This window comes from Pseudopodoces humilis, chromosome 2 (assembly GCF_049639895.1).
Source record: "Pseudopodoces humilis isolate 2021_Gansu_Grassland_sample_001 chromosome 2, ASM4963989v1, whole genome shotgun sequence".
Taxonomy (NCBI): domain Eukaryota; kingdom Metazoa; phylum Chordata; class Aves; order Passeriformes; family Paridae; genus Pseudopodoces; species Pseudopodoces humilis.
Window position 1 is genome coordinate 93,826,748 of NC_142201.1, and position 72,089 is coordinate 93,898,836.

Consider the following 72,089-nt stretch of genomic DNA (forward strand, 5'->3'; position numbering starts at 1 on the left):
CAGACTCTGGGACTGCCGGCTTGAGCATCCTCATTAGCAGCTTCAGTTCTCATAGGCAGCAAAGAGGGGTGGCATGTAGGGAGGAAGGAGGGTGAAGCAGCCTGGAAGCTGGGAGGACACAAGGACAACAAGGCAAGGTGAGTCAAGGAGCTGGATACCACCGTGGGACCATGGTATTATCTCAGTGCAAAATGCCAAGAAGCTAATTCTGGAGCAGGACAGTCTGTCCTGTAATGACAGGGTTAATTTTAAATTGGCAGAGAGCTTCTGGGACTTTTTCACTTCCACTGTCAAATCTCTGGGGCTGGCACTTGCTAATTACAATAATATGAGGTGACAGTCACATGAGGAGTGATGGATGGCTGAGCAGGGCTGAAAATCCAGAAGGTCAGATCACAATGAATTATAGTGGCAGAGTGCAGAAGCCCCTTCCCCAGATCTTCTCTTCCTCTCTCCCCTCTTTTTCCCCCCACCATCTGCAGCATCTCAAAAGCAAAACTGTAAGGAGAAATCATTCTCATGACTAGAATGCAAAATGGATGGAGGGTGCCAGGAGCTGGGTTTCAGTGTCACTCCAGCTATCCAAATTCACAAAGCACAGAGCCAAAAGGGACCAAATAAGCATCTCATTTCATTTCCCACATACCATGGGCTGCCAGACAGCACCTGACTTTAGTGACTGTAAAAGCAAAATCATTATGAACTCTTAAGATTTTATTTTGACACAAAGAAGCCTACACAAAGAAAACACAAAACTGGAATAAAACACCAGGAGCTCTGAGTGTTCCTATTCAGCATTCAGTTTGCATGGGCCTGAAAGGTCATGCAGAGATAGGGTCCTTTGCATGTAAAACTGAGATACTTCTAAGTCACATTGTCAGCTCTTTTCCCCCTTATCTAGCTCAGAATAAAACTGGCTTTGGTTCAGCCCATTCCCATAACCAGCAAGAGAATTACAGCTACTGCCATTCACACATAAAAGGTCAGTTCAGCCCTGACCTCAGACTTACCCCATGGGTCTGTGCAGAGTTAATATGAGTGATTAGTTCAGATTTCCCCCTCCAGCATTTCACAGTGATGCTATGAACTGTTGGCCACTGACTCCGCTGGAGACTGCCATGTGAGAATTTTCTAATGATACTAAAATTCCCTGAAGGTGAAACCCACTCCCCATCCACAGCACATGGTTTCCATGACAAGTATCACATCTTACTGATTTCTTAACACTGCTCAGTCGGATATCTACAGTCACACCCCTGGAAAAGGTGGCCCATATTAAGCCTCAGGTCAGTAGTCCATGGATTTTGGAAATGCTACATCTGTCTGCTGTGGCCATTTCTAAAAGATGTCCCACTGAATTAAACTGAAATAAAAGTAACCGAGCCTTACATGGAAACAAGCTTTCTGTTGGACTTGCAAAATTAAAAAATGTGGCTGGGCCCTCTGGAGTATCTCTTCTCAGATTATGAAGAGTTCCTTCCCAATACTTGATGGCTTATTGTAACTTCTACTTTTAAATGTAACAATTTCCTGCCCGATTTATCTCAACAGACTTTCTCAATGCCTCAAGAATCAGCTGAAGTTACACATTTTTGAGGCCAAACTTAAAACAAGTTGAAAGATGGAAAGGGTAATTTATCATAAACCAAATTCCTTAAGTTTAGTAGCAATTGCACTCAAATGTCTAATGAGACAACTGAAGAAAAAGTCTCTTTCTGGAGGAGTCATAAAGCTTTAGAACATTTGTCTCTGCTGATCTGGTGATGACTGCTCTTCTAAGAAAGGTCTCCAGCTGTATCAAGTGGAACCAACAAAAGCACAGAGACAGTCATGTTTGAATTTAGCTCAAAGACAAAATATAACTATTATATTATTATTTAATATCAATTTGTATATTAAAGCCCACACACACATGCATGCATAAAAAGCATGAGTGATGAAAAGGGGATTAAGTTACTCAGCTTGACTTATAAAGAGGTCGTGGCAAAATGCTGCCTGCAAATCTGTGAGGAGGTTCAGCACTGACTCAGCCTGAAACATCTGTCTCTCTCCTGAATTAATGCCCCCTAAATTTCCTGTATCCTCAAGGCTTTTCAAATTTCTTTTGGCAACTTTGCCTTCAGACACTGTACCCTGACTGTTTAGGCTTAATACAGGACTGGGGCTAAAAATTTGGTATGGATTTCAAGCTTATCTGCTAAAAGAGATAGTGGTAACAGCAACTACAGCAATTAGAAGAGACTTTGCTAGCAAAAACTACTAGGATGTCCTGATATGTGAAACTGTAATGGCAAACACTTCTCAACTTGGCTTTTCCTTATTGTAAGGATCCTGGAAAGGTCACTGTAATCACAGCTTCAGGGGTTGAATTTTTTAACACAAATGGTAAGAGTTACTACAACAGGGCAACTTTTACAGTCTGTGGAGCAGGCTGGGGAGGAGCAGTTATACTTCTGCTCAGATGAAAGCCTGAATTTGATTAGGATCAAACCATATAGGAGGCAGTTCAATTTTAGTGTGTCTGAACCACAACAATGAAAAATGCATCAATTTATGTTCATAAGTAGTGCATAACTTCTTACAATATGTACATAATAGTCAAGTTACCAAGTTCTTCATGTCCATATTTGAAGAATGGCTGTATCAGAACTGGCTAAATATCCCTTAGTAAATCTATTTGAAATTACTTCTATGGAGAGATCTGTGGAAGTCTGTAATGATGTCAATTGGTTCTTGAGTTATTTAACACCAGAATATTCTGGGTAGCCATACTAGGAACAAACCCTGCTGTTGATAAGGATGCCTCCCCTTGCACAACTCAGCTCTTTTCCAATATCCAACTTTTCCCTGCTCAAAGATTTATGTGAGATGGGGAAGGTTTTTCACAAAGGTTTGTGACTGTTGCTTTTGAGCAGTTTTCGGAGGTTATCTGATCTAGCAATGATGATTAATCTATAAAGCTGGTGTTTGCTGATTACCTGAAAATTGAGTTTTCAAAACAATAGATCTCAGACTCACAGAAGAAAAAGAGTCATCATGGCATCTAGATGGTTTCCCAGACAGAGAAAATCTGTTTCAGTTTTTCTTTACTAGTGTTTCAGTTCAGCCTTCTTACCCTTTCCTCAGAGACTTTGTGACTTAAGTTTTGCTTTTCCTCTTTGCTTCTATTACTTAATCCATAATTTAATACTACACATGCAGGAAGGAAGCTATTAAAAAGCAATTCAAAGGCTTATGTTAACTTGGAAAAATAGCACTGCAGTGAATGCTTTTTTTTTTCCCACAACAATATTCCAGGTGGTATCAGATCAGAATTTTCTACAGCTACTTCCAAGGAAAAAACAGCTCTGCAAAATCTTCCAGTATCACAGTATCTTAAGTAGGAGCTTCCCTTTTGCACCAAAAGAGATACACAAAGTAGAAGTTGAATCAGCATCTCTGTAGGGAAGTAGCAGGAAGAAAAGGTAGGGAAAATGTGAGCTTTCCCAGGACTGGAGTAGGATTTTAAACTCCAGTGTAGATGCTGAAGTTTAAAATCTCTTGGTAGCCTTGAGGTACTGGTGAACATTGGGCAGATCACTGGACCCACTGTGGAAAGGATTTTAACCCTTCCTGTCTTTCAAAAAGCTGGTTCAAAAGGCTTAATCAAAATACTTTGAGAACATCAAGAGAATGGAGCTACAAAAAATATCATTAATAGCAGGAAAACTTAAAAAATTAACTCCAGCCTTCACCATATACATTATTCTGAAAGAAGAAAGTATCTCTGAGCTAAAAAGTTGACTAGGATATATCTTTACCCCTTATGAAGTAGTCTTTCAGCAGCTTTGTCCTCCACAGTACCAAGGTTTCTGTAATCTCATTTGAAAAAAACATATTAAAAGCACCCCAGATCCTCAGACTTTCATGACAACTGACAATACAGGAAACATGGACATATATTTGTCTATATCTATATCTAATCTATATCTATATCTATATCTAATCTATATATATATCTATATCTGTATATATATATATATCTGTATATGTGTGTATATATATATATATATATATAAATTTTCTCCTTTTAAAAGTTTGAGGATTTGGGGTGCCTTTATTATGTTTTTGAACATATATATATATATATTATAAAAGCCATGCTGCAAAGATGACAGGAAAAGTAATCTGGAATTGAATTCAATTTACAGTTCCCAGATCATGCAGCCTCCCTGACTCATCCAAGCCACTCTTCTTTATCAGAACTGCCAGCACCACACTGAGACAGTGTGCAATAAAATATGGAAAATATGTTCACAGTGTGTGACCTGAATAATGCTATGAGCTGTCATGAAAAACACTTTCTTCTCACAGTGAAATGCCACAATGCAGTTCATTAGCTTTGAAGAAGACATATACTGCTGCTGCTACTGGTACTGCTTCTGCCATACCTGTTTTGTGTACAGAGGATTTCAGGGCTCAGTATTACACACTCAGCTTCCTTCACCAGCCCAAAATGCAAAATTTCACTTCTGGCCATAGTCCTGAGTAATATGAGATGGAATCTCTCCTATACATCTAAATGGTGAAATGTTGTGAGATAACACCCTCATATGCTCCTCCTGCCCTCAGTGTGGGGTAAAAACTGGCTGCCCATGAGCCAGTCCTTTGCAGACACAGGAACTTAAGCAGCACAGATACTCCAATAAAACCACATGACACTACTTTCATGCAACTCAGTTTGTAGAAACGGATCTAGTTGTACCTGTCACTGACCAAGTCTGAACCCTCACTTTTCTCATTGCAGCTGGAGCATCTTTGTGTTTGCCAAATAATAAATAAAGCTTTACCATTCTTTCTCCTATCTTAGTACAGAGCTTGGGCTGGCTACTGTTATTCATTCAAATAATACTTCTGCACCTGGGATTTTAGTTCAAAGCACTGAAATTTTTCTGCATTTCATGCCTGTATCATGGTATGGCAAGAGAATACTGCAGCATTTCCTCTAAAGGCTCCAAAGCACTGGAAACACCTGCATCACTAAGTAATGGTACATCTAGTACCTTCAGTAGGAGAGAAACACTGAATAATTCAAGTTGGGAAGAACATTCCTCTTTAGTCCAAATTGTGTGAAAAGTTGAGCTAACTCCAAAGTTAGGCCAGGGAGGCAGGGTATCAAGAATAATCACTTTTATCTGTAACCACTGGGCAGGACAGAAATTAATGTTTTTGTGTGGATTAAATGCAACATTGCTAAGAGCTGATGAGGAAAAAAAAATGCCATACAATATAGATTCCACAGCAAGGAACTGATAATGAATGATTGATTTTAGCACCTCATATTTACTACTCCATTGACACTTTCTGCTTTTCCAAAGATTGGATGTGCAAGGCATGCAGCTGATGTTTTTTAAGTCAAATTAAAGGGTAGATAATTTCAGAGAGGGACTGATTTTTAAATATCAGGGTTTTCTTGCAGTACAAACTGCAGCAGAAGACAACCAAAGACACCAAGCTGCAAGATCAGTTTGCAGTTCTTCTAGGCACTGGTTTTTGAACTGTTGTGCTTGATTCAGTGGTCACAACAGAATAAGGCTGGCCAGGACTTTTCTAAACTGCCAAAACTGCTACAGGGAGTTGATATTCCACATCTTCTGTGTTCACTACCTTCCCTGCATAGCAGCCAAGCCACTTCTTGATCACTGTGTAGCATGAAAGTGCCACTCTATCCACTAACTGAGATCAGGCAGGGTAGACTGTATATAAGAAGTGAACACAGACACCTCAAAGGTTCACACACATGTCAAAGGTAGGCAAAAGACTGCCTAGACTCCCTAGAGCCTTTCTTCCACCTTCTCCTTCCCTTTTGCCTGTAATATTGTGGGTTCTTACATAACCCATAGGGAATGTTACAGGGAATGGTGCTTATAAAGGGTTATGTGAGGTGAGGATCGTATGTGTATGATAATGCGGTTCTTCCTGCTAAAACCTCTTCCAGAATGCCTCTTAGGCATATACAGCAGTGTGCAGTAGTCCCTGAGGTGACTGTGTGTTTAAGGAAGTAAGAGGGGAGAAAAATGCACTACTGAGTTAGCAGAAAAACTCGTGTGAGATTGAGCAGCTCATGCGCTCTGGTGCTCATCAGATAACTACAGGGGTTTTTTAATCTTAAATTTCCATTCTTTAGACATTGAGTACCCATGTCCCCCACTGTTACCTAGGATCTAGAGGAGGGCAGCTCCAAGGAAATAGCTTTTCTCTGCTGTCTCCATAGTCCTTTTCCTCAGGCAGCTGGAAGTGAGGCACTGAGCCACACCAGCAGTTCTCACCTGCCTGGTGCATGTGGATCTGCACTGGCTGTGAGCACAGACAACTGAGATGTTACTGTGCTGCTCTGGAAAAGAGCCAACCACCACCTACAGTTTTGTTGAACAAGGCTTTGCTACAAGAAAAGCTATTAGCTAAAGGCACAAAAGCATCTGGCTGAAGAGGCTGGAGGCAGTTTTGAGATCTGAAGTTTGTTAGTAAATGTACCTGCCTCCTTGGATGCTTATGCTCCTGCAAAATTATGACCAGGCAGGATGGGTTCAGAGATCCCTAGAGAGGAGCAAGTCCAGTTACCATCACAGGTATTTCTGTCAGTACCAGCAACAGAATAAAAGCTCATAAACTTTTTTTCTTATTATTTTCCTTTTAACTGGGCATGGTCCAAAGGTGGAAGAGAAGTAGTAAAAGGATTTGAGAAGCTTGCAGCAAGAAGGAAACAGTCTGGATTTTACTAAAAGAGACAGAATCTGAATCTGGTGCTGTTTCAAGGGTCACACATTTTATTAGTAACACAGCAGAGGCAACATAGGCATGAAAATTTTGTTAGATTGACTTTGGAGTGTTTTACTTATTAAAATATGCTCAAGTTCCAGAGTTTTCTATGGGTCAAGCACACAGTTAAGAAAAGCACACCATTCCAGAGTTTCCTGAAAAGAGTGGGTTCCTGAAAAAGAAATTGCCTAAAAATGTTGATTATAAACCCTTTCCAAATGGTGAGTCAAGTCTTGAATTTTCAACACAGCAGTTCCTCAGCAGCAGCCTTTTGTTCCTAAGCCATGATAAAATCAAGGTAGCTTCAAGACCCTTGCTCCAAGATTTCAGTAGGCTCTGGTCACACATGAAGCTTTTCTCGTTGTACCTTGCTTATGTGCTTTATCAAATTAAAGCATCTGCGGAGTCCACAGTTTCACAGAGCTCACACACAGCCAGAGCAAAATCAGCTCTGCTTGGAGGAAGCCAATGCCCTACTTCTCAGGGTGGGCTTTTTCCATGCCAAAGGAGTTTCAGTCATTTGGGCTCCACCTTCCCTCCAACCAAACCAGCCCAAAATTTCTAAAGGAGTTTTTTCAACAGGAGCAGTGAATTTCCTCACCTGCCCCAATTCCCTTTTTTCTAGGCACTGGCAGAATCATGACACACATGTTTAGGAAAAAGAGGATGGTCACACACACACAGAGGGTCACATTTAATTGCATGTTACTAATGATGGAAAACGGCAACTTCAAATAGAGCTTTAATTTCAAATAAAGTAATTTCCAAGCTTAACCTTTGTTCTGAGGATGAAAGTGGGATGTCTGTGTCAGTTGTAATATGACATGCAGCTTGCTGTGTACAGTAGCTCTGCAGTAAAGGATATCAGATGGTTTGTGGTGGTGGGAAGACCCTGCTCTTAAGGACTGCAGTCTTACTGTACTTGCAGAATTCCACCTTAAAAGTAATTGGACGTCTCTGTAGCTCAGAGAAGGTTTGCTAAGCAATGACACACTGTGCTTGGATCTGAAAACGTAACATCTGGAAGCCAAATGTTAGAGGCAATATAAAAGGGCCAGCCCAACAACCCAGAGGGGCACTTCTAAGCCAGGAACATCTTCAGGATGGACATTTTCCTTCTCTGTGTGTTCCTGCCTCTGGTGACTGTGGCATGGGGCCAGTACAGTGACTATTACTATGGTCCCTATAATTATGGAGATAATGATGAATGGGTCAATGTGTACCGGCAAGGTTTCAACTTTCAGTGCCCACATGGGCAGGTGATCGTGGCCGTCAGAAGCGTCTTCAGCAAGAAGGAAGGTTCTGACAGACTGTGGAACTATGCCTGCATGCCAGCATCCCAGAGCCTCGGTGAGCCGACAGAGTGCTGGTGGGAAGAGATCAACAGGGCGGGAACCGAATGGTAGGATAACCCCAACCATCCCTGGAGGGCACAGCCCTGATAACCCCTGTGGAATGCGGGTCCTAATACTGTGGTCAGAGCAATGCAATGCATATGAATGCCATGATAACCAGCAGGCTTCAGTGCCTTAAGACTCATTAATCACAATGCATGGAGCTGATCAGCCTCACATTTGCCTTCCCTGTAGCAATTTCTTGCTGGAGGGTGTCAGTGTGCTTTACAAATGGGGTCCTTTGGTCACTCACAACCTCAGCTGTGAAGTGGTCGGTCTCACTCTTGTTTCAATGATAAGGAAAATGAGGCAAGGACCTACTTCAGAGAGCATAAAGTCCCTCTTGCAAAGTCACACTGAATCAGTGACTATTTGGGAAACAAATTGCCAAACTCCTCACTCCATCCTCATGCTCTTATCACTGGAAAAAATAATCTCTGTATTGCACTGGCTCTTTGCTTTGTGTTTCTGTTGCTAAGCTTTTTGGCTTAGGTGTAGACAAGTGCTGTTTTTTAGTTGTACTGTTATTACAAGAGCCAAAAATCCACACTAACAAGCGATGGTGGTGGCATAAATATCTGCATGGTGATAGCAGATCATGTTAATTTCCTAATACTGTCAATTTGTTTAACCAAATGTTACATTTTCCATCAACCTTGGGGGGAAAGGTGATCACATTATGTGGCTGCAATGATTTCTGGAAATTGTACAATATTTAATATTTGGGCAGAATAGCCAGTATTTAATTATTTTCTGAGTTTTTTTAATGAAATGGGAAACAGAGTATTGGACAGCTCTGGGATTAAAATGTGCTTTGGACAGAATGCAATGCATGCAGGAATGACTATTTTTGAAGAGTTGAAGTGGTTTTGTCCCAGAAGTTGCAATGAGATTTTTTGAATTTTATTATATGGGGATAGGTTAGCAAGGAAATGTGAAGTTTCTGATTTTTATATGATTCAAATTTTTTGTTCTGAATTATTAATACTCTTTCATTTACCACATGACACATGCCTATGGCTGATGCAATTGCTAAGGGAAAAAATGATTGACCCTGTGTTTAATTTTGGAATAGGATTTGAAAGAAAACAGGGAGAGCTGCAAAACAAGCAAAAAGAACACATTGTGATAATCCTGGATGACTTCTTAATTTTTTATACATTGATGCAATTTCTATTTTTTGCATAACAATAATTTTGAATTATTTTTGAAACATTTCTTTTGTTCAAAATAGACCTATTATTCTTTTTCTAAAAATCCCTGGCAGCAATTGCTCAAGTTTACTTCTCACAAACAGGATACTGTATAAGTCTATACAGAAAATTTTCTTCTGCTATGTAACCATTCATCACTGTGCTCTGTATGCTTAGCATGACTACATCCACAGTGCATTATCTGAATCTTGTTTCCTTCACCTTTTAAAAAAATCTTTTCACTTTGTCCTCTTTGTTGCCTACTTTTTTCCTATAGCAAACCCTATATTTCCTCCAAATGTATTTCTTTTTCAACCCCTCTTTAATTGCTTATCTCTGTTTTTCTCCCTTTACTAGTTTTTTGAGTTATTTTAGTACTTCTTCATTAGCTCACCTTTCCAGTCCAACATCCCTTTCCTTTCCTTTCCTTTCCTTTCCTTTCCTTTCCTTTCCTTTCCTTTCCTTTCCTTTCCTTTCCTTTCCTTTCCTTTCCTTTCCTTTCCTTTCCTTTCCTTTCCTTTCCTTTCCTTTCCTTTCCTTTCCTTTCTTTCCTTTCCTTTCCTTTCCTTTCCTTTCCTTTTCCTTTCCTTTCCTTTCCTTTCCTTTCCTTTCCTTTCCTTTCCTTTCCTTTCCTTTCCTTTCCTTTCCTTTCCTTTCCTTTCCTTTCCTTTCCTTTCCTTTCCTTTCCTTTCCTTTCCTTTCCTTTCCTTTCCTTTCCTTTCCTTTCCTTTCCTTTCCTTTCCTTTCCTTTCCTTTCCTTTCCTTTCCTTTCCTTTCCTTTCCTTTCCTTTCCTTTCCTTTCCTTTCCTTTCCTTTCCTTTCCTTTCCTTTCCTTTCCTTTCCTTTCCTTTCCTTTCCTTTCCTTTCCTTTCCTTTCCTTTCCTTTCCTTTCCTTTCCTTTCCTTTCCTTTCCTTTCTTTCCTTTCCTTTCCTTTCCTTTCCTTTCCTTTCCTTTCCTTTCCTTTCCTTTCCTTTCCTTTCCTTTCCTTTCCTTTCCTTTCCTTTCCTTTCCTTTCCTTTCCTTTCCTTTCCTTTTTCCTTTCCTTTCCTTTCCTTTCCTTTCCTTTCCTTTCCTTTCCTTTCCTTTCCTTTCCTTTCCTTTTCCTTTCCTTTCCTTTCCTTTCCTTTCCTTTCCTTTCCTTTCCTTTCCTTTCCTTTCCTTTCCTTTCCTTTCCTTTCCTTTCCTTTCCTTTCCTTTTCCTTTCCTTTTCCTTTCCTTTCCTTTCCTTACCTATCCGTTCCTTTCCTTACCATTCCTTTCCTTTCCTTTCCGTTCCTGTCCTTTCCTTACCTTTCCTACCTTTCCCGTCCTTTTCTTTCCTTTCCTAGTCTTTCCTTTCCATTCCTTTCCTTTCCTTTCCTTTCCTTTCCTTTCCTTTCCTTTCCTTTCCTTTCCTTTCCTTTCCTTTCCTTTCCTTTCCTTTCCTTTCCTTTCCTTTCCTTTCCTTTCCTTTCCTTTCCTTTCCTTTCCTTTCCTTTCCTTTCCTTTCCTTTCCTTTCCTTTCTCCTATTAGGGAGCACATATCCATTTGCAAGGGTGAACTTGTGCTCCTAGTTACTTGGGCCATTTCCATAAATCCTAGCTATTTGTGCCTGGTTGGATTCTGCAGATTTCAGTTTTCCACCCCCAGGGCTGAGCTAGCTGTATCTGCAGTGCTTCATGGAGAGAGGTTTGCAGTATGCCAGCACATCCCTGGTCATGCCAACACTGCTGCCCAAGAACCCAGCAGTCTCATCTCAGACTGAAGTGAAAGTTAGGCCAGAGTAACCCCAAATTAGTGTGATGGCACTAATATATTCTGGGGAACCTTTGAGAATCCTGCCTTCTCTCTTGGCATTCTTACTTCTCATAGGTGTCCCTCTTCTCTCTTCCACACCCACCTCAGTGCTATTTGGAGCCACCCCCAATTTTAAACAGATTCACTCAATATTCAAGTGGGACCACAAATATGAGTCACCATCTGTACCAATAACTCCTGTTTGGCCAGTTCTCCTCCCTGCTGATCACCCCACAAGCTGGTGGTTGAGCTGTACATCATTCTCTTGTCAGCAGACACAGTACTCTGTTGGACTTGCTAGTTCATTTCCCATCCTTGTAGGATGGACTGAAATGTTCCTTCTTCAGCTCTGTCTCACAGAGTATTTTGTCTCACCTTGCACACCACATCCAGGGATAGTCAATTGCTTGTACCATCAGTAACTACAAGTCTGCCAAGTTTTTACTAAAATCTTGCATAATCAATTAGTTCACACAAGACTTGAAATCATTGAGTCCAACCTATGACCAAACATCACCAGATCAACTGAATGCCACATCTGGTCTGTCCTTAAACACTTCCAGGGATGGTGAACTCCACAATCTGTCCAAGCTGTGGGCTTCCAGCTTTTCTATGCTGTGGGAGCCAGTGCCAAAGGCTACTACTCTGCTGCAACTGAGGCCTTTTACTCTTTACCCCACCTTCACTGAGTAACGAGAACAAGCTTGCTGCATCCTTTGTAAAATATTTTACTTAATAATAAGTAGCAGCTATGCCTTTCCCTCACCCACATACCTTCACCCATGCTTTTGCTTTTAGGCTAAATACATCTCCATTCTTCTTGTTCTCCTCTGGAGGTATTATATTCCAACAATCCTAAGCAAGTACTGATCATACCAACATCTCTTCTCTGAATTCCCTCTGGTTTCTCAGCCAGAACCCTAGTCAGAAAATCTAGTCTGGCAGAAACACCAAAAAAATAACCTTTGACAAATTACACTTATGGCATTTCAAAATTCAAATGGTGATTTTCAAATTACTGCTGTGCAGCTGCACAGTAGAGACAAACTCAAGAGAGGTTTCTTTAGGAAAGACAATAAATCAAGAAAAGCTTAAGAGAGAAAATGAAGAGGGAATATAAAAGAGAGAAGAAAGAGTCTCCAACTTAGTATTTTCTTTGGCTTTCAGTATTTGGGGCAAAATTACAGAAATGGATGTGGGGACCATAAGGATAGGAGAGTTTGGAGCAAGAGGGAACCACTGGCAGAGCTTCTTGGTAAATTTACTTCCTTCACTAACACTAGGGATTATACAGACTTAGACAACTGAACCATAAAATTTTGAATCCTTCAAATATGAAAAAACTATTCAACAGAAAGAGGACAATGACACAGATCCACATTAGGCATCTAATGCCTAGTGATGACCTTTGCCTCTTTCCAGGGTTAATGGACAGAACAGGTACTCTAAAAACTGTTCTCTGGGGCACCCCAGCTCTTTCACAAGCAGACTCATGAAGACCAATCCCTTCTGACCACTACCTCGAATTCCCTAGTGGCCTTTCAGATTATATCTAACTATGGTGCTTCACTGCATAAATGCACCCCTGAAGTTAATCATATATGTCCATACACTTCTGAAGAGATTATGTGCATTTGTGTTTTGCTGAAAGGACACAAGAAGCTTGTGAACCGGTTACAAGGCTGAGGGGAAATTGTGGCAATAGGTTGGATCAGGTGATAGGAATGCCTTCTCAGCCTCACTAATCTGTGAATAACTTTAAAGTTAAGTACATGTACAAAAGCTTTGTTGAATCTGTTTGAACACCTTACTCCTTAAGAGTAAGGTTAACTATCTGCTAACCAAGATGATATTCAACAGAGAGACAACAACTGGGAGCAGGAACCAGTTCCTGGATAATTTGGAAATACTCATGCCTGGGGTAAGGAAAAGTCTCCAGGGCATATCCTGATTCTGCAATTCTTCTACTATTTTTTTATGCTGCAGTTTCTCAAAGAATCCTATCTTTTCAGGGAGCACAAATTTTATGTTCTTATCTCCACTTGTACTGAAGAAATTTTGACCTTATTTAAATATTTCACCACCTAAGGTGTGAGTGATCGAGGGTGAGACTATTCTTCGCTGCTTTGTTGAATACTACTGAGTTGTCTCTATAGACCAGTCTCTGAAAAAGGGTTTTGAGAAAAAATATTTTTCTTGCCTGAAATCTATCATACCAAAATACAGGGTTCACACAAACAAAGGAACAAAAGCTTGCAAGTGAAGACAAGCAACTCTTCCCTCCAGGAAAATAAGTTTGGTTTACATGATCCAGATGAAACCATGCCATATCCTCAATATACTCCCAGAATATGAGGATATTGAGGAAATTTTGCTGTAAAGCAAAAAGGAGAAGCATTCCCAGCCAAGAGCTATTTACTCCATGTTTATTGCCTCTTTTCCTAGTTTAGACTTCTGAGAAAGTGTTTAGATGGGACTTAGAAAAAACAGATATCTAGATTCTCCTTCTCCACTCCCATTCTCTCCCTCCTTTGCTCAGAAACCAGGTGCAAAGAGAGACTACTGAGCAAAGGATCATTCTGTTCAGGCTCTGGCAGCACACCTTAGTATATCAGTAGGAACTATTTTTGTTTCCAGTCTCTAACCAAACCCAAATTTCAAATCTGAGGCTGTATTACCCAAACCAAATCCAGCTGCTCTTTGAAAATGTTCCCATTCGTACTGTCTACACAAACAAGTTAATTTTCTTCAGAGCCCTAAGTTTATGTTAAAGGACTAATGCTACAAGTCCATTTAGCACAGCTGCAGTGGACTGAGTCCAGTGGGAGCATCTGAGGAGAACAGGAATTTTCTGTAGAAAAGGAGGTCTCATCAGCTACTGTCAAGAAGAAATTACCAGGGTAAAAAGGGCCTTGCCTTCCCTTGGACAGGGAGCAAAAAGTAAGTTATAAATGCCCCCTGAATTAAAGAAAATATTGCTGAAGATGTTACAAAGGTTGCCTTTGGCATGTGGAAGTAATAACAACATTTCAGCACCCCACAACAGATCTTCCAACAGATATGAAAGACTCCTTGTAGAACTGGCTTTTGGAGACAGACATAGCCTAGTCAAAAGTCATTCCCTCTGACTGGATGCCAGAGTTGCAAGTGCCCTGAGCCTGCCCTCAGCCTCTTATGTCTCCCCATCCACCTGTAACAGACTGACCACTGAATTTGTTCTCACCATGCAATTAATACTATTGCACAGAGGGAGGACACTCCACAAAGCTCAGGGAGGACACTCCACAAAGCTCAGGAAAGCAGCATAGGGCCTCCCTTCCCCAGGGACATGGAATGACACTCTCAGGTTACCCTGTTATTAGGAACACATCACCCTCAGTGCAGCACGACCCAGTGCCTACTGAGCTGTGAGTCAGCCTCTGCGTGTTTCCAGAGAGCTTCAGGGAGCACCAGCCCAGTCAGTGCAGCAGGAATTCAGTGCAGGCTCTAACAGCACCACTTCTTGCAGCTGGACTTGGGCTTCCCTGGGCAGATTTGTAGTGAACAGGCTGCTTCTTTGGGTTCTCATCCTCAGGATAACATGGTGCTGATGTAGCTGAGGAACAGGGGACCACACAGCACCAGCATTAGATGGGGCACAACACTCCGGGGCATTGCTTAGCAAAGAGCAAAATTAAAATGCAGGCATAAGTATGAAGAGTCACCAAAACTGATTCCATTGCTCAAAACAATTCTATTGTTGTAAGCAATGTTTGTATTCAGTCTGGCAGATACCTGTTGAGTCAATGAGGAACATGCTGAAGTTGTTATTAACGTTTGCAAATAATGTGGCACAATTTAAGAGGATCTATAGGGTGAAATATGTCATGCACAGATCCAAATTTCACATATGCATTTTGGATGGGTTTGTTTCATACCAGCTTTTGTTTGGTCTCACAGGTAAAAGCTCACCAGTGAAGAACAAAAGCAGTTCTGACCTGAACTAAATCTGTAACATGGATACATGCTTTGATTGCTTGCCCTGACACACCTCAGCTGTACAACACTCATTAACCAGTTCAGAAGAAGATTTGGCAGAGGAGAGGTTTTCACAGGAATCACAGCTAGCCAGGAAAGTCTCAGACACCATATCCCTGTTACTACACAGAACTCCCCCCAGAATGAGGCTTTCCGTGGAACACTGTCATTTTCCACACCTCTACCCAAGGCAAGGGCAACTTCCCATCCAAGTGCCCCTGATCTTCACCACCAATCTTCTCACTCCCCTCTACCAGCCAGCTCACCTCCTCTTCTCCCAGTACCAGATCCAAGAGGCAACTCTTCACACTTCACTATTTGAGCCAACTAGAAAAAGAAAACCTATCCACTGCCAAGTTGAATCCTACACAACCCCAGCCAGTTTCTCACATTCTTCTGCATTCACCTTGCAAGAGGCATTTTCCTCTCTTCTTAGCAATGTCAGGATTTCAGGATTGAGGAGAACCCAGTCACATTAACTCTGAATACTGAATTACCCTTTATAGTAAAAGTGCTAAAGAGTGGGTCTTGTGAAAGAAAGCATTGTTTTCACTTGGCTATAAATCAGAGTTCCTGAATCATTAGTTTTTATTCACCCTTCAGGATTGCTTCAGGATTTGCTGTGACAAAAGTAGTGAATGGGACAGAGAATGAAAAAATTCTGACATATTAAGTGTTGTTTTCAGATTAATGCATAGGACAACTGACTGAAAAGGTGTGTGGGGAGGGGTTGTTTGTTTCCCTTGAAGAATTACTTTCTGTTTGCAGGAAAGTGGCCAGTTGGGAAAAGGAAAGAGAGGGAAATATTTTATATGAGCTTGCAAATAAGCACTCCAAGTCCTCAGAGCATCTCTTCATTTTTGAGGGAGTATTGAAAGGATTTTACTTGAAAACTAGAAAGATTAAGGCAAAAAATTTTACATTATCTCAAAGCTAAAGAAAAATACTTCAACATCACTATTATCTTTCTTTTCCTAAACCTAATACTGAGCTTGAATAACAGATTACAGGACCTTGTGTATATGAGACAGAAGCAAAGAGAGAAGTGAACATGAGCATTAATGTGTATTTCAGATTTTACTTTGAAATATGTTAAAACAAAACTGCAATTTAATTATAAAACATTACTTATGCCCCGGTATACTTTCCATCTAAGAAACTAATTTTTAAGGCAATACCAATTATATTTTTTTAATCAAACTTAATCCTAAAATCTGGTTCCCCAATATGAGTGCATGTAAGCATAGGAGAGTTATGCTAGCTAGGCTTTTTTCTCAATTCACTACAGAGAGAAGTGTCCATGAGTGACATCTCTTTCAAAATTAATCTTTCCATCACAACTGGACTATATTAGTGGAAAATAATGTGCCAAGAAAATAAAAACTTTTGTAGGACAAAGACAGTGGGAAAGAGGACAGGACTTCCCAGACTGAATGTGAGCAGGTGGGAAGAGAAAAGAAAGAACCTCCCACAATGACAAGTACTAGCAGGAATATCAGACCCTGATGGGTGGGGATGCGAAATTGTAGAGCAGTGTTGAGCTTCTGAGAGTAAACACAAAGGAAATGGAGAAACAAAGTGCTCTCACAATATCACACCTATGCAAAAGAGCTAGGAAATCTCCCAGGGGCACAAGGACTTGAGCAGTGCAAACGAAGGTAACTTGAAAGGGTGAGGGATAGAAATTTTATTGCTACGTTACACAAGTTTGCTCATCTTGCAACAGGTACAACCAATCGCCATATTGCTGTGTATCAACCATTCTTCCATCAGGATAACAGCAATCATCTGCAGCTATCCAACATGTTTACACAGAGCCTTAGCCCTATGTTCCAATGTGCCAAAAGTCAGAACAACTTCCTATCAAAGTCCTGCTGAAATCCTCTGAGTGAGAGGCAGGCTGCCACTCTCAGTGTGATACCATGACAACTCAGAGTCCCCATCACGGCTGAACTCTGGAGGTCCTTAAAAGAGTCTCACAAAGCACAACGAGTACGTGTGGCCCCATCAGCGTGGGAGATACAGGGACACAAACAAGTGTAAACACTCTTGGCTGAACAACAGAGCTCAGGGGAAGAGAGAGAAGAGACCCTTGGGTTCTAAAGTGGAAGCCGAAAACTAGGCAGGGAAATTCATCATTGCACTGGTCGAAATGGATGAGTTTTTCAGCTTTTGCATACAAACATTTCAGCCTCACACTGTCTTTGCAATAACACCTCTGAGCACAAGTGAATGACTTTCCAAACACCAATCTCTGCTAGATTATGTGTTTTCCCTCCTGGGAACTTCAGGTAGTGAAAATAAATCATGAGGTCATTGAATGAAACTGAGGGAGATTTTTTGGTATTTGTTAATCATACATACAAATACCATTTTGGTATTTGAAATCATACAATTTACCTCTGAAAGTGTCTTTCAGATTTTCAGATATATCATTGTAATTGATTCTATGAAATCACAGAGAAAGTTTGCTGCAGGTTTTCCTTGATGAAATGGAAAGAAAGAAAAGGAAAAGCAATGGAAGAAAAGGCATTCCTGTAATTTTCACGACAGGGAGACAGTGAGTCCAGGAGGGTGCTTGAGAGAAGGAGCACTCAATAGCTGAACTAATGACCTGTCTGTTTTCATGAGCTCCTTGTCTTTAGTCTCCAAGACTATACTCAAACTATTCAAAGTGATTACCACTTGAATTACTTTAGGTATCAGTGTTAAGGTGTTGCAGGGTGTGCAGACAGAGGCATGCATGCTTTGAGACCATGTCTATTCCACCTCAAGGCAGTGATTCACACGTATGTATGATAGAACTACCGAGCTCACAGAAAGCATGAAGCAGCATTTTTTTCTTTTGAAAATCCAGTCATAAAATTTATGTGCCTTAAAATTACATAATATCTGAATTGCAGTTCTCCTTATGTGATTGCTATCAAATGATTTCATCATAAGCTTAAATGTTTTTAATAAAGAATTCCTTCTCCTAGAGATATATAGTTGTGAAAGAAAACAATTAAAGAAATTAATGAACTTATTTTATAAAATAGCTTCTCAAGCTTTTTTCTTTTTTGTTTTCTTTTTGGTAGAGAAGTAGTTGAAAAGGTTAGTTCAATGAAGCCCAAGTCCTCAAATACTAACAGTCATAGACAAAAATATTAAAGTCAGTCTCATGGTTTGTAAACAGTTGAGAATACAAACACCAGAACAATCTTCTTTCTGGTTAGCATACTGGAATGATTAAATGCTTTAGCCTGATTAAATAGTTTTAAGTGCAACATAAATGTTAAGACATTGGTTACTGCTGCTGTCTTATAGAAAATAGTTACTCTATAGACAGCAAGTGCAAACAGTGTTTCTCAGCACTAAGTCAAACCCTTAACTTGCACTCTACATCAAAAAACTAATGCTATTTTGAGAAGTGCTTGAAACTATCAAGGAATCTAATACCATGTTTTCCTTGTGTGTTCTCTTCTTTCCCTTCATTATTAGGTATCAAACCTGCTCAAACAACGGGCTGGTGGCTGGTTTCCAGAGTCAGTATTTTCCATCGGTGCTGGACCGTGAATGGCAATTTTACTGCTGCCGCTATAGCCGGAGATGCCCGTACTCCTGCTGGTGAGTTCAAGCAGACACCAAACCTGTGAGCTTCTTTCCCCCAACAGTCCCTATCAATGTCTTTGGCTGCTTGACCTGTTAGAAACCTTGTCTGAAAAAGTTAACTGTGCTTCATGGAGCTAAGCGTGTTATTTCCAGTCTGTTACAGGATTCTTAAGGATCTGAGGCTAAGGGAAGAGAATAAGGGTGCAGTTACACTGAACAGCACAACTCAGTAGCTGGCCCTCAATCAACAGCTCTGGGGATCAGCATCAGCCTAGCTGTGCTGGAAACCATGACACAAGTCTCCAAAGTGGAATGACATTTTCCCACTATAAATCCAGCACATTTACTGGAGTAGGAACATCTCTGTGTTACAAATTTGTGCCACAATGACTTACAAAAGTGAACTTATACCTCAGAAGAAATGTCAGTAGTGCATACAGCTATGCTTCCTGTCTCAAAACTGTTTAAAGAGTCATTTTGTCAAAGCCAAAATGAGCTACTGATCATAAACCCAAAAGAAAAAGGTGCTCTCAACAGAGTATCACAACTGGTGCTGGCAATTTAACAGAGATTGTGGAAAAATGAGCTATGCATCCCAAGCTTCCCAGCACACCACAGGTGTGGTTTCTCTAAATTAATACCAAAGACAGGAGCAGAATGTGTAGAGGCAGCTCATATTGTTCCCGTCCATTCTGTTCAAGGGAACTCATAATTTTATGCTCTGGGGTTATATTCACCTAAAATTTAGCTGTTTTCAGTGATATAAAGAATAACCCATCTGTATTTAAGAAAACAAAAAAAAGTAGGGGATAAAAAAGTAAACCTGTGATGAATCTTTTTTCCAGACCTCAGCTTTGAAGGAAGCTTCCCACTGAGATGCATACAAACTGTTTATGTGCCTGTTGGTCTTACTTGGCTGGCTGGCTACTGGCCAAAGACAACAGCACTGCCTTGCTTTTCATCCTTCAGTCTCCTTGCAGCCAGGAGGAAAATAAATGTTTTTATTATTATTATTTTTAATGCCTTTAAATTGCAGGAATTCTGTAACAAAGCCTTTGAATATTCTTCTGAACATTCCTCTGCCTCCTTTCCAGCAGACATTGCCTATGGATATTCCCTACCTGGGAGTTTATTTATATACCTGCCAGGCTCTTCCCTCTGAGGGAAAGTCACTCAGACTTTTAAGCAGTTCTTCCAAAGCTCTTGTACCCCTGTAATATTGCATACATTTTCAGAGAGAACAGAAATTTCTGACATTTTTTTTTGTTATTGTTGGCAGTTCTGCTTCCCTCAGATGTTGTCTTGACAACTGGGAACAGCTTTGTCTCTGCTCTGTAAATTGGCATTCAGAGTAAGGTAAATCCTAATATAAATGTTTGGGGTTACTGAAGCCTTTAGTTTTCATCTCAGCTGCAAGCAGATTCCTATACTGTCCTTCCATTTACAACAGTGACAGCTCTCCATTTTTGTGCTTGGGAAAGAAAGCCTTACATAGTTCACCTGCAGTTCCATGCAGAAAAGGCAGCATTTCAAAAGCAGGTGAAGAGTTTTTCCCTCTAAGCAGGGTAGAAATCCCATGTACTCGCATTCTTCTGGGAGGGGAGAGCTGTAAAACTGGTGGGAAGCCGTGTCACCTGGCTTGTGAAAAGCTTCTGGTGCATAGTTTGTGATTATGGATTCGTTAAGAAAACATTCTGCCTTTAGGGTTAGCAAGGTGTATGTATATACATATATACTCTTTCCACATACAGTTACCCAAATTAGGATGTTAGGGTCTGAATGGACAGATCCTAATTAAATGGGTAAAAACATGGTGGTTTAACAGGCTCAGAGGGTGGTGGTTAGAGGGTGATACCCTGCCTGGGTGCTTGTCCTGCTTAATATCTCCATCAATGACCTTGAGGAGGCAACAGAGCACATGCTGGCTCAGTTTGCATGGGACACCAAACTGGGAGGTGCAGCTGACGTGTTTGAGCACAGGACTGCCAGTTCAGGGGGATGTCAAGAAAACTGCTTCTTCTATGAGGACAGATTGCCCAGTGAGGCTTTCAAGACGGAACCAAATAAAAGCTGAGAAACCTGGCCTGACCTTGTGGTTGGCCCTGTTTGGAGCAGAGGGCTGTAGCAGAGACTTTTTGAAGCCCCTTTTCACCAGAGTCATCTGGTCCCACATAAGAGGACTTTTTTACTGGAGGACCCACACCATGCAGATAAGGTCTCTCCTCCAAAACAGTGGTCTCTTTTCTATCATCTGCTAGGAATGGTTTATTTTCTGGTTTACTCTCTTCCCCTGCCTAGACAGTGTAATAGTACTCTGGGAGAGTACTGGTTGTTATGGTAACATAAAACCAACGTGAACTTCACCAGGGTAGTGTGAAACCCCACGCTTTGGACTCACTTTTACTCGTGAAGTCACAGATGTGACTCGTCTGAATTTTTAAACTCCAGTGTACAGAAACCAAACTTCCCATCCCCTAAGCTCAGGAGATCTCACTCAGAAACTATCTTTCATTGGCATTTCCAAGCCATTGTCACAAGACCTTGTTCACACATTACTCTTCTGGTCTGTATCTTGCACTGGTTAAGATGCATTTGAGAGAAAGAATATGTTTTCCAAATGAACTGCAAAGTAGTTCTCTACCATGAGTAAGACCTCACATTGTATATGCAAGTAAGACACAACAAAAATGTGTGTATAGTGTATCATTATTTATTGCAGTTTCTGGTCCAAACTATAATAGTATTTGTTCTGTTCCAGGAACTCATTGTAAATAAAGTAACTGTGGAGAAATGGCAATCAAGCTGCTGCTGACTCCTATTTTTCAGTTGAGGCTTATTTTCATGCAAAGGCTTCTATTAGTATATAGCTATGTGGAAAAGTAATGCCAGGAAAGTATGCAATGATGGTGCTACTTTGTGGATCGTACATTACACAGGAAAATCCATATTCAAAGAAAATTCATGCTGTAGAATTTCTCAGCAGCCTTGACTTTCAATGTGCAATGTATCCTTAAGTATGAAACCAGATGTGGGCAGAAATGCATTTTTAAGAAAACTGACAATATTGAGGTGTGACAAAATTCTGTTTCAAATTATCTCTCGCACTGGGTATTTGATTCCTTCTTCTTCCAGTTGTCTCCAAACAGACCTCTCTGGTAAATATAAAAACAGTAGAAAAGCTGATCTTATGTGTGGTATTTCTTGTCTCTTCTGCTTCAGGACTACATTCCTCCTGAAGTGAGATGACCCTACAATGAATAAAGACAGGAGTTTTTTTATGTGCATGAGCCATACAACTGATTTGTTAGAATGTATCATGGATTTTACACCTAGAATATCCCTGCAATTTTTGAAAACTGATAGTTATTTATTGGAATACTAATTTATAACACCATCATGCTGGCTGAAACCAACATTTTACTTTCACTTTGCTTAATAGAATGACTGAATTCAAACACATGCAGGAGGACTTTATTTTTTAGCATTTATATCCTTACTCTTTGAACCCAACAGTTCTCTTTTACATTTCATCTTCTCACCATTAATTCCCAGTTGACCTCTACAGTAGGCTCATATTGAAAATAAATGTACTAATCTTTTCCAGTCTCATAGTTTTGCACTTGCTTTGTAAATTTTTTTACAAGTACTTAGTTTCCTTCTTCATCATGCCAAGACATGTCATGGATTCTGCACATTTTTAACATACTGAAAATAATTAGCATTTCTCACAGGAGGCAGAAAAGCTCTCTTTACTTTACCTGGCTAGGGAATGCTACCACACTAAATAAACTGTGTGCTGATTTGCACCATAAAGAAGCAAATCTATCACAGATGCAGAGACAGTGTCACTAAGAGGTCCCATTAGAGCCCCGATTTTTCTCTTTGCCAGGAAATGAAAGCTTGACTCCATACTCTGAAAAGCAAACACATGTCACAGAGCAGCCCCAAGTCTGCACAGACTGTTTATGACTGTTTCCCCACTCCAGACAAGGAGCAGTTTAAATGCCAGAAGGTCTGTCTGGAGCTTTGGCTGCTCTCTGTCATGGTGACACTGTCCAGGCAACAATTACATTTTCCAAGAGTTATGGGGTTTAAAGTACTTATATGTTTTCCTGACTCAACCTGCCACACAAGACATATTGAAAATTATGTGATCCTATGCAGGTTTCTCAGAAAAGATAACCAGTAGCAGAGATGCAAATCCAAGAGGTGAAATCAGAATAGATGTCATGGAAACATGCAGGTCTGGACAACCCAATTTCCCTCCCCTCTTTTTCCATTTTTTAAAAGCTATTTAATTGTTTGAGGGTGGTTGTTTTTTGGTTTTTTTTTAATATTACCCATCAAATATAACCTTACATTTCAATCTGCAGGACCATCTTTCAGAGACATTTTAGGAGAAATACATTTGATCTGATATTGGAAATCTGGCCAACTTATTTTGGACCTATTTTCTTGAGGGACAGGCACAAGTTGCCTTGAGCTCTCTGCTGCTGCTGCTGCTTGTAGCTGCATTGCAGAAGCTCCTGCAGGCCTGGGAGAACTCTGCTCCCACTTTGTCAGCCTCGTGGCTCCTCAGCCCCAGGAGTGCTTTCAGTGCAACACAGTGCGAACAGGAGCAGTGATGTGTCTGTCTGAATCTGTGGGCTCAGAGCCTGGAGCCTGAACTCCATCCCAAAACACATGACATGGGTACACAAGAGAACTTCTCATCTTTAGAGGAGCTCCAGGACACCTCTAATTCCCTGGCAGCCTGGCAATCTGGGATCTACACAGAGCAGCTGCCGGAATTTCTGTAAGACAGCTTACTAAGACCTTCTTTGGCTTTTCAGCATAGGATGCATTTTTTAAAGCAGATGATCTCTGTCTTCCAGCTGGAGGAAGAGTTGAAATTGATTAAAGAGGCATATAATTCCCATGTTCATTGCATCCAACTTGCAAGCTTGTGGGTCTTGAAAAAAAATTTCTCCTTTAAGGAGGACATGCTCTTGAAGTACTTGTAAACACCATCTGAAAGTAAGGCGTTTTAGGGGCACTCCTTGTCCTCAAATGTCAGAAAGTTAATTTCAAAGCTTATGTTTCCCTCTAGAAATGGAGCAGCTCTTTCTTTTGGCTGGGGCATTGTTAGAGGAAGAGTTCAGTGACAAAGAGGGAAATTAAGGTTAAAGAGAAGCCATTCATCTTGTTAGTACTGTAAGTTGCACAAGAACTGAACAGTGTAAGATATTCCAAAACCATGTACTTATTATCAGGGAATAAGTATATTCCACAACTGGAGCCAGAAACTGTTCTACCACAGACTATATCATATTTTAAAAGACTCATTTCTTTTGTCTGCTTGGTTTCTGAAAGCAAGGAATACCCACAGTTCTCATTTATTTCTTTAATCAGCAGGCTGTACATACTATGGCCATTGGTGTACTTGATCTCCTTATTGGTAAATAATAGACTCATGATAACTATTTCTAAAGTCAATTGTTAAAAGAGTGCCACGGATCACTGTAGATTAGTACAAAACATTCTTCTCAGTGCTAAATGAGTAACTCTGTGTTTTCTATTAATCTCTACCATAGCAATTTTTCACCATGGAAAATAAACAACACAGCTGTTTGCAGATTTAAATAAAAACAACAGTAACCCTGGTAAAGATTTAATGCCTTTTTTTCAATACATATCCTACCCTGAGCAAGATTTATAGGATTATAGTGAAATATATTAGAAAAACGTGTGGATGGTTGGAGCAATGTAAACTACTGAAAAGTTAAACCATTTCACATCAACTCTATTCTAGCTAAAAATGCCATTATGAAAATTCCTTTCTCTGTCAACTTTCCCCGCTGTCTCACACACAGGCCAAACTACTTACAGCCCTTATCACCAGATTTCCTTCCCCAGTCTTTAACACAGAATTACCTTCTTTCTCCTCTCTCCATGATGTCACTGGTGCTTCAAGTCTCTTGTGCCCAAACATCATACACCTGAAACTATCCAGAAGTAGATTTGAAAAGCTGAACCAGAGCTCCTGTTTTCTGTATTTTGTTGCAAACAGATCACACAGACTGAAAAGACTACCACTTTAAAGTCTCACATTACTCTTTTCTCCCCTACAAGTCCTTCCCTAAACTTAACACCTATGTGTGTATCTGGCTTTAACAAACAATTCCACTAAACGCACCCTGTTGGCCCCTGCCCCTCAGAGTTTGTTTAGCACCAAATTTCTCAGTGCCTAGAGCCCAAAATCGCTATAACACACATCTTCTCACAGCTGCTTTGCCAGCCTCTATCCTAGGGCCCCCTGCCACCTACCACCATAGGCTTGGTCATACAACAACCCAAACTGCAGCAGCAACTTTGGGCACTTGGAAATTCCCAGGCTTCTCGCTGCTCCCCTAGCCCAATTCTCCTTGCTATGAGTTCAATGCCAGAAGTGCTTACAGGACACTGTGAAGGTTACTGTGGGTGACTTTAACCAAATGAAAAGCCCACAGGCAGGCAAATCCTCACTAATTAGGGCAAAAAGTGTCTCACATTCGTTTCATGACTCCTCTCAGATACAAGCCATACATTGCCACATGCGCCTTACAAATGCTACCATGTTTGTAAATAAATTACATGTCTGTAGGGCCATGTGGGTGGCTCACAAGTTGACAAGCTCACATTTAACATTTTCAGTTAAGTACTTGATACTGAGGGTACAGACCAAGCTACAACAAAACCTGAGGGAACCACTGTCCTGTGCCAGGCAGACCACTTTGGGAAGACCCTCAATGACTGTCTTAAATGACCTTTCTCCCCTTTATGATGAGAAAACCACATAGTGACTATCCCTTTGCATTAAACACTAGGGCATCTCTAAGTGCAGACCAGGATTCATAAAATGGAGATAATGGAAAAGGAATGGGACACAGCACAGAGCCCTGCTACATGGACAATCAATTGCATTTTCTTCTAAAGGACACAGTGCAAGCCAGACAACCTTGAAATGCAGGGGCTTAGGGGAACAGTTTCAGAAATGAGTACAGCAGTCATCAAAGAGAAATTAATTATCCAGACCACACAGACTCATGTGAACTTGAACACTGCTGTCATAGCACTATTTATAATTCTTCTCTCCAGAACGAAAGGAGTCAGTGGGCATCTGCCAGTGAAACAAGACACACTTCAGAGCAGCTCAAGTCCCCAAATAATTTATTTTTAGTAATTGCATAGATTTGTTTTTTGAACATTTCTTAGTGGAGGAGCCTTAAGAGGCTGCATGGTAATGTGGAGATTCAAATAGAGAGGGAGGGGAAGATGACAGCAGTCAGAAAGAAAGGAGAGGGAAGCTAAATGAAGACTCCCAGTGCACATCAGAATAACACTGTATGCCTTTGCAAAAGGTCTGTGAGACCACAGCAAATCAGAAATTTGTCATCAGATTTACTTCTCAACCGAGAGGCCCATGAAAGAACTTCCAAGAACTGGCTCTCAGTTCTGTTTCTCAGTAGAGAAAAAACCAGCTTTTTAACCTTCTCTTGCACACAGTCTCATCTGCCCAGCACATAATGCTGGTCAATATTACAGAACATTTTCCTTGCTGAGTGTCAAACAGATGTTATGAAACACATTTGGTAGAACATATAAAAACACATATCTTAGTGGTTTCTCATAATAATAGCTAAATAAAGTGTCAAAACCTGGAGTTGATTGCAGAATGTACAATTAAATGCTGGTCCATAGCTGGTCTTCATTTTAAAAACCTTCTATGACCCTGGATTTTCTGAAGATGCTCTATGAGACACTCAGTCTTCAAATTAATAAACTAAATATGGGGACTCTCCTCTGGCTGAGTGGGAGGTGTTTGTGGTTTCTTCTCTTTCTCCTAGTCTGCAACATCTGCCTGCATGACCTCTGAAATACTTCTGTTATTTCTTACCAATGGCAGAGCACTACAAGGGCTTTGCACATCCACATGTCCTTGGTCAGAACTCTGACAACAGACACTGTGACCAGGCCTGATCTTCTGCTTCCCAAACACATTCTGGGATGGGTGTCCTTGCACTATAACTCAGAATCTGTGTGTAACTGTCATGGGCAAAGAACAGGAAGCATGAGAACAAGATATATTCAAAGAACTTGACTGATTAGACTTGAGGTGCTTATAAGGTCATGCTTGAGTTTCTATATGCAGATGCATTTTTCATTTGTCAAGGAAAAATTATTTGTTAGGAATGATGTTCCAACTGAATGATCTTTCATATTCAAAAGCTGAATATGATCTGGAAAGCAACCTAATAGCCCAGTGCAGCTCATTTTTCAGGTAAACTTTTGCTTCTGAGTTCTGCAACAGTTACAAGTTTGGGCTCCAAATACACCCAAAGCATCTCATAAAAACTCAAATCCATCCTGATAACTATATTCCTGGTGAGTAAAATATTTAAACCTGTGCTTAAACTCCACTGATTTCACAAAATGTGAACATGCACAAGTGCTGGCTGGAATGTGCTTGAATCACCTTCAAGCATAATTCAAGTACTGCTGCTGGGATGGATTAAGTCAGGAAAAGACTGTCAGGATTTCTGTAAGGGCGTTTTAACCCTGTTAGTCTCAACAAGAGTTGGGCTGTTTATTTCCACAGGGACAGCATCTCCCTTACAGGGAACCTAATGCTTCTCTTTGCCATTTCAGAGTGAAGGTGACAATTCCAGTAACAACTCCCATGTAGAATGGTGTAGTACAAGGAGTGCCAGGTTTCCATTCAGACTTCAAATATGATATTGAGAGAAAGTACTGGTCAAGCTTCCAGCCCCTTTCTCAATCTGCTCATTATCTGTAAAATGAATTACAGTATTACTTGCCTATTTCCGAGGGAAGCAGCAATTATCATTTGCTTAATAATTGAAGAACCACTTTGAGGTTCTGAGAGAAAATACACTGCACAAATATTGTCCAGGCCCATATTTTTACATTATAAATTAGGCAGAAAGAGGAAACAACAAAGAGTAATGGATTAATTGTTACATTCACTTAATATAATTCATAAATGGAGAAATGCTTAGAGTCATTTGACTTGGCAACGTTTACTGCAGTCTACAGCTGCAAACCAGAGACTCACAAGAGGCTGGAGCAAATCCTTGCAACAAAGACATATGCACTAGATGAGCTTTATCTTCTTGTTCAATTTGCTTTTATCTGAACTGCAGATTTTATTTTTATCAGAGCTGCAGGTATATATACATATATTCCAATACTGCAGTTTGCTCTTAATTGTTCTAAAGTTGCTGAATTTTATTCAAATACCTGCCTGAATTAGTTGCATAGAGGAGAAAGGCAGTCTCATGAGACTGTATCTTGTGGTGCTGTTAAGAAACAAGAACTTTCAAAGAAGCAGGAGAAATCTACTGATTGAGTTGATCATTCAACTGGACTCTTCCATAAGGTGGTGAATTATATTATCTTCTTTTTCCTTAATGTAAAGGTTAACAACAGAATATCCAGGACACTATGGAGAAGATATGGACATGATGATGTACACTTACGACTATTACATCCGTGGGGCAACCACAACTTTCTCTGCTGTGCACAGGTTTGTTTCTTATCTGTTTCATGAGAAATTTTAAAAAGTCTGTCTTTTCTTTTTCTCCCCCAAAAGTCCACAGTTACATACCATCTGCTGTGGTACTCAGCATCAAGGTAGTAATTCCGAGGACCAAAATTCACAGTACATATGATTCCTTGTCCAGGCTGGTGTATCACCAGCAGGGCAAACTAATGGTGATCATTTGCCATGTCCATTTGAGCAGTGAAAATAACAGCAGTGGTAGGTTGGGCTGAATCTGACCTTCACAAAATGCAACAGACCTCAGTATAGTGTCTCACCTACCCCTAGTTGGAGCATATTTCACTGAGCTCAGTAAAAATACCCTAGGGACATATTTTGGTCCACTTTTCTTTTCAGAGAAACAGGGAATCTACCAGCATGCAAAGTTAAGACCATACACACTGCAATGTGAGTGCTTTACACTGCCCAATCCATTTCTGCACAATTCTAACAGATTCAAGCCACTCCAGTAATTCAGGCAGTGCCACGCACCTTGATCCCTTTCCAGAAAATGAGTTAACTACATTTTCTTGCTCTGGTCATTTCTTGGCATTTGCTAGTCCTTCTTGGGAGAGGATCTATGGCTAGTGAAATCATAGTCATGCAAATGGATTCACAATTTTTCCATTCAGTTAAAAAGGAATGTTTCTCCCTTTTTGCTATGCACAACTGCAAAGTTTTAAAATTTGGGTTTAACATAAATCCCACACCATTGTCTGCCTAGGGCTACAGAGATCCTAACAGAGCAGGTTTAAGAGTGTAAGCAGTCACTGATCCCTGGGAGAGGGATCTTGATTCTCTCAAGCTGCCCTCTAATACATCAGTTGTGAGCTATTTCTTTGCTGGTGTCTTTTATTAGGCACCTCAGTCCAGTATATGAAAGCATTTGTTATCAAACATAACACAGACAGCAAGGCAAGGTGTGCTGCACTGCTCTGCCAAGATGGGCTACATGAGAAGGGGGAGAGAAGAGAGAGGTGGGACTTCAAAGACATCAATATTTACATCTGTCTCTAATAACACTCAAAGCAACTAAAGTGCTTTTGTCACTGTAGTGCTCTCAGCTTGCCAAAGTTCACTTGAGGGATCCCTCAGCCAAAAGGTTACCTAAAATAAGGAGGCTTTTCCAGAAGTGACAACACATTGTAAGACTGCTGCAGGTCCATAACTGTAATTTCATAGCTAAAACACATTATTGTCCTGTTTATTACCAAATGGAAGCCGTGTCTGCAAATTCTTCCTACAAGTGGAATAGTAACATTCACAGATACTTGACTCAAAGGTATCTATTTATCTCTTTAGATAAAGAAACTACAAGGTCATAAGGGACAACCCCATTCCAGGCTTTTCATCTTAAATATTCCCCAGTGCTATCCTTAGTCCTTGTTACTCATGGTTGTGGCAGAGAGTAGGGGAAATAATGCAGACAGTTCATTCCCCTGCAGCTGGAATCCAGACTCCATCGGATGTGGACCAGGGTGAAGTCTGGAATCACAAGGATAAGCCTGGAAAGCAAAGCAGCCAAGGTAGCCTATGCCTCTGAGCAGATTTCTGTCTCTGACTGCTGAAGGCAGCCTTCAGAACAGGGTGGCAGTGGAGCAACTGGCTAGGAGCAAAGGCAGCACCATGGGAATGTACATCTGGAGTACAAGTCCTCACAGGACCACAGTGCCTAGAAGAGGAAGAAGCCACCAGCACACCTTTGTCTTATCTCTGCGCTGGTGGCAGTCATACATCTGCAATAGTAACAAGCTGAAACTACAGAGAAAATATTTTGTGTATTGCAAACTAGAAAAGTTTTCTGCACCAATGAACCTTCTGGCCCTCAGCTTCCAGGAAAACAAGAAACAATTTGTGTTGCCGAGAGAATGAAGTGAAAAAAAAATAAATCTTGCTACACCAGTTCAGAATTCAGACTCAGGCTGTAACACTCCTCCTGAGCAGTATGAATCACAAAAGTCAGCAAGATTTGTCATCCTTAATGGTTCTTTGCACCTCACGAGGCAGAACAGGAGCAGGAAAAAGTCTTTTGAGTCTCAGCCTGCCTAGAGCATGCACATTTCCACTTGTCTATGTGAACATTTCTTAATTGCTCTTCATTTTCAAGCACATTAAACTTGTGTACATAGTATTTAGTTCATGATGGACAATGTTCTTGAACTAACAAGAGGCAAAAAAAAGCCTCTGAAGGTATTTCAGTTTAAGCTTTTCCAGTCACTCCAAACAGGTAGGTATTTTTAGACTCTTTCAATAAACTTGCAGAAATCATGTCTTCCCTTCCTACTCCCTAAGACATTAGCCTCCACTGAGGTCACTGTTGATACAAGGATATTTGAAACAGCATGTGATGCTTGTGGCAAAGGACGTGGAAAGTTTAGAATGATGTTATCCCCACCGACACTTCTGTAATCATTCTCTGTGAGTTTCCATGCCTCTGTATCAGGAATGAATGAGTTATTGTTGATCATCAAAGGTTTTAACTGCTTGCTTCTGAAGTACAGACTTCAGAAGTGGTTACTATTTACATTTTCCAGACTAACTTTAAATAGGTCAAAAGGAGAAAAGAACTGTCTACAAAGGCAGCTGGAAAGAATTAGAAAAGGCCTGAAGTATCTCTGGGAGCCTGTTCAGGAGTGTGGTGATAACACTGATGCAGACAGGATGACCTAAGGACATAAATAAGGGAACATTTGCAGGAAAGGGCAATATCTTTTGTTAGACAGACTGATACAGTCAAATTTCAGAAGACATGGGCTATGTGAAGCAGGTTGTAAACAACTGAAACTGCCCACATACACATGCACATTGCAAACCCTTGGCAAAATAGATTCCAAAACTAAACTCACAAACCAAACAACATAATACCTTCAGCTTGAGCTCTGAAACATGCCAAGTGATGATGGTATGGCTTTCTGGTGGAGCATTGTTCGGTGGCTGTGATCTGGTTGGGTCAGTCTCCTGAGTCCAGAGAGCAGCACTGGAACATTCACAACCCAACCTGCAGCAAGTGTCTTGGACAGGGAGATGGGAATTACCAGGCGTTCTTGGTAAGAGCCACAGCTTGTCCTCTGCTATGTAGTATAACAATAGCACATGCAGACTGTCATAAACTCATTTCTTTGACAAAACTGTCCTCTATTCCATTTATTTGGGTGATCTGGATAGTCAGTTGTCTCTTAACTGCTCAGGCATCATCACTAAAAAATATTTCAACAGCCAGGTACCCCAACAGTGAAGTATGTTTGAAATACCCAGACAAGCTGGACATCCACCAAGCTCAGCTGAGCTAAATTATAGGCTATTTAAGGTCCCTAATACGTTTCATATGACCGATGAAAGAGGATTTTGTCAAACTCAATATGAATAGGAATTCAGGGAATTTTTTAACTGAATTAGAAACAGATTATTCAACAATATTTGGAGATAAAAGAAATTTCTCTATACATCAAAAATTCAAATGTGACAGCACATGACAACTGGAAAGCAAAAGTGACAGTTCAATACTGATTCCCAAAGCCAAGGAAAATACATGAATTTAGCAACTGGTAGGGGATGACAAACTGGTGTTAAGGATCTGCAAAGGCAAGTTCAGATATATTCTAGAGTAGGCCTCATAAGGCAATTCCTGATGGCATCTGCATCCCCACTGGTAAACTTGTAAGGGATGAAACACTGAGAACTCCTGAATTAAGCACACAGCAGCAATAATACAAAAAAATTGCCTGCATCCTGAGAAGCTGGGCATTTATGCTTGAGCTCAAACACAAGTAACAGGGGAGGAAAAGGCAATATGCCATAAATGCATCAACCATGTACATACATGCTAGTGTCTGCCAGACCACACTGAAATGACAGCTTCAGAAATAATACTGTTTCAGTATTGTAAAGCACGTTATTAATGCAAGCGACTAAAATACATCTCTTTTAAAGAGCTTGACTTTCAATTTCACAATGTCCTATTTTAGAAAAACTACTTGACCTAAGATTTTGAACTGAAAGTCTCACTAGCAACAGGGGCAAACTTCGCAGACCTTAACTTTGACCAATATACTCCTGTTTTCCACAGAGGCGTCCTCCTTGTTTTTTTATCTCTCTTGGTAACTTAGTGACCAAAAGAGTAATAACTGTCTTTGAAGAGCATGCACATAGACCAAATAAGGGATTCTTAAAATAAACCTAAAAATTAATCTTGCATTTCATTAATCTTTGGTAACAGTTTTACGAGGAAATTACAATTTAAAAACATCTAGGAAAGATTTAAAGAAAACCAAAGCTGGACACTATATAACTGTTACATCATATTTGCTGATGAGCATGACACAGACCCAGTTCCAAATGACACTCTGGATAAACTTGTAGCTTAGTAGCACAGTAAATTTCCAATTAAAAAACATTAGTTAACAAAAGATGCAATGAGACATTTTATACCTATAGGGTAGGTACAAAATTTATACCTACAAGGCTTAAGAGTCAAACTAGTTTTAGTCCAGAACAGTGTTGCCCAGTCAACGACACCATGTGAGCACAGTTAATACCAAAATCTGGGCTCAGGGGCTTCAGTACACTCCTGAGAGGCAGCAGTTTGGCCCCAGTTTGGTGCAGGGGTCTTGAAATGCAAAGTCCTATTAAATCACTCTAGCAGCATTATCTGTCCCGTGCCTTAGCTTTAAGACATCACTATTAGCAGAATTCAAGCTATCAGAAACCCCTTGGAGGACAACCCAATACCAATATAAATGACAACTGCCACCTGCAAGGGCTGTAGTTTAGATCTAAATTCAAGTTAGCCGGTATCAAGCGGCCTAAATTCAACATTCCCTTCACAGCAGGACAGTATTTGATCCTCTGAACTCATACCTATTTGTCAAAGGAAAATTTAATGCACAATAAGCTAAAGAGGAAATTAAATTTGTAGCCTGTTGCAGCTATTGGACACTAAATCACTGGCCTTCACTGTTGAATCCCACTGCTCCAGTCACACTTCCTACTAACAATTGTTAGGTTTCCTATTACTCTCTTGAGAGAGAATACCACTCATAAACTGGGAAGAGCATAAACTCTCCTTACATTAAAAACCATTACTCTTCCTCACATATGATTTGATCAAGGATGAAAAGTGAATTTTATTTCTCTCACTATTGATTTCTTCAGATCTTTATTAAAGGACACTAACTGGAAGACCTAGTAGTGAAAGACATATATATAAAAAAAAAAAAAAGAAGTGCTGCATGGATAACTCCCCTCTTAGACATAGCTTGCAAATCACCCAAGTACTTTTCATTTTTTACACATTGCTGAACAATATATGACCTGACAATAACTTTTGACAGAATCATCTTTTTCCTCTTGGTCACTGATTAAGTCTGTTCAGAATTGATCACCATCAGGATTCATTGTTTTCGGAAGAATACTCAGAGACCTACTTATTCAAAGAGCTGATTTTCTTATCTTCTAAAGGAGTCTGAGGGAAATGTAACTATCACACGTATTTAATGTTGTTTCTGCTCTTAAAAACAGAGAGCACTCAGATGAAAGTCAGTTAATGGCAGACAGATGTTTTTGTTGCCATAATGCCTGATATAAAGTTACTCTCACTTGTATAGCATCTTCTGCAGTTCTGGCTCACTAATACCTCTCTCTTGTCTCTCTTTCATGCAGGGATCGTCAGTGGAAATTTATTGTCTGCAGGATGACAGACTATGACTGCCCATTTCAAAATGTTTAAAAAGATTGAGTGTACTCCACTTGGAAAGCTCGGGGACAGACAGGGCAGGATGAGGATTAGTGATTACAGGAGAAGGTCAATTAGGCTCACAAAAGGGTACCAAGACTCATCAAGCTGTCTGCTAAACACATAATTCTTTCCCTCTGGAGCTAATACATAAATTGCCAGCATACATGCTTGCAACAGTGAATTCAGAGGATTCTTTCAAGCTGCACTGACAGTTGTATCCCCAAATTAAATTTGCTTATGACATAAATACATGCATCTATTCCCAGCTCCACCTGTGCTCCTCACAGGACTTGTTTATGATACAGAAATCTATGGCACATGCAGAGTTACCTTTTTTATATATACATATAGCCATTCTAAACACATACAAATTCCTTTCACATAGCAGCTCTACATAAATAGCTTCCCAGCGCAGCTGCTCCGAATGAGGTGGAAACCTACTATATACTTCCCAACATACACTAGACTTTCCTGTCTTCTACTTTGTACTTGGAACCAATCCAGTGATCCCTACCAGCTTCTCAGAGCTGGAAGTGTGCAGAAAACATCATTGGAAGGTGTCTGATGGGCTGCATTTTTCATGACCTGTTACAGCCCTCAGCATAACTCCACTGCCACAAAGGTCTGCCTACACGGGAGAATTCTGGGTATTTACAACAGGAAGACATCAATATCTGATAAAAGTGAGAGTAGCTCTACCAATAAAAACAGAAGTCTAACCCAGCTTTACTGAGAGTCTTTTTTATATTGTCTTAAAAATCTCTAATTACAAAACTAACCAAGAACTCTGCTCTGGGCAAACCCAGGAGTAGGTCAGGCCACTCACTCTCAGTAAATATGGATATCACATTCTTCAGGAGTCTGATTTTTAGGTGGATCTGGCTTCCACTATAGGTGCCTCAACAACAGCCATCTTCCATTGGTAATACATTTTTGGCTTAGAATAGACAAATAAAGTTAGTGACTTAGGTGACTTTACTTCCTCTAGTTTCCAGAATCTATTGCCTATAAAGATCAAACTGACCATGTTTCAACACTGCACAGCACTTGTGCAGCTGCAGTCCAACAAGAAAGAATATTGATCTGTTTCAGGAAGATGTGAAGTAGGATTTTCACTCTTGAACAAGCCTGAATGTAGGGTTCAGTTTCTTAGCTGATGAATTCAATGGTGAACTTAGCAGCAGCTTTGGTGGTGCTGGCTCAAGGGCCATGACTCCCCGTGCCAATTTAAGGCTGCAAAGCTTCATAGGAAACAGTGGTGTCTGCCAGTGAATTTCCATATTCCAAGCAATTTTTAGCATGCTTACAAGCATACCCTCTTGTCCAATAAAAAAAATTTAGGTTTTGCCTTGCTGTAGCCCTGTTCTTTATTGATTTTACTTACACCAGCTTATTAATTTGCATACAAACAAACCCTCTGTCACTCTCAGAGACCATGAAGGTGATTAGGGAGCAACTGTTAGAGACAGTTGCTGAGATATGTAAACAACAGTGAGAAAGAGAATTTGATAAGCACAGGGAAGCTGGAGAAGCTTGTTCACTAACACTGACAGACAGGCAAAGGAAGCCAAAGGAACTCCAAACAGTAGAGCACTGGAAAAGAAGGCACTCATTCCAGGGAATCAATGGAAACGGCTATGCACTAAAATTACACATAGCAGGATCAAAACTTGGAACCCCTGCTCTAGATGGAAAGCCATCTCCCACAAAACTTTATCTTGACTACTTAGGCTGCTTTTCATTCTGTGTGCACACCATGGGCTTATGAAAGCCTCTGAGGAGACAGTACAATATCATAAACTGGTTTAAATTTACAGAGCCACAGAAAAGAGCAGTTCTGGTCTCTTGTCCTGAAGCTGCAGTGTCATGTTGTCCCATATCATAGAATCATTAAGGTTGGAAAAGACCTCCAAGATCACTGAGTCCAACACATGATGGAATGCCATCATGAGAATGACACCACAGCACTAAGTGCCATGTCCAGTCATTTAATGAGAATGTCCAGGGACGATGCCTCCACCATCCTTCTGGGCAGCCCATTCCAATGTCTAATCACTCAGTGAAAAAAGTCTTGCTGATGCCCAGGCTAAACCTCCCTTGGCACAGCTCAAGGAGAAGAGCCTTACCCTCACCTTGTTGCACTCTCAGGTAGTTGTGGAGAGTGATACGGTCACCCTTGTGCCTCCTGTTCTCCCAGGCTGAGCAACTCCAATTCTCTCAGCTGCTCCACACAAGACTTGTGCTCCAGACCCTTCACCAGCTCCATTGCCCTTCTCTGGACTGACTCCAGGATCTCAACATCTTTTTCTCGTGAGGAGCCTAGAACTGGAGACAGAATCTGAGGTGTAACTTCACCAGAGCCAAGCACTGAGGGGCAGTCGCTTACCTAGTACTGCTTGAAACAATATTTTTTATACAAACCAGGATGCCATTGGTCTTTTTGGCCACCTGGGCACACTGCTGGCTCATGCCTCTGTTCTCCCTCATCGTTGTCCCAGTCCCTTGTTTCCACCCGTGCTCTATTCCCAGCTCCACCCTAGCAGTGCATCTGTGTAGGATACATTTCACAGGACTCCTCTTCAGAAAGTTAAGTAATTCTCAGATGAGGAAAGGAGTGGGTGGGAAACAGAATGTATCTTGGGGGAAGGCAGAAATGGGATGTGGACCAAAAAAAAACCCAAAAAAGCAGAACAGAGGCAGAGAAAAAGTGGTTCCTGTGAAGTCCTAGGACAGCTAGTTAGCAAAACTAGGAACTGAACTTAGCCCTTAACTAAGTTTTTATCCAAGTTGCAGTATTCACTTCTAATGTTGATGTAACCCTTCTTTATGGGAAAACAGTGCTCCAAAGCTGTTAAGATTCCAGCCCAAATTTCTTAGCACAGAGTGAGGTGATGATGAGCCTGTCTCACAAAAGTTTGCCAGCTTCAAAACCTCATCAAGTTTGCTTTAACTTTCCTAAAGCCATTCAACAAGCCTTTCAACCTGCTTAGGACACCTTACCAAACCTGAGCCACCTTTCACTCCTCCTGGCACAAACCAGATGCCATTGCAGGGAAATGAAGAGCTGTGCCCAGTCAGACCAAGTACAGCCCAGCACAGATGCCTGGTGCAGGGAGCCCACCACACTTCTTCATTCTTACGTGTTCCACAGCACAGAAGCACCACACCTGCACTTGTACTACAAGGAGTAAAAGTCATTCCTCACCTGAGAGCAAACACAAAGCCTAACATTTTAAATAAACCTTTAATCTTTAATAAATAACACATCAGGAAATAAAGTTGTATTTATTTAATAAATAACAATATGGATTGAATTCAAACATCTGAGAGAAAAACATTCCTTTGTAAATGCTGACCATTGCCCCAGCCATGTTACAAGGGCTGCAGATGGCACACTGTCAACAACTATTTTTAGATAAACTAGGGCAGGAAAATCTTCACATTCACAAAGGGAAATGCAGCAAACTTCAAGAAACAGAGAGAACATTTTGAGCTTTTCTAAATGGAAATAAAAAAGATGGAGTGAGGTGGCCTGGCCGTGGAAGAGAAACACCAATGGGCACCAGACTCCTTTGTGGGTCTCCTTAAAGCTGAAACTCAGCAAAGTCAGGTGCTAAACCAAACCCGCATCTTCCATTTGATCCACTTGACTTGAGGAGACATTTGAATAACTGAACAGTGTAAGCAACTGAGGGAAACAGACAGAGTCAAAGAGAAGGACTTGACTGCTCTTGTTCCTAAATCACAAGATGAACTTACAAAACATGGAACTCTTTTTAAAAAAATAAAAAGAGTGAGATGTATTTTTTAACATACTCTGATTTCTCAATTTGCAGAGTGTATAAGCACTTCATAAGTATTTTTCACTTTCAATAATTTTCAAATGTTTCTAACAGTATTTTCAATTACTTCTTAACAATGCTGAGCCTTGAAATGTGTTTCTTAAGTGAAAGCTGAGATTCTTGTTTAATCACTTGAAAATGAGAGCTGGGACTTCATCACTTTCTTTTTATATTTTAGGTCCTGTTTTTACAGGACATCAAATACTATGAAATTTATGATAAAAACACCTTGGCAACACAGCACTGATGAAAAAAAAAGAAACCAGCAAACCTGTAGCCATACTGAAAAAAGGCCTCTTTCCTGTAAGATCAAGAGAGACCTTTCAACCTCTTCCAGCCCAGTATTAAGGATTTTGTAATACGAGATAAACCTGGCAGAGAGTCATGGCATTACCTAAGCACGGAGATGCCAACAAAGCTGAAGGGAAACCAGTCTGTGGGTGAACCAGAAGATCTGGCAGAAGACCAGCTGACTCTTTGGAAAACTTACTTAGACTTGACCCTTAACTCACAGCCACTGAATTTTTCTATTTTAAAACTTGATTTCAAGTCCATGCTTATTGCATTAGCAACAGGTTACTGTATTGGCCTGCATTTTTAAGGCTACAGTACTGTTTGCAATCAGAGAGAATGAACATCACTGGTAGTGGCACTTTGTGCCAGAGTTGTTGGTGTGAACCGTAGGCAGGAGGAGAAGGCACTCATTCCAATTCTCCTAATGTTATTCTCCTAGTAACACATTATCAAACATAAAACAGTGCTTGTGCTTAGATTTACTTTTCAAGACAGAGTAGTTACATGGGGTACTTTATTTCTGCTACTTTATTTCTCACATTTCAGGGCTCTGGTATGTGTTCAGTTGATGCCCTGAATAGCAATCTGGACCTATGCTTTAAGAAGTTTAGACACAGGGCTGTCCACATGCTGAAAATAAAAGACTAAAACAAGTGCCTGCAGATCAGAGCCAACAGGCTTGTCTTTGTCTTTCTGAGCTCCATACCTGAACAACATCCATTTCGGTCTCACCCAGATTGTGAACCTTGGCCAAAATCAATGGGGTTCAGACTTAAGGGTCATGCATGTAAATATTTTGCAGGATGTCAGCTGGTATGTCTCTGCAAGGAATGCTGGATAAACTGGAACTCAGGTTAGAGGGAATTACTCAAAGACTGTGCCAATATACACATGAATGGCCAAGGCAGCACATATTCTGTACATACTTTCTTAGGACATAAAATCCTGGAATTGGTTAGGCCGTTGGACTGGATGGTCATGTTAGGTCACTTCCAATTGAAACAGTGTATTCCCTTCTATCCTGCTTGAAAAACCTGACTTAACCTCATGAAGATCATGACTCACTTCGCTTTAGGTTATCTTTAAATCATTTTAGAAGAGTAAAAGAAGTTTTTCCAAGCTTAGCATTAAAGCCTTCTGATAGGATAAATGTAAAAAAAATGTTACAGCTAACGTTTTTGTAGAATGTGAGTTTTAATTTACCTGCAGGGTCAAATTCTCCAGGTCTTGCCTGAACAAGACAAATGACCATACTGCAGAACCTGATTCCAAAGAGATTATCCCAAATCATGAAGAACACAGAAGATACGGCTGCAGAAGAGATGGTTCTATCTCAGAGAAAAAGGGAGAATGACAAGAACCAGAGTGAAAATAGTGCAAGAGACATGAAGCCACCTGAAGAATAGGCCATCATATAATTTCTTAAAATAAATCCCCAATTACCTATGCTCCTCTGTCTTAGGAGATGAGATGACTAGGATAATTTAATACCAGCAAAGAATTTGGAGAAATCTCCCCAAATAACTTTGCAAAGAAAAAAGCCAGCACAGTACTTCAAACACCATCCTTGAAAATCAGAGGAGTTGCCAACTGAAGCAGAACCAACTGATAATATTGATACAATTCTTTTAATCTGTGTTTGGAGCTCCCTTGACCAAAGGAAACAGAGAGATGAGAACTGAAGGAATAATCTAACAATGAAGCAAAAGTGGAAGGAGGAGCTGTGATCACAGATTAAGAAAGTGGCAAGAAAAGAACAAAAGCAAATAAATTCTCAGCAAACCAATGAAAATGGGCCTTTGGCACAACCTGTGGCCTCTGAACTGAAACTCTAGTTTTCTGTGGTTGTGTGAGGCTGCATATAAGGTTTTGCTTCAGTTAATATAAACATATTGCTCAAACTACTTTAAAGGTTGAAATTACATAATACTCTGGCTTGGGTTCAGACCCCTGTTAAAGTGAACAAGCAATTTTGGAAATGGATATATTCATCACCAAAATAAGATCCTGCTAAAATAAATAAATAAATTTGGACCATGATCTCACATGGAAGGTAAGATGTAATAATAATTCCTCCTTTCTTTATCTTTATTTTATATATTCAGAGTGAATTTGACACAGAACTTGATGTGGCCTTGAAGAAACTCTTATCTATATAACAAAACACTTTTCTGTCACTTATTTCTGCCTTCTTCTGGGTCCTAGGGGAACTCCTTGGAGTCTAGGAGAACTGCTGCCTGTGGCTTATACAACAACAGCTGCATTGCTGAGGCAAGCAGCAAAGGGCATAAGTAACTCCAGCTGCCACCACTTCTCTTCTAGAAACTGACTTATAACCATAAAAGTAATTCAAGATCAGCAATGAAGTAGTTATTTAATTGTGACAAACTTTGCAGTTGTAACCCTGAACTGTAGCATCATCAAGAAGAACTTTTTCCCCAAGGATTTTATTTGCTGAATGCACCACACTGGGTTGCAAAAAGTCACCTACTCCAATTCAGAGAGAGTATTAGATGAGAAAAGACTGGTGAAACATCCTTCTGTAGTGTTTAGAAATGTTAAACATGAACATTTTTAGCATCAAAGCCTGCAGCTTGTTCTTTGGCTGGTTCAACATTACCTGCTTTCCAGGTGCCTCTGACATCTGCCTTTTCTGCAGATGGGAGCTACAGCACACACATCACAAACTCTGCACTTAACACTGCAGCACAGAACACGTTTCACGCACAGCCCAATAACCTGAGCCATCATTTGCAGTTACTTTCTACACTATTTAACAAAGCAGACAAGAGGAAAAGGGCTCTGAGTAATTAAGTGCTGTTTGGCAGGCAAAGTAAATGCATAGATCTCCATGACATAAATTTTAAATTTTGAGTGCTTTGGTGCTCTGCACCCACTTCATACACATACAGCACAGTCCCAGGATCACCAGCAAGAAATGCATATCATGGCTTCAGGTCATTACTTTTCTCAGTTAAACCAAACCAGCCCCCTGGTGCCCTGTCTGGGATAAATGAACTGAATTCCTCAGCAATAGGGGAACACCTCCTGCTTGGTGTGAACTGAGCGCATGGTAACGCTGCTTGCTCAGGGCCTACCTATGTCACTGCCATCGTTCCATCCAGCCTCTGAGCTCTGCCCAAACTAAATGGAATGAGTTTTCCCAGACTACTGTCAAGCCTCCCAAGATGTCCATTTCACCTTCCTTCCACCCACACCATAATGAAAACTAAAGAACAAATATTACTAATGTAAAAACATTAGCATCAACAATGAAATCTCCTACTTTATACTTACGACTGGTGTTACTCCATCCCAGGTACAGAATCCAGCATTTCAATGTCTAAAATTTCATCCTATTTATTACAGTCCAATGCTCCAGTCTATCTAGATCCCTCTGCAAGTCTCTTGTCCCTGAAGAGAGTGTACAGCACCTCCCAGTTTGATATTGTTAGCAAACTTGCTAATTGTACATTTAATTCCTGCATCCAGACCATTGATAAATATATTGAACAGCACTGACCCTAGGACTGAACCCTGAGGAACACTGGTTGCTGGTGCCAGCCAGATGTAGCCCCATTCACTACAACCCCCTGAGCTCTGCCCTTCAGCCAGTTCACCACCCAGTACACCATGAACCCATTCATCCCACAGATGAATGCCCAAAAAGTTATTGTGGAGGGCAGTACCAACAGCCTTATTAAAATCCAGAGAAATACACCTACCACCTTCCCTTCACCCACCATGCAGGTGATATTTCATAGAAGGAAATCAGCTTACTTCAACAGTATATGCATTCACTTGTTCTCCATTTGTCGTGCCTGTTGATCTCATTGTTTGAGTTAGATTTAAACAACTCTGCCAAGTCAGACACATTCACTTGTACCACAACACTCAAATTCTATCTACATATTCAATAAAATTAATAACATATTTCCATATTGTGCTGTGTGAATACCTGGAAAGATAATGAGCTGTTGTTATACTTCTGTGAGCTGAAAGTTTACAGCATGAATGTATTAATGAATTAAGCCTTTTGATCAAGAAAAAAGAAAGAAAGAGCAACAGACTGACATGTGTTATTCTCCTGCCTGATGTATTAAAAAATTGGTTCAGCCTTCAGTCTGTTGCTTGGAAGGCCATACCAAATAAACAAAGAAGGTAATAATGCAGTGTGGGATGAGCAGAAGTAACATTAAAATATAAATGCTTCCACAGAGCCAAACACCCTGGGTAAAAAGGAGGAGCCATGCAGGACATACCTGAATTCCCATGCTGGAATTTTCCTTTATCTCCCTTTATCAACAAGGGTCTTAGCCATAGCTAACATAGAGAACAGACTGCAGTGTGCTGCTGACACATTGGAGCATCTTGAAATAAACTACCAAGAGTAGTCTAATTCCAGTTGGCCAGAGCGTAGCACTAAGTGTTTGATCACGATTCTCCTGTTAACTTGATTAAAAACTACAAATACAGCTTCAGAGAAAGCTGTTATCAGACAACAGACTATTTTCTACTACTGGGTCTCCCTTTCTGCTGAGACCTAGATCTTCCTGATAGAAAGCCTAATGCTGTTTGACACTCTTCTAGAGGAAAAGGAATAAGCCCATTCTATCATGATCAGGTACATTTCTGTATCCCAGCTAGCCTGTTCAGCATTTATTTGGGTGTTGATAGGTGTTACTCTGTGGTGCACCATGCATGGCACAATGCAGATACACCCCCAGTGTTCTTCACTCCTCACCCCTCGTGTTGTACTGTACTTTCTTGATTTATGTGTGGACAGTGAAAAAAACTGTTAGAAATTGAGATTGATAGAGGATGGGAGAGGATAAGAAGGTGACATCTGCGTCATTATAAGCATCAGCTTAGTGCAATGGCCATGGTCCCTCATTCAGCCATATATTTGAAAGCCAGAGCCAGTCTGAAATAACATAAGCCCTCACAGGGAGAAGGACAGATAAAATATATACTCCAAACCCATGTGCAGCCAGCCTGACAGTAGGGAGAGAGCTGATGTTTTCTTTAAATGATATATGAGCATACTGATGATGTAGGAATACTCCAATTAAAAACAAATCAAGAGGGAATATTCATCATGAGTCTTTGCTAGAGAAGCGGTTAATTGCCTGAAATCTTAAAAACTATAGAGTGAATGTGTGGGAAGAAGATAATAAACCTGAAGATAATTCAAAAAAATAATTACAACCACCTTTTCTTTAGGGATATGTTGGGCTGAAAGTACACTGCAGAAACATCCATGTCATCTACCAGGCTTCACCTAGGCAGAGGCCTTTAACTGATTCTTGCTTACTCCTTCAACTGAGGGAACAAATCCATTATTCTGTTTAGAGCATCATGCTCCAACAAGCTGTTCAAGCTGCAATTTGCATCTTGAATGCTGTGCAAGGCAAAAGAAAATGTCTGTGTCATGCCAAAGAATGTTTCACAGCAAAAAGAAAGAGGAGAAAGAATGTGTGTAAGAAAGAAACCTTCACAAAATAAGGGAATCTGGGGGAATAAGCATCCATAGCAGGACTGAAATGTAATTAACCTCATGAAAAACCCTCTTATAAGTCACCATGGACAGTACCCCTATGAATAGTCTTTATGGAAAGAATTCCCAGTGGTTAAAGTGCTAGCCAGGAACTTGAGAGGGTCTTGCTTGTCCATCCACCTTTCATGTGAGGAGAGCAGGATCACTTATGTCTCTTACACTCTCATGACACATTGCAGAATAGGACTAAAGGTCATTCTATAATCTTTAAGCAGGATGATATTCTTAGAAGCTGCACACAGGGATGTTAACACATGTTTTCAAAGCAATACTTTCATTGTGCCCAGGCTGCTAATTAATCCAAGCACATACTTCAGCTAACACAGCTTGCCTGACTCCAGGATATCTCAGTCAACACTAAAACTGTGCTTTGTTCCACGTGTAATTTGGACATATGAAACATGCCTGGTGCCTCTCTGAATCTCATCTCTCTTTCCATGAGTCAGGGATAGAAATCATCACTGGCATCATGCACAAATAAATGTAATGACAACAGTGAGGCTCTAAGATATTATGACAAAGAGAAGGTTTGGGAGACCTCTCTAAATATGACAGATCAGATGAGTGTCAGTGTGAGTGTGCTGGCTCCACATTCTGGCATTTTGTGCTTGCCCAGAGTGCTGATACCAAGGGCATCCTGCCTGGCTCCTCAGGGCCCTGCACTGGTCCCTCCAGAGCCAATCCAGCAGCATGGCAGCTTCCCAATCAGCACAGCGACCACAACACACCAAACAGCCCTAAGTTCCCTGTTCAAGTGACCATTTCTTACCTATCAAAGATGGATTTTTCTTCTGGGAGTGAAAGCAGGTTACAACTCACATGGCCAGCACACCTACCATGACTTTTGTTGCCAGGTCAGATACCACATGCAGTGGTGTCAGTGAGCCAGTTGTGAAAAGGACTTGGCTGTCTACAGTCTTCTGGACACTTGCTGAAGAGATAAGCTGCATTGGTGGTCTAGGCAATTGCCATCTTTTTCAGTCATTCCAGTTACAAATTTTCTGGAAAGGCTAGATTCTTTTGGTTCAGAGAGGGGGGAGAGCTACTCTGCTGTCCCTGAGTTACTCAGGCTGGACTTCTCATCCATGGAATATTGACTGCTAAAGTACTGCAGGCAACACACACGGCATAAAGGACACCTTTCCCAGCTACCACTGCACCCCTCCACTGCTGCAAGGAGGGAAAATGTTCTCGAAGGATCAAAGTGTGACTTGAATTAAAATGCTTTATAGACACTGAACTAGGGAGCTGCCAGACATATCACCTGTGAACAGATTTACAACAGCACTAAGACCCCAAAGACAGAGAAAACAGCTTGACAATTCACATTTTCAACAGTAAAAAGCAATTTGCTTTAACAAAGATCAAGTTTTTCATGTGGAGAAGAGGGGCTTCAGCAAAGTGAGCAATGCAGGCCAGAAGTGGAAAACTGGAAGGCAAATTCTTAGTAAATCAGGAAGTGGAAGGCTGGAAATTAGTTCTTAATCCTAACCACTGCTGTCTGGTGCACAGCCTGAACCAGACCACTGACCCTGGAAACACCTGTAAAATCGAGTCCTGCAGATGAAGATGCCTAAGAACCTTGCTGAGTTTCAAGGTTGGCACCAACAGCAACTGAACATGTGAGTTTGTGTCCAGCAGCAGAAATTAGTCTGGATTTTCATGGAAAGTTCATACACATACAGAAATCAGGTATGTCTGACTGAAACATCTGCTTGGTGGACTCTGAAGGGATGTGCCAAGGCACTTACCTGGGCACTTGGACTTTGTGTTTCTTTTAACACACAGTGCAATTGTATGTGCATTTCCTATAGCAGCACAAACAAAAGAGACCAGACTCTGGGCTCTAAGCTCTTGATACCATTCATTTAAAGAACACCAGTCTGGAAAGTCCCAAGTCAGATGCTGAAGGTCAAGGCTAGATGTAACTGGAAGATGTTGCGTAAAGCTGCTTGATACGGTAGCCAAGAAAATGTGAACCCTTTTTAGCTCCCTGTTCTCAAAAACTTGCCTCCATAGATAGCTAGTGACGTATGGGCATAGTCCCTGCTCTGGTTAGCACAGCTTCTCACAGAGCTTAGAGCAACTTCTGAGTGGGGAGTACTGTGACCTAAGACCCTCGTGCTGGGACTGGCACTGGCTAGAGGATTAGGCTGAATGCTCACAAGCCAAGTCATAGTGCTTCATAGCTAATGATTTCTCATTAAATCATACTCCTCTATGGAGGAGGCTGCTATGTTTTTCTGAGGAGGTTTTTCTACTTTTAAACCACAGAGTGATTTAAAAGGGGTAACTCGATAATGACAATAATAAAGGCATGAGAACATGGTAAAGGCACTGCATTTTTATAAGGCCAAACTATAAAGATATTTATAACAGTCAGTACCCTTATAATCTCCAAAACATAACCACAAACAACCATGAAATTAATATGCTTAGGCAACTGCTGGGCTTAATCCAGTGCAAGTTTAAATCAATGGAGGGACATCAGGGACACTGGACTGTGTCCAGAAGTGAGCAAATGAAAAGCAGAGGACACAGAGTGGTGCTCCAAACAGCATTAATACAGTAGGCTAAGCACATCAGTCACTGGCAGACCTTCCACAGGAATTCCCAGGCAAAATCCTTAGTAAGGCAGAAATTGCCTCATTTTTGAGTTATTCTTAGCATATTTTTCAGTACCAAATCTGAGGTCCCAAAACCATAACTAAGCCTTTCCACAGGGCTTCGTGTGTTTACCATGAGTCAGGTTTAGTATAGCATCATTCCCTTCTTTGCAAATCCTGCTAAATTGTTTCCACTCTCTCACCATTGTGTTTCCAGTAAAGGCAGTTTAGGCACAGACCAAAGGAAGCAAAAATCCAGAATCTCAGTTGCCTGGCACTAAAACATATGGATAGCTTCTGCAAACAGTTTAGATGTTTTGGCTGCTTGAGTGCTGAAGGCCTGTATTTGGGATGTTTCAAACAGGACCAAACAAGAGAAAAGCTTCACAATTCTTTGTTTGCCACTAATTCTCAGTGGAATATGTCTCCTGAGATTTATCCACTTCCATGGACATTTTCAGTAGGTGTTGCATAAAGAATATCTACCCCTGGATCTCCAGGTAGACAATAAATGACACACATTGTACAGGGAGAACCCAAGCAACATGAAAATCTGTCAAAGGATGCTGATTTAATGAACACAATAATGATAAATATTATGTGCACAGAGGGAAATGGCCCAGTGTGGTGAACCAACACAATTTGGTTGCCAACTGAGAAATGTGGCAAATGCATTAGCTGTAAGAGTTATATGCCTTCCAAAATCATCTTAACATAAACTATTAATTTCCTATTCTTTCCCTCTAACCTGGTTAATGAGGCTGATTAAATATTTATTAGGTAGCATAAAATATGCACAACACCATCTTTAGCTGTGTGCTTGTCAGAGAAAACACACATTAAAAAAAAAAGAACAGCTTACAAAACTTTGCTAAAACACATTCATCTGGGCTCAAGCAATGTCTATTGACACATGTACATATTTCCCCCAAGAAAGTGCAACTACTTATTCAACATTCTCATTAATGGTAACTATAGTAAAGCCCCAGTAAACCTGGAGGAACGTCTTCCTTTTTTAAAGATAAGGTTGAGTGTACTAGATATAGCAGTATGCTGTGCTTAAACAGAGTGAAACCTGCAGAAGATGTAATACATCTTATGGAATTTATGGTGTGCACAAACTCAGTAAACTGTTGGTATTGAACAATTATAAATGTTCTTTTTTTGATGATTGGAACTAGATGCATGAGCTCTATTTTTACACGGGTTCACTGAAGGAGAAAAGCTGTTGACTATCAGCTGATGTGCACACTCATCAGGGACTAAGTGCAGTCAGGGCACATTTCCCTGGTCTGCAGTCAGTGCTTAACAGCTCTGCTAGCTCAGGAGAAGTCTGTGATAGAGACAATGAAGGCAGACAGCGCTTCCTTTGGGAAGCACCAGATCAACACAGCCTCTCCTGTAATACACTGCTCACAGATAAGAAGCTCTGGCACCGTAACTTGAACAGAGACCAAAGAAAGATTCACACACAGACCCTGGCTCCTGGGACCATGCCACAAGACATGGAGTCAGCCACCCGCTCTCCTCTCTGAATCTCTGAGCAGGCTCCAAGCCTTGATTCTCTGGCTTTAGCTTTGTATGTTTTCTTCATTATAATCAGCTTGACAATGCAGGGAAAAATGTCAGGGGGATTTGTTTTCACTGTACATGGACTCCCTCCTCACCTGTTACACGATTAGGTGGTTACATAAATGGCCCAAGATGTCACATTCCTCACCCGGGCACTGACCCTTGAAATAAACCAGGCAACATGACTCTGAGGAGCTAGAGGGTCTATTTGTGTGAGGATTTGCTGAGCAGGGCTGCAGTATAGTGTTCTTTCCATTTTCCTGACTGTGTTCATCAGTGGATCATCATTCGCAGACACAGACATTCAGACAGGCACGATACTGAGAGTTTCCATGTTCTGTTCCAAAACTGGATGCACATCAATGGAATACCAGTAATGTTTCCTTCATCTTCCTTTTTCCAAGTAAAAGGAAATAGGGTGATCAATCACAAGTGCACCAGCTTGGTTTCTTGTTTAAAACAAGTAGATGACCTTGAACAAGGTTTTCTCTCCCATCCTTCTCCTCACACTGGCTACCTGATTCAGAGCCGACAGAAATCTCTGAAAACTTTTAATCCAGACTTCAAAGGGCTCTACAATCAGCCCTTTTTCATCTACCCCTTTCAAACATACCCAGCATTTTATGCAGCACAGTGTATTTAATAAATCTGGTGCCATTTGCCTACAGATGGCAAAGCATTTCACAGTCATTAAGAGCACACAATAACAGAAGCAAGTATTATTCAGTGGCTGATTCTATGGCTCCTGAAAATGAAGTGTTTCTCCTCCTAAGTGAGGAGAAAAGATTTATCCAGAATCACACTGAGTTAGGGCCATGACTGCAAAATAAATCCTGCTCTCTCTACCCTAAGGAATGTTTTGTCTCCTTACATACTGGATTTATTTTGAAAAGACTGTGAAGGCAGCAGGTAGTGAACATCATCCCTGCTTCTCATGGCACCTTCCAGAGGGTGATTCTCACAGGTTGTCCTCTAACACACTCTCAGAGCATATTGTCCAGTTCTCAGAAAGGGCAAAGCACCTGAGCAAGGCAGATGGTAATGCCAGTAGGCCACCCAGTGATCCCCCAAGGGATACTTGCCTCTGTGCTATAGGTCACTCAAGCATAATTGTCTACTAATTCACACAACCAGGAGCAGCGCTTGTTTAGAGATTATGTATTCCACAAACTAATGCCCTGTTATCCTGTGCATTACAGACTTGCAGATCTACACAAGTAGAACTCACCCACTTGGTTTTTCCCACCAAAAATAAAGCTCTTTTCTTTTCTTTCTTTTCTTTCTTTTTTTGTCATTTTGAACAAATATAAAGAAATTATTACAAATGTAGACTAAAGTGAAAGCTAATGTACATTGTTACTAATCCTTATTAGGATAAAACCCCCTGATAGTTCTTAATCGATGATAAAGCTCTGGCCTGCAATTACAATTTATTCCCTGTCTCTACTGAAGTTGAGTTTATATGAAATCTCATTACACATCAATTTGCAATGTGCTCCAGTTTCTCATGAGGTATTGGATCTAACTGGTCTACTATATTATTTCCCAGAAAAGAAGTGACAGGAAGGGAAGGGCAGGTATTGGGTTATCTGGGGGGATCTCTTAGAGAAGCTATGTGACATGATATCTTGCAGCTGTTTCAATGGATGGTCTCTCTTGCACTTTTCAAAGACAAATGATACACCAAACAGTCAAATTGCTGCTCACTCTATTCCAGTTTACAGGAAGTCTGGGATTTAGGAAAAGGCAGGACATAGGGGATTTGAAAGTCAGCTGCAACTCCTGAACTTACATTTAAGTTCCAAGCCCATCTAGAACCCAAAGCAAAGCTCTGGGAAAACGCAAGCTCTCATTCTGAAGAAGCTAACAGGATTATATGGCTGTACCAGAGTCTCTGCCTTTCTGTATTTGTCCATATGTGAATGCTATGTGTTTTCTAGCACAGGAACCACATTTTCAACATTCTTGTCTTTCATTTATTTACTTGTGCTTAATCCAATCTATGACCAATTCCTCTTGAGGTTACAAAAGGTGACCTCAGTCCATTTAGAAACAAGCCGCATATATTTCAGCTTAGCACATTTGGTAGCATCATATTCAGTTTGAAGGATTCTTAATCTCCAAAATGTAACATTTAACATTGATACTCGTTTCTTGAAAGAATAAAAAGTATATAGGAAATAATATGCAAACTCAATGTAAACTCAGCTTACAATATAAGCACAGCTGCTTCACCTTATCACACATTCCCAGCCCATGAGGCTTTTGGATGGACTAAATCAGAGCTCCCTCATGGGCCTGAACAAGTAAGCAAAATGCTATTAGTTAAAAATAAGTCCACCGTACAGGTGAAAAAGGGAAATATTTTCCTTGCTTTCCTTTGAACTGAAAGACAAAAACTGGCTCTCAAGTGCACCTGAGCTCACAGACCAGCAGACTGACAGTACAATCAGCAGATGACAATGACAGTACAGCCATCTGGTTTAGTTAACATCAGCCAGAGCAAATCATGAAGCTAATAACAGGAAGAATCATTTTGTTCTTATCATGTATCCCTTTCTTAATCTAATCACCTACAGAACAACTTACCTACTTCTTTCAGATCAAAGCAGTTTTATCAAATAAAGCTGACACCTTACAATGTAAAAGTTTCCAGTGTTGTTCTTAAATGAAGCTACATCTGTAATAGCTTAACTGCAGATTTAGGTTTTAAAGATGGGGAACCAACACCAGACCAATGCCAAGGCAATCTTTTGAAGAATATGTGTTGGCATGCAAACACACACACTCCACATGCTGCCACCAGAAACATTTTGCTTCAAAATAACAAGAAATGAGAACAGTAAACACAAGATTCTTGGAATGCAGAAATTATAAGATACTTTGGATCTGTTACCTTCTCTCCTGAGCCTTGCAGTATTTTTACTTGAAATACGCAAAAGTAGACAACAGAGAAGGTATTTGTACAAATTTTTCATCAGTAGGGATCTCCAAGACAATATTAGGTCAGTCACCTGGCAATGAGTATCAAGAAAACCCCTTCTTCTTCCTTTCTGCTGCGACCAAGAAAGCTATCTTAGCTACTTGTGTTGATAATGAATAAAGAGAATGTGTAGCTTTCTGATATATTCTTATTTTTACATGTTGAACTCCCATATCTTGATACTCTCACATTTTGGGAGCCAACCCAGCAATTTAATTTGTATAAACACCTTCCCATAATGCTTCAGCCTAATTAGACTGGGAAAATCACTGTCTGCAAAAGGTGTATTGCAGTCATATGGCCTCTCAAAATCATATGGATTTTAAAAATGCCTTGTTCTATGAGGTCTTGTCAGGGGAAGCTGTCCCTAGCCTTCAGCTGTTAGGAAAAACAGCTACTCCTACCTCAGGTACAGCCACAGGCCAAGCAGGTCATTAAAAATAGCTAATGGCTTAGTCAGCCACCAAACCTTGTCACTTGCCCCATGCATCCTATTACATTCTCTCAGCACACTGGAATTAAATGTAATTAGCTCATGACAATCAATCACTTCCTTTCATCAAGGAAGAAAATTAGGGGAGTAATTGGGTAAAAGATGATTTATATGGCCCTTTCTGACACAGGAGAAAAGAATAGTTTTTACATCATAACAACATCAAATTTTTTCGATATAATCTAAATTTCTGCCAAGCCATAATTCTCACTTGGACTTTTCTCACATTATTAAAGGTTATAAAAAGGAAGAAATAAATTATAAAAGTGTGTGGGTGTGTGTAGATACACAAGGGAATAGTCACTCAGTTTGTTTCCTAGACATAATAAATCTTTGTATAAAATGGTAGGTTGGAAAGATTTTCAGTTAAGAACTGATCTCATGAAACTGGAAACTGTCATTAGCAAAATTACCCTTGGGCCATGATTTTGCTGGTACCCATGGACTCCTTTTTGTCCTTTTTATCTTCTATTTTACTGTAAAAGTGCCAGCCTTCTTGATCATTTTATAATGACAAATACATCTGTAGCAGAGATGAAAAAATAAAACAAAGATGGCATGGAAAATAAATTGCACGAAAATTAGTAACAGCTACTATTACTGTACAAACTAAAATTAAACTGAGAAAAAGCACTTGCAAAGATGAGGAGAGAACAGGGAGTTAAACTATCTGTGGCAATGAGCGACTCACCATGGCCACAAGCTGGTAACACTTCAGGTCCACATGGTCAATCTAAATCTGGCCCAGTTCACAGTGATCAAAAGCTGGTACATACTAGTGTGAAGTTTGTCTGCTGTAGAAACCAACTGATGGTTTAAATCTAATTCTTCTCAGAGAGCAGAGGTTGGTAATGTAAGGATGCTGCCCAGGAAGCTCAGAATACTGATGGTTATTTGCCCAAGCAAAACCTTTCCTGCTTATTTGTTCTCATCACAGCTTAAGGGGAAGCTTGACCAAACAACTGGACACTTCAGAGCCACATCTGACTATTATTTGTGTATTGAAATGGTAGTAACACACCTCCCTTCCCCATTAGGCAATAAGAATATAAATAAAGAGAATAAACATGCAAAATTTCTAATCAACTCAGAGGCCATTTTTTCTGTCCCTGAGAGGAAATTCACAAAATATGGTACTTACTCATACAACATTTATTGCCTTTCAATAACATCAGATGAAACACAACGTCTCTAAAACCAGAATAATATTCCCTTCATTCCCCAAATGCTGTCTTTGCAAACTCAAGCACACATTTAGCATCAAATTAACTCTTTCTTCTGGCACCAATCAGTGCAGTCTGCAGTCCTGCATGATGTGACACAGCCAGAGATCCCTCTCACTTTTGATGAGGGTCATGTCATGGCTGTCCATAAACCCCTGAATCTGATGGACTGTCATCACAGGGTTAAATCCTTGTTGACTGTATGGGAAGCACATAATATTCAGTTCTCTCTCTTATGAAGAAGTCTGTTCGGAGAGCTAGAAGGAAGCACAATCTGTAAATATTTATACTGTTTGTCAAAACTACAATGCACATGGGACTCAGAATGCATCCCACGAGCCAGCCTGCACACTGAAGTAGTTCCACGTTCACTTGCCAGAGAAGAATGGCTCCCTCACACCCCTGCACCACTTAGCCAGAACCTGTTGAAGAAGCCAGTCACAGAACCAGCCTTACTACCCAGCAAATGTAGGTAAGAAAAGGTTGTATCAGGCATTTCACCTGAAAATCACCTGCTCTGGCATTCACATCCAGGACCTTCCAACAGTGTCCTGATTTATGCTACCATGGCCAATACACAAAGTGTAGGCAGCCAGTTCAGTTTCATAATTGTACCTCCACACAATAAACTGAAATGAAAAGCAACCACGTCTCTTACTTCATACTTGAGTATCCACCCTGCCTCAAATAGGAGAGTGCCAAAGGAAAAAAAAGACAGAAATGAAACATATACTTTGCGTACAACCCTTGGTCACTGATGAAAACCTCAGCCCATGGAAAGCTAGAAGCATGGTAAAAAAGGTTTTCTCTAGTTATCAATTTGGGAAAATTGTATATTGGAATTTTAGAGTGAAATGCACACAAAAGCAGCTGTTAACAAGATGCTGACAAAGTGCTGTGAGGTGCAAATCAACCACTGCTGCTACTGTGGACTGCTGCTTCTAGATATTCCTCTTATAGTGCTGTGAGGCTACACAAAGAGGGGTCAGGAAAAGCACAGAAGCTTACACACCACAGCACAAAAGAAAAGACTTGTTCAAGTGGAAATTTGCAGCAAGGATGGAAGAAAGCTCCAAATGTTTCTACAGCCTGCTGATATTGCTAACATTTGTCATTCAGATTGATCTACTGAGAAACTAATGTTAAAACTTTCTGTTGTAACCAATTTGCATTAAAAATGTAGAGTAAAACAATGAAATCTTCTAGTACTTAATGAAAGTAGCTCCACTCTATGTAATTTTGCACCTTATTTGCTTCTCAGATCTTTCATATGTCTCCTTATGATCCATTCTAAATAATTCTCACCAAGAGTTAAATCCATGAAGTTTTTATGGAATAAACACTGATTGTGTGTCACAGGATTCCAAGCTTCTCAGCAAGCTCATTTATTTGCAGGCTGGCTGCTGCTCTATTTGTAGGTGTTATTTGCCTTCCTCTAGAAAAGCAGTGGACTGTGCCAGATCTGTGCTCCAGAGCAGAAGCTTCCAGGGCAGAAGCTGGACAGAGCAGCGAGCACCATGCCTGCAGCCTTCACACAGAGAGCTCAGCACCTGCTGCCTACCATTCTCTGCCTTCAGTCATATTTCTGTGCGTTTCCCCAGCTTTTCCATGAGTCTCCTTCAAAAGCTGAAGCAGCAGTAACACATGCAGGTACTGCTGTGCCCTGTCAGGAATTCAGCTGGCTTGACTGGCATCTTTCTGCCAGTTAGCCAGAGAGCATTTGCATTTTCGAGCTATCACCCGCAGCGACTTCACCAAAAGAACAAGCATTATCCAGCACTATTCAACAGCATTAATCATAACACAAATCCTGTTCTTCAGCTCATTTACTTCACTCCAGGCTTGTACTGGTGTCTGACTCATATTTAACCACAAATTCCCACTCTTCTTCACCACTGAATACTAAATTAATGGACACTGGGGATACCACCAGCAGGACAGCCTTTCATGCCAGTTGGCACATCCAGAGCTACTGATTTTATTAGTGCCTCTAGCAACTTAGAAAGGACAATCTCTAGGGTCTTGTAGCAGGAATGCAGCTCCCAGAGTTGCTGCTACCCTGGCTGCCTTGTAGTGTTTTTGGAACCAGTTCTGGGGCTGAAGGATGGCAAAATGACACCAGGCACAGCTCCAGCACAAAAAGAGGCTGCAGAGGTTTGTCTCTACACTGCAGGCAGACTGGAAAATGAGCTACCTGCAGAACCTACCGCCCTGTATCCCATAAGTAAAGAGAATTTCCTGATCAGTTTCCTGGAAATTTCACTTTGTTTCTTTCCTGAACACTGTTCTAAGATTAGATGAGAGTTAATTCTACAGGGTAAGACATAGTTCAAACTAACACTCAAATGTATCCAAGAAGAAAAACAAGGCTCTACTTGCAAGCTTGGCACTTTCTGATGGCAACAGCTTGGTTGCTGCTTTTGTATTTACAGCTGTGCACAGCTGTTAGTGATCAAGTGCTGCAGAATATCCAGGAGCCACCCAGCTCTTCTCATGCCTATTCTGTGCTTTTGCACTTATTTTGTTCCTTGCAAGGCTGTTCTTATGGCCCAGATGTTGCTGTAATACAAGTAATCTGCTCTGGAGGCTTGGTGAATGTTGCATAGGTCCATATGAGATGGTTTGGCACTGGGGTGGGGGACAATATAAATAATGAGAAAACATCCAAGCCTGACCTACAAACTTAAGGGACACCTTCACAATCATATTCCTTCTATCAAACAGGATTTTTATATTTGTGTTCATAACCTCACCATTGCCAGAGAGGGACAGAAATAAGCATTTCAACTTAACCTCACATCAGAAATAAAACTTAAATATACATATCACAGTATGATCTAGACTCTCAATATGGGAAACCTTGGCTGGAGGCAAGAGAATGAAAAACCCTCAAATCACGAACTCAGAACAAAACAAGTGGAATGCAAAAAGAGCCTTTAAACAAGCATGGTAATATCCTATTTTATTTTAAATTATGCAGAAAAAAATAGGAGCACAGACAGAAAACTCAGATGCATTTTCTTCACTGTCAAACCAAACTAGCCTGCAGATGAATAACTTAAACAAGTATTTTTCCAGCACCCTAAAATGTTCATTTTTCTCTTCATTAAATGCACACTAAGAGTGCAACTGTTGCACCAATGTTAGTTTGTGTTTCTTTGATCCATTACTATAGATTGTCAGCAGAGATTTTTACCAGATTTCTTCCTTGATGCATTTCATGTATAAATGCATAAAGAAAACTTCCTCAGATCCTGATGGTTCTCTAGAAAAAGTGATGGTAGAAAGAGTGACTCTGGTGTCAGTGCAACTCATATCCTCTCCATTTCCTTTCACTAAATTGCATGTCTAAGGGGAGGTTAACACATACCACTCTGACCTAGCAATAGGCATAAGTTTTGTGGTTAAGCCCTCAGGGCTGAACTGAAGCCTAAAAATATAGTTCTGCATGTGTGTTCAAGCAGGCCTAAAGACAGGAAAAGAAACAAAGGGAAAAAAGAAGGAACAGGAAATAAGAAGGAGAAGGAAGAGAAAAAGGGGAGGGGAGGGGAGGGGAGGAGACTCGAGGAGAGGAGAGGTTAACAATTTGGTTTTATAGATATGCATTTCAATATAAGCAGCATCAATGTACTTGGTTTGCTTCATCCATCATCTCTGTTGAAGGTGAAATTCCATTTCTCTGCTTAGTCTAACAATATTTCTAATAAGAAGCATGATTAGGCAATCACTGGGAAACAAAATCTCTTTGGAACAGAAGGATAATTCTTCAGAAAGGAAAGCACAGTAGGCCCCATGAGAGAGGTCATTTCTGACTCAGAACAATTAACAGTTTAGATATAACTTTTACAATACCCTGTAATTGTTTATGGCTTATGTGAGAACTGGATAGCAGGGAGGAAGTAATCTTTATGAATTCCTTTAAAACAGATACAGTCAATTTTAGAATAATCCTGTGGCACGCACACTGTGTGACAGGTATAAATATGGTGGAAATGTTTAGTAAAACTTGTGACCACAGATACAAATTAGTCAGGAAATAAACATAAATTGCAACATATCTGACCTCCAAGCATTAGCTTTTTAAAAATCATTAAGGATCCAAAATGCAAATAAGGAAATGAAAATTACTTCACTTATTGCCTTTTAGCTAATGTGTAGACACTTTTGCAAATGCCATGAGGTGCTTCTGTGCATTCTTAGGGATCTAATTGTGTTTAGAAACCTGACATCCTTCAATTAAGATGCAAGTTCTGTAAGCAAGATGCTGGGATTGTGATGTTGCCAGTGTATCAGTCTGTACACAGCCACGTCATGATCTGACAAACACTTAAATCACAGCTTTCCACTCATCCCCTACATTTACACCACTCTTCAGCCTCACAAAGTCCCAGCTTCTAAACTGGAATAGTCTTCAATTCAAGACTCTGGCAGGAGTTTGAGATGAAGAAATGAGCCCCAGACACTGCCAAGTGGCATTTTATGCTTTTAGATTGCAGCACTGCATCTCAGAACACAACTTCTTAGGATCATCAGTAACACCTTCCCAATGGAAAACCCTTGCCCTTGGTGCAGTGCTGACATCTGTAGACTGCTGGGGTGCCTCCTCCCCCTCCTCCTGCCCTCACCTCAGAGCTTGAGGTGTTTGTCACACTTCTTTCCCTCACTCCTCCCTGCAGGGCAGCATTTAGTCCTTTATCCCAGTCTCTCCCTGTGCCTGTGGGGCTCAGCTGTGTCCTGTGGTGGTCGTTTGGAGCTGTCTGGAACAGGCTTGCCCCAGCAAGGGGCACCCCTGTGCTCTCCTCAGAGGAGTCACCCTGCAGTCTCTGCTGCCAAAACCATGACACCAGCACCAAATACAGCTGTTATTGTCAATAATTTTCACTGGGGACTGGTCCATGACTGAGAGCTAAGAAGTGTGAGCTGGTGTGTTGGAGAGAAAATGATCAGCTCCCACCACAAACAGTTCTAAGGTATGCACCAGGAGGCATGTCACACTAATAAGGAAAAGATACAAACAACCTATATTGACATTACTCACTATTTATTTCCATGGCTGACCCTCTGCTGGCCTTCCTCACCACCAAGCAGGTATAGTCACAGAGCCCTCTCAGGGACAAGGCAAGGCAATTATCCACTGCTTCAGCAAAGTGAGAGATGACTTGATCCATTAGGTTCAGGGCAAAATCACAACATTTTATTGCTATCATATCCCCTGGTTGTGGAGGTCAGTCTTCAATCTGAAGTATTTGGTCTCTAATCACAAACCTTCGAATCTGGGAAAAAAAAAAAAATCAACAAATCAACTGAGCAACTGAGAAGTTTTTAAATTTTCACCCTGTACTTATGACACAGGTTGACAACTGTAGAGCTGTGCTGCTACAGTAACACTACCATCATCTACTTCTAAGTGGTATGCCTCCAGAAAGACAGTACAATGGGCAAATTTATACCTGCTCATCTGCATCTATCATTAATATGGGTATGCAAATATCTGCTTCTACCATCACCACTCACAGCTTTCCCTGCAGTCATACTGGATATTGGAAATGCAGCAACATCTCATTTTGGTGTCTGTATTTTCATGCTAGTCACTTAGGAACTCATTGTGTAGGAAGAAAAAGAAAGTATCCTCCTTTAAGGAGAGCCACATCTCTATCTGCCATAGAGATGGCAGACCTCTGTTTTTCTGCTCATCAAATATGTTTCCATCACACCACAATGAGCTTTTAGCCTAGCTACACACTCAGGGAACAGTTTTGTGTCCCCACTGCCCTGATACTTTCCTTGTTATGAGAATAAAAAAAAAGCCCATACCCAGAGCATCAGCTATGCAGAAACTCTTCACCAGAAATCCAATTGCAGCCATCCTAATGCCCACAATAGAGGACATTAGAAAGCTCTTAGAGGCAGGAACCTTGGGGGCAAAATGGACAAATACCATTAGGCATCAGGTGAAAAGTGTCCTCCATTGCATGTTCCTGAAGCAGCTTTTCCCCAGTCATTTCCACCCTCAGCAGGTAAGCAAGCAAAACAGCATGAAAGCAGAACACCATTCTGTCTTCAAACTACTGCAACTTGTACCAGTATTTGCTCTAAGCTTGAGGTGAAATTTCATATTAGAAACAGTTGTTAAGGCTTCTTACAAATGTAAATCATAGGCAGAGTAGCCATTTCAGCAGGGTGTTTATGTACATTTGAACAGCTGCTCTAAAGTAGCAGCTCTTTCATCCACACAGATATTTCTTGTGTCTTGAAGCTGGGATGAAAATTTGGGAACAAAATATTCTTGCATGGAATAATAGCACTACTTGGTAATTAAGCACATTGTGATTCACAACACCAGAGGAATGCCAGCAAGGCAGGATTGTCCTCTGATTAGGATTTTAAAAAAGAAAACAAACCAGGATTCTCTATGGTTTTCTTGTGAGACTCTTTAAGACTCTATTCTCTGCCCATAAAACAAGAAGAACAGTGCTCCCTTGTGAGACAGAGAAATTGATCTCATTTGTAGTGTCCAGACTCTGCTGTATATGTTATTAAATATTATTAAGTGCTACTAATAAAGCTGAATTTATTGTGCTGGCAGGTGCAATCAACAAACATTGTCACAACATCTCAAGGATGAAGTGGAAAACATAAGAAAAAGCAAGACCTGTAACAGAATGCATATCTGTGCTGGGTTTAGCTGAGAGGAGTTAATTTTCTTCCTAGTAGCTAGTATGGGGCTATGTTTTGAATTTGTGATGGAAATAGTGTTGAAGTTTTGAGCAGTGCTTGCACAGAGCCAAGGCCTTTTCTGCCTCTCACACCACCAATGAGTACGCTGGGGATGTACAAGAAGTTGAAAAGGGACGCAGCTGGGACATCTGACCCCGACTGACCACAGGGATATTCCAGACCATGTGGCATCACGCCCAGCATATAAAGCTAGCAGAAGAAGAAGGAAGGGGGCACATGTTACACATGATGGAGTGCTGCTTTCCTGGAGATGGCTGAACACCTGCCTGCCCATGGGAAGTGATGAATGAAGGAACAAACAACTTCCATGTTTTGATTTACTTGCACACGTTGATTTTACTTTACCTATTAAACTATCTTTATCTCAACCCATGGATTTTCTCACTTTTGCTCTTCAGATTCTCTCCCTCATCCCACAGGATGGAGAATGAGCGAGTGGCTGCGTGGTGCTTAGTTGCCAGCAGTGATTAAACTGCAACAAGATCTCTGAGGAAAACATGCTTTGCACAAATGTTTGAATCTTCCTGGACCATTTGTGATAAATGGGCTGTGGATTATGGAAAAAACAGCTGGGTAAAAGTAACTGGCCAAATAGAAGAAGGAGCACTCTGTCAAATAGCACAACAGAAAGTGCTGTGGCAAACACTTTTGTGGCACATAGAACTAACCTTTCTCTCCTACACAAGTCTAGACCCAAAAAGAAAGAATAGGGTGTAAAATTTTTTCCTCTGCTATTTTCAAAGCTTTACAAAGATGGAAGTAGAAAATCAGTGAAACAATGAATCTGAAGAAGAATATCTGAAACATACTAGCAAAACAAGCTAAGAAAAAGTGCCTGTAGCCAGAGCTCCCCTGTGCTGCAAACTTTGAAGGGTCACTTCAGTGAACCAGAGGAGTAAAAAAGAAGTAGCCAAAAGGCTTAATAAACTAAAGCACCCTGAGCAATTTGGGGAACTAGGAATTGGTTTATGTGTTTTTCTTCTGGAGCTCACCACTTTGTCTGCAGGAAGGAATAAATGAAAAGTTATTCTTGTGGTTATGGGCTGGTGGCATGTAAAATGCACCATGTGCAGCTGCCTACTCAGCTACAGCTTTCACTAACACACACCACCACCTAGGTAGCCACTGCTTTCAGTTGTGCTTCTAAGGTAGCATTCAACCCCTTTTTTCTAAAGGAAATAAAATGCCATTGACCTAACACTGTAGTAGGAAAAAACCTCAATTGTCTTGTTGGATAAGATTTCTCTTCAGATGCAAAAATGCACAGATGTGGAGCTTCTGGCCTTTTCCAACCTAAATGGTCCTACAGTTCTATACATAGCAAAATTTTCACCTGTGGATAAACTAAAACATTTGAAATGAAACCCTGAGTCTTTAGATAATGGAAAGATGTGAAAACACAGGTTAACATACTTCTTTGTTTTACAGCAGACCATGTTGCTCACTCCTGACTGGATCAGAAGTGGTTAAAACTGTACTATCACCAGAATCTCCAGCTCACTGTGTGGAGTGTGCAGAGTTCATGGATGTTTGAAATATGGCTGGCATTTCAATAGGACTAGGGAACAGCAAAGACATCTAAAGACTGTTGTAATTCATCTGGCCAGATGCCAAATACAGGGTGGTCCTAGACAGAGGAAGGATATGAACTTTTCCACTGGTCATATTGTAATTAATTGTCATTTACTTAATGTGGTACTATTTTCTGTGGCCCAAGATCTTTATTTTTTCCTTGTATTTCCCCTATAAATAACCCTGACTGGCACCTTCAAAGGCTAGATTAAGCAGAGGAACTGCACAGCTGTGTTTTTAAGGTAGCCACTCTGGATAAATGGTTAGCAAAGACTTATTATAGCAAAGGTTTGAGTGTGGAGCTTGTGATCACACCAAGATAAGTTTCATCTTCTCAGTTTAGGATTAGGTCCTCAGAAAAAGCAGTCCCAGACTGTGGTCATGCTCTGTCTGTATTTACACAACAAAATGGAGGGGAAGTTGACCTTGCCTGCAGAGAGGACCAAAAGGCAGACTCCCAAAGTCCCCCGGCACACCTAAAATCAGCATGTCTGTTGTTTACAGCTTTCTTTTCAAATTTAGAAACAGAGCCTTTTCTCATCTCACTTGTTCCTGGCTGCAGAAAGGTCTCCAGCTATTTATATATGTTGCAGAGGTGCCAAAAGACACAGAACACGGCTGGCAGCTTCCAGGGGGCTTGGCTCCACTAAGACTGCAGCTATCCAGAGCTTTTTGGATGCTACTTTATTCCAGCAAATCTTTTGTTCTAGGAGCACTTTGATCTCGGAATTTCTACGTGAATATATTTCCTAGTCTCGTATCCCTTAGATTTCATAATTAGAAAAAGGGGACATAGTAGCTTCACATTCTTAATAGCCTTTTAGCAGCTCATTTATTTATTATCCATGAATGAGCTTGTTCAGATGGAATACAAGTTTATTAACCTTCCACATAAATCATGAGATTCACTGCAATTTGGTAAATTGTATAGTATTTAGGATTTCTTTACATAGCTTGCATCTTTGAATATATTAAAGCAAGGATGTATCCAGAGATCATGAGCCAGTTGTCCATTCTGCCAAGTACAGTGTGGTTTGAAATTTCAATTCTTATTGGTTTGGTTTGTTTCTCCAACAAACACAAAAACTTTGACTTTCTTAAAAAATTAATATTATGAAGGAAGTTTGTAGTAAGATTCAAAATTTAACTTCTGCTTAGGGCTCTTGTCTCAGAGCCCTAAACTAAGATATTTTTCATTTCTCTCTCTCTTTTCCATCTTTTTCTTTTTAAGCTGGGAAAATAAATCAGAGAAAACCTAATAGATATAAACTATAACTGATTCACATAACTTATATTTTTTATTTTTTTTACTTAAAAAGTCTGTAAGTCAAAGAGAAGCTGAATAGACAGAGAACAACATAATTTGGCTTTCCATTCTTTCTCATAATACGGTTTGGGTTTTCTATGAACCTTCCCATAATTAGGACTCAGTCATGGTGAAACACTTTTGTCCCTTACTGTTTCTAGGTAACCTCAATTAAAAGCCATGCAGAGTGACAACAAAATACTGCCAACACATCAGTCATGCACTGTACAATAAAAATAAGTTCTTTTTTTGTGTGTGCTTCTCTTTGAATGTAAGAACATTTGTCAGTTCAAAGGAGCTGGGAAGGGTTACTTCGATTACTTATTTGTTACACTTTAATGTTGTCTTCTTTTCCAGTTTTCTCAGCATATTGCACCTCTCATACACCCTTCTCATTCAGGTCCCCTTCCAGCACCACACATCAAGCAGAATTCTTCCTGCAACTTCTCATGAACCATCTCATTGCTGTGTGGCCAACCTCCTAACTTACCATTGCTCCCTGAGAACCCATTTGTGCTTCTTCTGGGTGCTGTAGTCTGATGTGAAGGTGAACCTCAAACAAGAAATAACAAGTAATGCTTGGGCCTAGCAGCTGCTTCAGCCACTCACCATGGGTGATATGCAAACCTTAACTCGGGACCGGATGGGTATTTTAAGAACCACAGATGCACAGCTGGAAAGTAGCCCGTTTAACCCATGGTTAAGATCATGGAGCAGATCTTCCCAGAAACTATACAAAAGAACATGGAAAATAAGGAGGGGATTGGTAACAGCCAACATAGCTTCACTAAGGGCAAATTGCTCCTGACAAACTTGTGGCCTTCCATGATGGGTGAGGGCATTGGTGGATGAGGGAAGAGTAACTGATGTCATTACCCGGCCTTGTACAAACAGAGCATGTGACACTGTCCCACACAACATCCTCATCTCTGGACTGGAGAGGCTCAGGCCACACCACAGTGGACAAAGATTTGGCTGGATGGTCACACTCACTGCAGTCACGGGCTCAGTGTCCCAGTGGAGAGCAATGAGTGCCGTTCCTCAGGGGCTGGGATGGGGCACTTAAACACTTTTGTGACTACAAGGACAGTGGGACTGAGCACACCCTCAGCGAGTTTGCCCACAACACCAAGCTCTGAGGTGCAGTCAACACACTGGAGGGAAGGGATGCCATCCAGAGGGACATGGACATGCCTGAGAGCTGGGCCTGCACAAACCTCATGAAGTTCAACAAGGCCAAGCACAAGGTCCTGCACCTGGGCCAGGGCAATACCAAGCACAAAGCTTAGGGATCCCAAGCACAGGCTGGGTGGAGAACAGACTGAGAACAGACCTGAGGAGAAGGACTTGACAGGTGTTGGTGGACAAGAAGCTCAACATGACGCGTCCCTGAGTACACACAGCCCAAAAAGCCAGACACATCCTGGGCTGCATCAAAAGCAGCATCACCAGCAGGTCAAGGGATATGATTTTGCCCTATTCTGGGTCAAAATAGAAATGCCTTTTGTCTTCTCTGCTCTTGGAGTTCTGCATCCAGTTCTGGGGTCTCCAACATAAGAAAGATGAGGACCTGCTGGAGCAGGTCTGGATGAGGGCCAGGAAGATTGGTCAGAGAGGGATGGAGCACCTCTCCTATGGCTGAGAGTTGAGGTTGTTCAGCAGGGAGATGAGAGAGCTCCAGGAAGAGATTAGAGTACACTTTCAGTATCTAAAGGGGAAAGGGGCTTGTTACAAGAGCCTGTGGATTAGATATAAGGAAGACATTCTACATTATGAGAGTGGTTGACCAGAGAAGTTGTGGATGCCCTACCCTTGGTGGTGTTCAAGGCCAGGCTGGATGGTGCCCTGAGCAATGTGGTCTAGTGGAAGGTGTCTCTGCCCATGGCAGGGCACTTGGAGCTGGATGATCTAAGGTCCCTTTCAACCCAAACCGTTCTAGGATTCTGTGCTGATACCAGCTGCAAGGAATGGCACACATCAACATGCACAGCTTAACAACTTAATTTTGAAAAGAACGTGGTGTTTCATAGCACAAACTCAAGCACACTGCCATGGGCTGTGCAAGCCACGACAAAGCAGCATCTCACATAGACAGTAAATACTAGCGGGCCCTCTCCAAGCAGCAAAAACATACAGGATGTTTGAGGGAAATGTTAGCATGTATGGAGCAGGCAGATTCAGTCTGGAACTAGAAAGCTCAGAGTGGATTGTGGGGGCAGGGAAAAGCTACTGGCAAGGGAGGAAACAATGAAACAGAGAGAAAAACCAACTGGGGGCTAGAAATCACAGCGAGGGAAATCCATGCACAAACCCTCCGCTGAGCTTCTGGGCATGAAAGGTTGGGCAGAGCCTTGAGAAACTCTCAGCATGCTGACTGCTGTGACTGAAAAGGTGAGTCATCAGCCCCCAGGATGACTCACGGCTGCTCTCCTCCACCCTGAGTGGCAAATAAAAATATAGATGAAGAAGAAGGTTGGACTGAGGACAGTACTACGAGCCAGGGAATTTCTCAGCCTCTCACTATGTCAACACTCGTGTCATGAATCCTTTCACATGCAGCAGTTGGTGGCTGAGGAGGAGACAGCAGTGACCATCTGGGGAAGGAGAGGGGTGCCATCCTCCCTCGTGTTGCCTGCCAGGGAGGGAGACGTTTTGGCAAAAGAAGAAAGCACCTGAGAGACAGAAAAAGTGCAACTGGTACATGTAGCTATTTAGCAAATGAACTAGAAGTAAGAAGGGGAAAGTCACAAAGGGTTTTGCATATCTTGGTTAATAGAGTTACAGCTGTGAGGATAGCACTGCTGAATAGCTTGCCAGGCTGAAATCCTAGCCTCATAAAAGTCACTGGAAATCTGGCAACAGACATAAGCAAACCTGGTTTTCACCACAGCTTTAATGTCATGTGATACAGAGAAACAACCAAGGCTCAAGGTCAAGGCAAAGGCTGAGCTGCATTGCTGGCTGCATGGGTGCAGCCAGGACAGATCTCCCCAAGCACCTCTGCTCCCAGTGCTGGGCAGAGGGGCTCCACGCTGGGCTGTGCCTGGGTCCTGCAGCTGAGATAAACCAATGTGCTGACAGGGATACACGGGATCTGGGGGCTGAACTGGGAGACATCACCTTGGCAATTGCCATGCAGCCAGGCCATAGGAAGCTGCTTGCAGCCACTCTGCTGCTAGACTCTCTGCTACTGTGGCATCTGTATTTCCTTGAGTTTCCATCTCCTATCTTTCAGTCCAGACTGACTGTGAGGAGGGGATAAAGTTTCTTGTGAGCTATTAATGCTCACTGGACTGGTACATTCCCACATCAGATCATGATGCTCTTGCTTCTCACGTCACTTGTTTTTCCCTTACATCTGTTACGACTACAAGTTACTGGAGCTGTGACTCCATCTCTTGGGCACTGTTTGTCCAACAAGGCCTCCACTTCCTTTAACTCCTGATCTACCAATGAGATAATATTAAAGCACTCACATGTTGTCTTGTCACACAGCACAGAATTGGCTTTCTTTGTAAAGAGTTTTTCCTAAAGTCTTTTGGAACTGGTTGGATGATATTCTCTTCCCACAACAAAGTGAGTTTGGTCATTTAGTAGCATGTAAGAAAAATATTAACACAAATCTGAGCAGCAATGTTTCAGCTTCTTTTCCCAGACCAGTGAAATCCAGCATTAACTCTGTGCAGTGAAGCATTCACTTTACTTAAGTACTTCATCTTCTTTAATTACCTTCAGCATGGAATCCCCCTCCTTTTCCATTCCTTTCAAGCAGCTTTTGGCCTCCAGCTAAAACAATGCCCTTTCACTCCCCTTTTTTATCAAAGCATTGTCCTGATCACAGAGCCAAAGTATGTCAAGATAGATATACTTTTGCAGATACACTTAATGCTTGTGTAAATGAATGAATGCTCAGAAGAGACCATGCTTTGTGGCCAACAGACAAGTTAATAGGAACTTGGGATTGTCTTTGTGCCTGTCATTCCTGCCTCAGGACAGTTCAGGGTTTGTGATTCCATAGTCAGCAATGGATATTCACTGAGTGTTCCAAGCCATGAGCTTTCCTGCACAGACTGAGCTCTGCATGGACTCAATGTTGCCCTTCAGAGATGCTTCCCTCTTCTCATTCTTTTACAGAGTCGATTTTCACTGTCTGCAGGTCCGTGCTGCCAAGTACTGGAATGGTTTGCCTGGGGAGGTGGTGGAGTCACCATCCCTGGATGTGTTTGCAAAAAGACTGGACGTGGCACTCTGTGCCATGGTTTAGTTGAGGTGTTAGGGTGTGGGTTGGACTCGATGATCTTAAAGATCTCTTCCAACCTAAGTTGATTCTGTGATTCTGTGAAAAGCCATCTTTGGCAACTTATTACATGCATGTAAACTCAGCTGGGAGACAAGACAAAAGGAACAGAGGTTTCACTGCAGTCTGGGGTACTGTGGCAAGGCTAGAAACATTTTTCCTGTTTCCAATAACCAGCCCATAAAGGAGAAGATACTAATATGTGAATGCTGTCCTGAATGTTTTTAATATGCCCCTGAATCTCACAGAAAATTCAGGAAAATCTGAGATGTTTCGAAGGCTCTGCCCTATTTTCTCTGCTGTTGTTGCTTTGTTTTCAATTTTTCTGAGGTCGTGTTCCTTGGCTTATACCAGTATGATTTTCTCTATAGCAACTAAGCTGTTCTACATAAAAAAAATTAGAAATCAAAGGCAAATGGCTCATCTAGACCAGTACCTGCCAATTTGCATCATAAAGTGGGTCTCTCAGTGCAATATTCTGTCTCAGAAAACTACTCTGTTGCCACATTTCATAATAGGACATAATGGTAAATTTTCCCTAAGTCACAGTACCCCCTCTAGTGCAATGTTCTCTTATGGACAAAGGGGTAAAAGAAGATTTTTAAAAAGTCCTTATGCCTTGTGGCAACATTCTTTAAGCTTGATGGCATATTTTAGAACGTGCAATTTGAAGAGCTCTGCTTGTTTAGCCCAGCCAAGCAAAGGCTGGCACAAAATATGATTATCCTAGGCATATTTATAGGGGAGATACATTGAGGAGGAAGAGCTAATGAAGAAAAAATGGCACAAGAACAAATGGGAGTAAGTGAGCCACAATGAAATTAGGCTGGAAATTAGTAAACAGTTCTACCTGTACAGTTCTGGAAGAACCTCCCAGGAAGAGAACAGTGGGGGAATAAAACATAACTATTTTTAGAAAATAACAACATTAGTTTAGGAAAGTTTTATCACTGTATGGCCCAATGACTATGCAAGCAGAGGATCATTTCAGGAATCTTCTAGCTCTATATACCTCTCTTTCCTGACCATTTATGTTTCTTCTGAAAACAAGCTTCCCCCAAGGGTTTTAGGATACGCTAAGCCTTTTCAATCAAACTTTAACCCATTCTTATTTGAGGTACAGACTCTGTAGAGTTGAATGAAAAAAACAAAAGTGATTCGCTGGACCAAATCAACCCAATGTGTGTCCAAAAGAAGCTTTCTGATTCACACAGGAATTAAATCGCATGGCTGGCAGTCCTCAGGAGGCAATCTGAAGTGATCATTGAGTACCCATTTATATTAACTCTGTTAACCTCTGCCAGTAGCAGAAAAAGGGCTCAGTGCCAGCACATCTCACAATTTTAATTAGTTTTCTTCCAGACGTGGCAACCCCCATCCTGTGAGCCCTCTAGCAGTGCCCTCCGTGCCTGTGGGGCAGGCAGAGACGGGCCACCATCGGGGTGGGTGCTGCTACAGGCAGCCCACTCCTCCATCTGCTCAGTGCCACACGAGTGAAAGCCACAACATTTTCCACCCCCATGGCACATCTGTGGCAGGCATTTCCTGCTTTGATGGAAGACCCAAAGGACAGTACCCCCAAATTTCCTGTTTCCCTCCCAAATACTTTACCTGGCTTAACTAACAGTATTAAATTATCTTACAAATCATACCAAGCTGATACATGGCATGTTTGGGTACATGAGAATCGGGCCCTGATGGTCTACATGAGCACCGGCATATTTCTGTGCATTTCATATGTGAGCAGGTACCCAACCATGTGGCAGAGAGGTAAAACACAGCTGGAACCACCCCTGCAGTGCTGCTGGCCCCTGGGGATGCTGCAGAGCCTACCAGAGCCACCGCCGCTGTGTCCCCAGCTCGCTGCCAGCAGCCTCAGTCTGTCACAAAGCCAGCAGCCTTGCTCAGTGCCCTCCCAGTGGCAGTGGGCTCTGCAGCTCTTCGTCTGCTCACGTTCAGGAATTCCATGATAACTGTTGGGATATAGATATTCTTTTAAATGCTGTTCCTGCACAGAGACCTCCATTGTCACTGCTGCCTGGCCACGGGGGGAAAATCCAAAGAGGCACTTTGCTGTGTTTCTATTTCTGTCTCCTGGACTGCAGAACACCTCATAGTTTAGCCAGTTCCTCACTGAAGTCTGACTTTCTCAGCGCTAAATATAGGAATAGTGCACTCTGCAGGGGCTAAATTTAGCTTTGCTGCGTTAGAAGGGGAGGTACCTCATTACTGGAGGCAGGAAAACTAAACCACTGCAGGCAGGGAAACTCGGGTGATGCAGTAACAGCCACTGCTCTCTTGTGCCAGTGCAGGAAGGAATTGAATTAGAAAGTTCAGTTCTGGGTTTTATTTTTTTCTTTTTGAATAAATCTGTTCAATGATTCAGTGAGGTTTTCCACTAGTTTACTTACTCCAGAAGAAATTACATACCTCCATATTATTACTGTAAAAACATTTAGGAATATTCCTTATTTAAATCAAGGAGAGAGTTGAAAATAATACAAATAAAATTTCAAGATTTCAGGCATCTGAGCTCAGTACAGCTGGCATGTAAATCCTTGCATAAAGATCCTCAGAGACAGTAAATCATGACTACCTGCCATAAGCCTGGACAGGTTTCTCAGGAATGTTAATCACTGCTAAAACAAGAGTCATCTCATGGTTGCAGCCTTTCACCTTTAAGTCACCTATTCTAGGATAGTTGACAGGAGGGCACAGGAGCTGGACTCTGATCCTGAGAAGAATGAGAACTGCAGATTAGATGCCATGCCTCTATTTCCCTGTCTATCAGCTGCAGGTGGCAAAACTAAACTTCCCCTCTGCTGCAACATCAGTGTGCATTTTCAGAGCACAGTGACAAGTTAAAACCATTACCCTGGCTTCTCTTTCAAAATCTCAAAGCCCTATGAAGATTTGAAAGACAGGATTTCGACCAAAATGCTATACAGGAAAATGCCTGGCTGCTTGAAAACATGTTTCCTAGCAGATGTCACCACCCATGAATCAGCAAAGGCAGGTGAGCACCAGAGGCAGCAGATGGAGGCTGTGTGCATCATGGGAGACTGTAGTGCAAGGAGGTGACCCTGCAATGGAAGCAGCTGATATAAATCAAAATTTTTGCAGGTATTAAGATGGCATTTCAGAAGTATAAGGGATAGGTTTTGTCAAGATTTTACATAGTCCCATTTTTCCACTACTATTCTCATTTACCTACAGTGATCACCAATACGAAACAGGCCAATGAGTCAAATCATTTTCCATGTGGAGAATTATTATTTAATGGGAAAACAATTAAAAACACCACTAATTTAGTTATTTCATCTTCATACAGATGATGATGATACACAAACTACACAGTGGAGGAGATGACCTGTTCTAAAAAGAAAGTATTGTTGGGATCCACCAAATTTTCTTGTCAAAATCAAACATAATGAGGAAAAAATACCCTTTTACAAGTCCACACTAGATGGTGGTCTACACCCTGGCTAATCCATGACAAGTGACAGCTGCACAACCCTTTTACTGCAGATTGCTGACAAAAGTACATTATTCACTGGATACCTAATGTCTGTACTGGGAAGGTAAAGCACCCCCAGCACATATTCTCTAGCACAAACTGGACTTTTTTCACATACTTTTATAGCCCAGCTCCCTTATAGCCCAAAATATTTTGGTCCTTGTTCATTTTCAAGCTGTGCCTGTGAATTGTCTGGGAGCATATTATTTGGATGGGCCCAAAACAGATCAGTGACAGTAGCTGAGCACCTGTGGGAAGATGAAAGGGGCTGAAAAATAACAGTACAGAAATTACAGAGGAAAATAAAGTGGTACTCCCTGGATGGAATGTGGTCAGTACACCCAACCTTCCACACATAACACAACCTAAGGGGGAACTAAACACAGGGTGGAGCAGAGTGGAAACACCATGGCCAGACACCATCAAAACCCTTGCAGAGCAGGGAACTCAGTGGTACTTTCTAGCCACTAAGCTGCGCAACAGCTGAAGACCAGGGGAAACAGAGGAAGATCTCCTGCTGTTGAATCAGCAGCTGTAGTGAAATCACTCTCCTTGGATTGATTCATGTCCCCATGCAACACTTTTCTTGGGTGCCATACTGAGATATGTGCCCCAAGGTATGAGCACCCCTCAGTAACTCTGATGTATGACTAAAGTCACTCAAGTTCAACATAAATGTAAAGAAATATATATATAAATTTATATATCTTTATATATATAAAGAAAGCATAAAAGGGAGTCAAGAATGGAAGAAGTTGGGAAGACTCCATCGTAACTTCTGGGATCAGCTGTCTTCTCCCCTGCCAGGGACTCCTAATGGGTAAGAACTGTACTCTATGCATACTGAAGGATTATCTTGAGCTAACTTGTTAGAATGTTGTTTTGAATAATACTGCTTGTTATTCTATTTCTTTGAATACATTTTGAGGTGAGCAGGACCAGCAGTCCTTGGACCCTGACCCATTGCAATCATATTAATAAAGAGTGTTATCCCATCACCTGTTAATGTGAGCCCTTCAAGCACACTGGCAGTCTCTGGCAGTGGGTAAAGGTGTGGAGAGCCAGAAGGATGTTTCACAGGAATGCGACCCTAAACAAGTCAGTCAAACAGCCCTTCAGTGTAGTGAACTGCTCAGTGAAGGACCCCCATAAGAAGACATTGAGAGACTGGTTGGGCACAAGGGTCCCAGTTTTCCTGGGAGCTAACAGGCTAACCAAACACTAAGGGGTGGAGTAAATCTCCCCCTTTCATGTGACAGTATTATAAACAAAGTCATACTCAGCATATGGAAACAAGCTCTGGGACTGTTTATTAGCACAGATACAGTCACTGACTTCAAAATAAGGAAACCGAAATTGTCTGTCTTCCCTTGATGCATCCAGTAAATAATGCTAAGTCAAATACTGCTTGGTCTCACTCACAAGCTACACACACCCCCCAGCCCTCTCATACTCCATCACTTCAAATTTTGTTGCTGGGAGTCAATGCTTGTGTCACTGACACACTGAGGTGTAGGAGTAGATAAGCCTTCAGAAAGGAACAATCAGCAGGATTTTAAAATTCAGGATACATTTGCCATCCACTTGTCTACTCTTTCTATTGCCTCTTTATGAGCAAACCATAAAGAGGCAATAGACCATAAACCTTTGGTCTCATGCACAGCCAGCCTTGGACCTTCAGAAGGCCTTACAGAAATACCTTACTACTGCATATTCATGAAGTAACAATCAAAAGAAATAAAAGGAGAAATGATTTCCAAATATAAACTCATTGAAACAAAATTAAAAAGCAGAGGGAAAGGAAAGTACTCCATCTATAATTTAAATATTTTTGTGATTTTTGTCCGTGAGAGACTGAAGATAAGAAGGTAGCTCCTTAAGTGAAGCCTCTCATGACACTGATACTCTTTCCATATTCTGAATATTTTAATGGATATAAGGAAAGATGTTACCAATGCCTTCAAAACTTCTGCCCTCTCTGGCACTAAGGAGTCATGAGCACAA

The 72,089-nt window shown here is 41.1% G+C and overlaps 1 protein-coding gene across 1 annotated transcript; it reads left to right on the forward strand.

The window, feature by feature from the left end:
* Window positions 1–7,861: 7,861 nt before the first annotated feature.
* On the forward strand, window positions 7,862–35,442 carry DPT (dermatopontin). Its single transcript, XM_005523933.3, has 4 exons — window positions 7,862–8,200; window positions 18,661–18,786; window positions 28,229–28,336; window positions 34,010–35,442. Exons 1-4 carry the CDS (start codon window positions 7,902–7,904, stop codon window positions 34,074–34,076), a joined length of 600 nt encoding a protein of 199 aa, XP_005523990.1. The 5' UTR covers window positions 7,862–7,901; the 3' UTR covers window positions 34,077–35,442.
* The last annotated feature ends 36,647 nt before the right edge of the window (window positions 35,443–72,089 follow it).

Excerpts from the sequence above, each read along its gene's own strand:
- DPT (XM_005523933.3), top strand. The coding sequence starts at position 7,902 with ATGGACATTTTCCTTCTCTGTGTGTTCCTGCCTCTGGTGACTGTGGCA. Across the intron at positions 18,787-28,228 it reads AGATGCCCGTACTCCTGCTG|GTTAACAACAGAATATCCAG; the intron begins GTGAGTTCAAGC and ends CTTAATGTAAAG. Across the intron at positions 28,337-34,009 it reads ACTTTCTCTGCTGTGCACAG|GGATCGTCAGTGGAAATTTA; the intron begins GTTTGTTTCTTA and ends TCTTTCATGCAG.